Genomic DNA, 72089 nt, shown 5'->3' with positions numbered 1-72089 from the left:
CCAACTTTGCAGATGATGTGACCATTCCGAATCCGTCACAACTCCAAGCCTACTATGGTTGGGGATTTCCTGCAGAGATGAAAATAAAGGGTGAGTTCGGTAAACTCAGTGTGTAACATAACCCAACCATAGCCCAAAACAGATCAAGCCTCGAGTCGACTTATCGGGCCTTGGCCCAAGTCTGTAAATCGAATGAAACCCATAGGCCCATAGCGGATCTGAACAAATATATCATGAATGCGAAATCCCAACCCGAGCCATCCATAACACCTCGTACCAGCCTTACACCATGTGGGAGACTACTCGACCCACCCAACTGCTACACACCATAGAAATTGCAGTGAAGCTGCCAGATATTGTGACGAAGTCACCAGATACAGATATTGTGACGAAGTCACCAGAACAGATATATGTATATGTGGCGAAGCCACCAGATTGCAATGAGGTCGCGGATATTGTGACGAAGTCACGTATCAGATATATGTGGCGAGGCCACCAGATTGCAGCGAGGCTGCCAGAAGGCTTCCTCCATCAATATAAACCCATGTCCAATGCAACAGAAATAATATGTCATGGCATACATATACAGAAATAGAACATCATGCTTTTTAGAAAAAAAATAACCCTAGGGGTAAAATCATAATTTTTCATGCATAAGGGTATTTCAATAATTATTACCTATTGCTAAGGTTTCATGCTCATTATAACATTTACCAAGTAATCAGAAGTACTTACCTCGTCTTTTTACCAAAGTGGGCCTGTTGGCCCATTGGCCCGTTTTCGACCCATTAAGCCCAAAAATACCGTTGTGCACTAAAATGTACACTCTGCACTCTAATCATCCAAATGCACCATATTCATTAACAACTGTCTCATGAGCGCTCGCACGCTCTCGAGTTCATAAAATACCAACGTTTCGATATTTCGGCTTTTACCGATTCAGTCTAAGGGAGGGTGTCGTTTACACACCTGGTTGATGACGATTGATGACGATATCTCCCACGCGATAATCCTACAATCGATCACTAACACATTAGACTTACGAATTAACGATAACTAACATAAATCCACGTCAACTAACCCAATCATCACACAAGTTAGTCATTTACGCACGAGGGGCAAAATAGTCATTTTACCCTCTAGGGGTAAATCGGTAGTCCTACCCTACAGGGGTATTTTAGTAATTCTACAACTTATCCACTTGGGCCTACGGACCTATTGGGACCACATGGCCCATTTCAGCCCATCGCGGCCCGAAATAGTCGTCCTACTGCTAGAGTAATGAGAAATACACACCTGTTAGGAGACTGCAGTTAATCCACGCTCCAAACACTCTTAGCTGACGCCCAACCAAACGAGCATGTCACAAAGCGAAAGGGATCAGCCAAGAAGGGTATGCCTACTCTCCTCATGGTTTGCTCTATTTAAAGCCAGCTCTCCATCTTCTCTTATGTTAGCTTCCCGATGTGGGATCCCTCCACCACCAGAGTTTAAAACCAACACGAACTCTTGCCGTCCCAACATAGCAAAATAATCAACCTTTGCATACCAAGGGATTCGAACCAAAGTCCTCTCACATGCCAACTCACGCCACCACCACTAGGCCATCAACTCATTTGTGTCATAAATCCAACACATTAAACTTTAAAGCGCACCTACTTGCTTCCAGATTTATTGAAAAGAAAAACCAAAATATATTGCAAGAGCCAAGACTTGAACCTTGGACCCCTTGCTTCCTCTATGGCGTCACTTCGTTGTCCCGTAAGTGGCACCACCTTGCCACTACACTACACTCCTTTTTGTGTCATCTTTTACCCCTTTACTCTTAAAAGCCCAAACGCCAATTGCATCACCTGTTCATAAAATTAAAATTTCGAAGACTACCACGGATTTAACTTAAGTTTGGGCCTTCTAAAGGCCCACTAACCTACTAAAATATATATTTTAACTAACCAGAACACACACAAATTTTAAAAATCACAGAAACACAGAAAACCCGAAAATTGGGGCGTTACAGCAAATTAGGGGCTAATTTGTGAAATATGTAAATTTAGTGGTTGAAATGTAAAATAAATGAAAATGTTGGATTCTATAAGCATGAAAAAGGTCTGACTAGGCATGAGCAGCAAAGAAATTGAATGAATTTCATTTTACGAGCCTAGGGGCAAAAGTATAAATATGATAAAGTTTAGGGGTAAAAATGCAATTTTACAAAAAAATGTGAATTTGGGCTAATTTGAGTAGCATGATGAGTAAATAAATTAAATGTGCTGTTATAGATCAAGGAAGACGAGATTCAAGCTTAGAATGGGGAAAAAACAAATAGCATAAGGAATAAGTCCTTTTCATCGATTGTGTTGACGAGGTAAGTCCGTGTGATTAAATAAGCATGATATCTATGCTATTGTTAATATACTTGAAATCTATCTTGCTATCATTGTATTGAATTATATGTTGATGATATTGTACATGAGAAAGCGATGCCAAATGTTAATAACATTTGGGTTATGATTGAATACATTGGAAATTTGATGGAATATGATATTTCATTGAAACGAGTAAGTTGTATGTAAATAATACAACTACATTATTATTATTATATGTGTTTGAATTGATATAGCATAAATTACTTGTTTATGGAAATGGTTATTTATGATGAATATTAAGATAGTAGAACTCCCATTTGAACCTTAAGAAATAAATCGAATATTCATGCCATGACATTCGGGTTATTTGTGTACTAGTGTACGACATGTCTGGGACAAGCATCGGCCACATTATGAGAGCCAGTGTAAGACCATGTCTAGAACATGGCATTGGTGTTGAGATGAGAGCTAGTGTAATACATGTCTAGGACATGCATCGGCCTCGAGATGTAAGCCAGTGTAAGACATTTCTAGGACTTGCATCAGCTACGAGATGTGTCAGTGTAAGACCATGTCTGGGACATGGCATCGGCACAGATATGTGAAAGCTAGCGTAAGACCATGTCTGGGACATGACGTTGGCCTCGATTTCAATAGTCAGTGTAAGACCATGTCTGGGACATGCCATCGACTTGATGGATGAGCTAGTGTAAGACCATGTCTAGGACATGGCATCGACATTATACCCTATATTTGAGGCTTAGTGAATATTCGATAGCATTCCAAATGGTTCAACGATGAGAGTTACAATTTAAGTTAAACAAGAAAAGTATAACCATGTTGTGAGTGGTACTAGTACTTACATGAAATTGATGAAATCTAAATTCAATTCATGTTGTATGATTAGTAAGGAATGAATATGAGCATTTTGAGTAACACAGGTATATATGCCAAGCTCATGAGAAATGATTTTGGTTCATGATGCACATTTGGTGAAGATGTAAGTAGGTAATTCATGCCTATGAGAATGATTTTGTAATGATCTTGTGATTATAGGTCCATACTTATGATGTATAAATACGTATTTTTACCAATGTGGTGTAAATAAATTAATAAGGTATGATAAGCTTAGTATCATTAATTTACACTAAAGCAATTTTTGACAGCAACCGTAGTTTGAGTTTGAAAATCCACTAAATATTGTTGAAATTGAGTTAGAGGCTGAATAAAATATTATATTAAAGCTTAATGAGTCTAGTTTTACATAGAAGAAATAGTGTAAGCAAAAGAGTTTCATATTATGAAATATTTAAATTGTTGTGAGACAGAGTCAGAATGATTTTGAAATCCCCCATTCTAATTTGACAAAATCATTGAAAATTGTAGAAAACATAGTTATAGGTTAAAATTTAAATGATTAGAATCCTTAATTAGTCTGTTTTCAAAAGAAACAAACAAGAACATCATTCAAATAACATGTGAGGAGATAATTAATTTTTAGTAAAGAAAGATTTAAGCTGTCAAATTGCAGAACATGGGTGATTTTGAAGAATAAACTATACTAATTGACTAAACAAAAAAATTATAAAAATTTTATGGTAAGAAGATATGTAAGTACAGTTTCAGGGAAAACTAGCAGATCTTAATTTGGAGTTTCGTAGCTCAAGATATAAATAATTTAGTAACTATGACTCGAGAAAACAGCTCGACCTGAACATAAGTAAAAGTGCAAATATGGTTGTATTACCTTGAGAAGCAAGTTATTTTCATACGGTTTAACTAAGCTATAAAGCTTACTCCCTTTCTTTTCTTTTCTTTAGTGTTGACAGGTTAGTTCGGGGTTGGAGATCGTCGGAGGCAACATCACACTATCAAGTTACTTCCTTTGGAAGAATGAAGCATATATTAGAAATTTCAAGTGAGTGGCATGTTTAGGGATCTAGTTTATTGACATGTATTATTTTTCTTTGGCTAAATGTATTGGCTTAAATTGAGTTATATGTATATGGCCATGAGATGTGGCTCATATTCATTATGGCTTGTAAACCTAGCTATTCATGTCATGTGTAAGGCTTATGATGTGATTATGTTTGTTTGCCATGCATGGTTGCTAATATGACATGTGTGTTGGATATATGATCTATGACCAATTGGGGTGGTCAAGCCATGTAGGAATTGCACGTTACAAAAACAACGTGATAATAGTTGAACATGAGTACTTGATGGATAAGTTGGTAACCCTAGTATAATGGTAAAAGTGATCATCAAAATGACAAGTCTTATGAATGTGAATTAAGGAATCTAGACTTGGTATTACATGAGGAGATGCATTGCTTGCTTATAAGAGGACATGTTAATTTTATGAATATGTCTTAATAAAGAGTGTTTAATCACTAAAATGATGCCATAAATTGTGGTTTAAATATGTATAAGGTTGTAAGGTTTTATGGGTAACATGAAGGCCTGGAAAATATGCCAAGCTCATAAGAAATGATTTCGGTTCATGATGCACATTTGGTGAAGATGTAAGTAGGTAATTCATGCCTATGAGAATGATTTTGTAATGATCTTGTGATTATAGGTCTATACTTATGATGTATAAATACATATTTTTACCAATGTGGTGCAAATAAAATAATAAGGTGCGATAAACTTAGTATCATTAATTTACACTAAAGCAGTTTTTGACAGTAATCGTAGTCCGAGTTTGAAAATCCACTAAATATTGTGGAAATTGAGTTAGAGGCTGAATAAAATATTATATTAAAGCTTAATGAGTCTCGTTTCACATAGAAGAAACAGTGTAAGCAAAAGAGTTTCATATTATGAAATATTTAAATTGTTGTGAGACAGAGTTAGAATGATTTTGAAATCCCCCATTCTAATTTGAGAAAATCATTGAAAATTGTAAAAAACATAGTTATAGGTTAAAATTTAAATGATTAGAATCCTTAATTAGTCTGTTTTCAAAAGTACCAAACAAGAACATCATTCGAATAACGTGTAAGGAGATAATTAATTTTTAGTAAAGAAAGGTTTAAGTTGTTAAACAACAGAACAAGGATGATTTTGAAGAATAAACTATACTAATTGACTAAACAAAAAAATTATAAAAATTTTATGGTAAGAAGATATGTGAGTATAGTTTCAGGGAAATTTAGCAGATCTTAATTTGGAGTTCTGTAGCTCAAGATATAAATAATTTAGTAACTATGACTCGAGAAAATAGCTCGACCTGAACATAAGTAAAAGTGCAAATATGGTTGTATTACCTTGAGAAGCAAGTTGATAAATTGCTTATTATTTTCATACGGTTCAACTAAGCTATAAAGCTTACTCCCTTCCTTTTCTTTTCTTTAGTGTTGACAGGTTAGTTCGGGGTTGGAGATCGTCAGAGGCAACATCACACTATCAAGTCACTTCCTTTGGAAGAATGAAGCATATATTAGAAATTTCAAGTGGGTGGCATGTTTAGGGATCTAGTTTATTGACATGTGTTATTTTGCTTTGGCCAAATGTATTGGCTTATACTGAGTTATATGTATATGGCCATGAGATGTGGCTCATATTCATTATGGCTTGTAAACCTAGCTATTCATGTCATGTGTAAGGCTTATGATGTGATTATGTTTGTTTGTCATGCATGGTTGCTAATATGACATGTGTGTTGGATATATGATCTATGACCAATTGAGGTGGTCATAGCCATGTAGTAATTGCACGTTATAAAAACAACGTGATAATGGTTGAACATGAGTACTTGATGGATAAGTTGGTAACCCTAGTATAATGGTAAAAGTGATCATCAAAATGACAAGTCTTATGAATGTGAATTAAGGAATCTAGACTTGGTATTGCATGAGGAGATGCATTGCTTGCTTATAAGAGGACATGTTAATTTTATGAAGATGTCTTAATAAAGACTGTTTAAGCACTAAAATGATGCCATGAATTGTGGTTTAAATGTGTATAAGGTTGTAAGTGTAACACCCCAAACCCGGCCTGGACGTTATGACCGGATCTGATGCGCCACATTGATGCGTTCAAAACATTCTGTATTACTTAGTTTGGAAAAGCTGAGTTGGTGTTGTAAAAGACACTTTTAAAGGTAGGTTAAAGTGAATAGAAGCTGTGCACCAGGTAAGAAACCAGGAAAAAGAGGAGGTGAGTCCGTCGGACTGCTTAAGTACCAAGCTCTTCCGGATCCAATCCTAGACATGCACACCACCATTGCCACACTCTAACATCTCGTATAATTTTGAGAAAATCGTTTGATTATGTCCGTCTTAAGAAAATGTTTAAGTTGAAAAGCGTTTGTTTAAAATATTTATTTCCTTGGAAAAACATTTACTTTATGGAAACTTTGCGCGTCATCGTGATCTTTTAAAAATCAAGTAGTTTTTATAAAAGCGAACCCTAGTGCTAACCGGTTTAATAATCCCCAAAATAAAAATAATTAAAAAGAGCGGCCTTATTACAACTTTAAACATAATAAAAATAAAATAATCCAAATTAAATGCTAAACTTATTTAAAATTGGCAATCCATCTTCATGGCCACTCTGAATCCCTTGACTCCAAGTCCACCAACTAGGGCTCACCGCAAGGAGGGAAGAGGAAGGGGTGAGTTTGGAAAACTCGGTGTATCTGAAACCCATCCAAAGCCCAATTCAGCTCGAGCCCATTGGGCCTAAGCCCTATTCAGAGATAACGAGACACATGAGGTCAAGCCCTTTTCGAATCTGATAGTAAGGCCTTAGCCCTTTTACATAACAGTGTGGCCCATAGGCCCGATTCGATAACATGAGTATCAATGAAATAATGAATGCAAGCCCATCCGGGAGACTACTCAACCCACCAACCGCTACACCGCCTGTACCAGCCCTACACACCTTGTGGGGAATATCTCAACCCACCCAAATTACACACCACAGTTGCAAAAGAACTGCTCAAATTCATCGATTGAGGCAAAGCCTCAAGATCGTGGATGAACCACTTTCAATACTTCCTCCATTAATACCCCAACCCCATGCAGCAGATATTAATAAAAGCATATCATGTAAAATACAACATTGATCAATCATGCAGTTCACCAATTTAAAACCCTAGGGTATATCGGTAATTTTGCTCTTTAGGGGTAATTTGGTAATTTTGCTCTTTAGGGTAATTTAAGTGATCTCACGCTCTTGCACAAGCTATTTCATAATTTTTATCGGTTTTATGCAATTTGATTCCACCATCTACCTAATGAGCTAATTTGCCCATCTCTTACCCATATTGGTCCGTAAGCCCATTGGGCCCAGTTTTGGCCTATCAAGCCCTTTTTCCGAAATACGCTAAAGCATCACGACGTGCTTACCACCTTGCGGTGCCAGATCTAACAATTCCTCTATGACTTGAGAGCATTCACATACTTACATGACCATGAAATGCCGGAATTTGGCATTTAAACTTTTGCGAATTGAACTAAGAAAGGGTGTTCGGTACACACGATTCATGACGGCGCTTCGAGATCCCTTCGATGTCCTACAATTTATTAGCACAGTTCTTATTTACAAACCATAATCACTAAACCCCAAAACTTACTTATCCATGATCGAACCATATCCCTAAAAACCTTTGAAACCTTACCTTTTTGCCAAAATCGATAGTTAGCTCCGAATCCGATTGCTCCAATGAACCACGCCTTAGATTCAACGCTTAAGAAGACTCTAGTCACCGAAAGAAAACATCAGTTAAAGACTCTTAGAGCCATATGCCCAAATCGACAGCCTCCCTAATTTTAGGGACTTGACTTTTCTTAACTTTGCAAAATAAGAACAGATCCGAGATGATACGTACTTACCCTTACTCCCACTTGATTTCCACGCAATCTAGTGTAGATTTATCTATCAAACGACGGTAGAACTCGATTCCCCAAAGTCTTGAAGTTTCGGCTATAAGCCCCCAAATCTATGGTTTTTCGGCTTTTGTGTGATGAAGAAGATGATAATGTGGGGCTACAACCTTGAAGTAGAATTGCGGTCAGAGATCTAGGATTAAGAAAAGATAATTGCAAATTAATAAAAACAAAAGAACATAGGAGAACACGGCTTTGAAGAAATCGGCACAAGCAATGATCACGGATTTCACTTTTATGGATTCGGCAAAAGTATTGATGAATAGCGGTATGATGAATAGTTTTGAAGAAGAAGAAAGAAAAAATAGAAGAAGAGGATTAGGGAGGTGGTAGTTTGGCTAGAGAGGAAAAAGAGAGGAAAAACAACCCTAAGGTGTTACAATGAGAAGAAAACGGCACCACTCAATACCCTAAGTGCCGAAATACTAACAACATAGCCCCTGCCGATTTTTCCCTCTTCAATTCCCATAATTGACCAACTCCTAGCCTCATCCAAATCCTTAAATCTCTCCCTTATCCCTCCTTAATCCAAGCATTTAAACCGATCCAACTCTCCTTTAGCGTAATCCACCGAACTCCAACACTTACCCTCCCGCACTAAAAAATAAATACATCTATTTGCCAACACAGGAATCGATCCCTTGCCTTCCCAAAGCTCCACACGCCACTTTTCTAGGAGCCTAGTGGCGTCACCCTTGCCACTTAACCAAGGCTCTTTTTGTGATGCAATTTACCCATCACTCCACTTAAGACCACTTAGCCAGAACCCCTAACTCCTAAGTCTAAAATTCCAAAAATTCAACTGGGTTTTGGCCAACTCATGGGCCTTCTATAAGCCCATTTACCTACTCAAAATACTAATTCCACATCCAAATACAAAATTTTAAAAATCTTTACAAAATATTGAAAATCGCGAATAAACCCGAAAATCAGGATGTTACAACTCTACCCTCCTTAAAGAAATTTCGACCTCGAAATTTTACCTTATCAGAACAGTTGAGGGTATTGTTGCTGCATAGCCTCCTCAGTCTCCCACGTAGCTTCCTCCTTGCAATGGTTTCTCCAAAGAACTTTCACTAGTGGAATTGATTTCCTTCTCAACATCTTGACGTCACGATCAAGTATTTGCACAGGTTCCTCTTCGAAGGTTAAATCTAGCTGTACTTCAATTTCAGCAACTGGTATGATATGAGTTGGGTCAGATCGATACCGCCTCAACATGGATACATGAAAAGCGTCGTGGATACGATGCGATTACGGTGGCAACTCTAGTGATAAGCCTTTGGTCCAACCCGCTTAACAACTCGGTAAGGCCCAATAAACCGTGGGCTCGACACCCTTCTTACCAAATCTCAAAATTTTCTTCCAAGGGATACCTTCAAGAAAACCATATCCCCACAATGAACTCAATCTCTTTGCGCTTCAAATTCACATCGACTTACGTCTATCGGACGCCTCCTTTAACCGACCCTTATCGCCTTAACCTTGCTTTGATTATGCGCCACCAATTCCGGTCCAAGCACTCGTCGTTCACCCAACTCGTCCAACACGTCGATTGTACGACATCTTCGCCCATAAAGCGCTTCATATGGTGCCATCTGAATGCTTGCTTGATAGTCTGTTATTGTACGCAAACTCCGCCAATGGTAAGTAGTCCTCCCAACTTCCACGAAAATCGATGATACAACCTCTCAACATATCCTCCGAACACGAATAACCCTTTTCATTGTCCATCATGCGTGAGTGAAAAGCGATGCTAAAATCCAATCGTGTTCCCAACGCTTCTTGCAACTTCCGCCAAAACCGAGACGTAAACCTAGGGTCTCGATCGAGATTATTGACACGGCACCCCATGCAATCGCACTACCTCCGCCACATATAGCTTAGCCAACTTTTGTAGTGAGTAGTCGATGCGACAGTATGAAATGAGCGATTTTGTTAACCTATCCACAACTACCCACACCGAATCTTTCTTGGTGGGTGTCAAAGGTAACCCACTCACAAAGTCCATTGTTACTCTTTCCCACTTCCATAGTGGAATTTCACTAGTTGTAGTAATCCCGACGGCAGTTGGTGCTCAGCCTTAACCTGCTGGCACGTCAGACATTTCCCAACAAATTCAGTCACCTCTCGTTTTAATCCGGGCCACTAGTACACCTCTCGCAAGTCTCGGTATAACTTATTCCCTCCAGGATGCATGGCACAGAGTCCACCATGAGCCTCTTTTTGAATTAACTGCCTCAATTCAGGATCCTTTGGAATACAAACCCTTCCACGAAAACACAGAACTCCTTCACTGTTCAACCCAAAATCCTCGTTCTCACCACTCTTAACTTGCTGGAACCGAAGAGCTAATGAATCGTCCTTCAACTGTTTTTCCTTAATCTGTTTAGTCCAAGTAGGCCTTACTTGCAGTTTTGCCAACAAGCTTCCATCATCGAATAGACTTAATCGTGCGAACAAGGCTCTCAAATCCGTAACAACCCTTCGACTCAATGCATCCGCCACCACATTAGCCTTTCCTGGGTGGTACTCTATCGAACATCGTAGTCTTTAAGCAACTCCACCCACCTTCGTTGCCTAAGGTTCAACTCCTTACGAGTCAACAAATACTTTAAGCTCTTATGATCGTGTATATGATGCACTTCTCCCCAAATAAGTAATGTCTCCAAATTTTTAACACAAAAATCACATTGCTAGCTCCAAATCATGCATAGGGTAATTCACCTCATGAGCCTTAAGTCGTCGTGATGCATAGCGACCACCTTGCCCTCTTGCATCGATCGCAACCTAACCCCACATGCGACGCATCGCTATATATCTGGTGAAGTCCTTCCCGGACACGGTTGAATCAACACCGGCGCTTCGGTCAATACCTTTTTCAAGCGATCAAAAGCTTTTCTTTGTTTCTCGGTCGAGACAAATGGTACTCCTTTCCTTATGAGTTTTGTCAAGGCGCCGCCATCACCGAGAAACCCTCCAAAACCTTCAGTAGTAACCGCCAACCCTAGGAAACTCGAATTTCGATCTTGACCTAGGTGGCTTCCATTCCGAATAGCTTCAATTTTACGAGGATCCACCTTAATCCCTCGGCAGAGACCACATGCCCTAGGAAGGTTACCTCTTTCAACCGAATTCACACTTGCTAAATTTCGCATAGAGCTCCTTCTCCTTAACACTTGCAGACTGTCACGGAGATGCTCATCATGCTTCGCCTCCGTTTGAGTATACCAAGATATCGTCGATAAAGACGACTACAAACCGATCCAAGTAAGGTTGGAATACTCGATTCATCGAGATCCATAAAAAGCTGCAGTGCGTTCGTTAGCCCAAAGCGGCATGACCACAAACTCATAATGTCCATATCGAGTTCAAATCTTTGTCTTATGAATATCCCTTCTTTTACCCTTAGTGATGGTATCCGAGCGAAGATCGATTTTGGAGAATCTGAAGCTCCCTAAATTGATCGAACAGGTCATCAATCCTTGGTAGTGGATACTTATTCTTAATCGTCGGTTTGTTCAATGGCGATAATCGATCACATGCGCATCGTTCCGTCCTTCTTCTTTACAAGCAGACCGGTGCTCCCCAAGGAGACACACTAGGCCTAATGAAGCCTCTATCTAATAGCTCTTGAATTTGAGCCTTCGCCCACCAACTCCTTGGTGCCATCCTATAGGGTGCAATAGAGACCGGAGCGTCCACAGTAACAAATCGATTCCAAACTCAACTTTCCGATTGGGAGGTAATCCAGAAGCTCTTCCGGAAAACATCCCGAATTCCCTAACGATTCGATGGTCTCCACATCGGATCCTCGCCAACTTGACTTACCAAAGCGGATATGCCTCGCATCCCTTGCGCATCGGTTTCTCGACCCTCAACGCCGATACTACATTGGATAAGTAATCCTTCGTTCTCCAATGATCATAACCTCTTCATCATTGGCAGTTCTTAACACCATCCTCTTAGTTGCACAATCCAAAGTTGCCTTATGCTTGGTCAACCAATCCATCCCTAGGATCGGATCAATTCTTCAAACGGTAACTCCATCAAATCCCCACGAAAACCTTGCCTTGAATCTCCGAGGCACCTCCTTGAAGAGTTTCTCTACCTTAACCGAATGACCTAAAGGACTTATCACAGACACCCCACATACAGATCTCCTCGAATCGCATGCCCAGTGCCCCGTAAATGTTATATGCCACATACGAATGGGTTGATCCCACATCAATCGAGAAGAAATATAAGGTACACCATAGATAAAAAGGTACGATTATGACATCGGTCGTCACCTCCTCATGGCGACAGTAGCATACACCAAAGTGGCCGACGAGCATCCGCGTTACCAATACCCTACCGGGTGCCCCACGTCCATGGCCATTACCTCCATGACGTTGTCCACGACCTCTTAGCAGCGGTGGTCCATCCCTCACAGGTTGAGCCGGTCGCTCAGCCCCTTGTTCGGCCACTTGAGCTGGAGTGGCCCTCCTAGGACAATCCTTAATCCTATGCTCCTTAGACCCACAACGAAAACAAGCCCCAGAACGCTTCCAGCACTCTCCTTGATGCATTCTGCCGCAATCTCCACAAGCTTGCAGTCTACCTGTGTTCACCGGAACTGCTCGAACCGGTTCCCCCATCCTAGCTCTCTTAACATTTCGATTCTGACACCATTGGTCCAGCATCCCTCCTGAACCGATTCCGGTCCTTATCACGATTCCTCCGTTCGGTTTGCTTCACTTTCTCGGCTATCTTAGCCTTCTCTACCAGTGCAGCGAAATCTCGCTCCCTCTGCGGAGCTATGAGCACCCTTAACTCATCTCTAAGGCCATCCTCAAAACGTACGCTGCGCTCATATTCAATGGAAACGATGCCATTAGCATACCGACTCAATCGTAGAAACTCCGCCTCATATTCAGCAATGGTCTTATTTCCCTGAGTCAGATTCAGGAACTCCTTTCTGCGTGCATCTACATAGCTAGCTCCAACATATTTCGCCTTAAAGGTCTATTTGAACAGCTCCCATGTTACCCTCTCAGCTGGGGTACCTTCTCTCACAGTAATCCACCACTAATACGCTTCATCCCGCAAAGAACGACATCGCCCCTTTCAACTTCGCTCTCTGGCGGTCCAGTCGTCCATGATCCGCTCTGTGGCTTCCAACCAAGATTACCACATTTGGGGCCACTCTAGATACGCCCTAAAATCTCACTCCGTTGGCCCAAAGTCGTTCGAAACGGACCCCTATTCATGGGCCCGACGTTAGCTCGGCCACCCTTTCCAAAACCCTCAACATGGCACGAGACAAAGCGTCATCCCTGCGGCCGGTCAAGCGGCCCATTTTCATTAGTCGGTGGTGGGCGTACCCGCCCGGCACGTGTTCGATGACGCCGATCCGGCTTGAGTGCTACCTCGGCCTCGACCACGGCCTCTTCCTCGAGTAGCCCTTGTACTCATAACGATTTATCGATTACGAATTTTATGACATTAGTTTCTTGGTTTCCTGCTTAATACCGAATGTCTTATGAGCAGATAAAGTTTTAAAGTTATTTCAAGCAATCATAATTTAGCTATGGTTCCGATCTTGTAGTCCTAATACTACATCATCAATAGCTCTATCTCTAAGGCTCAAGATACTATCTACGATATTATTTACATGCAAGACAAGTATATATATAGAGTAGAAAGATACTTACAGACTTGGTGTAGGGATTCGATGTGCCACTCATTTATCGGTCTATTTAAAATTTCAAATACCATGTTTTTGTTTAGAAAATAAAAGATTTTATTTGAAAACACTTTTATTTTAAAACTATTGATTTAACCCGTTTAACAAATAGAAAAAAACTTGAACATCTTGAAAAACTTACCATTTCTAAAAATACCCTTCTTAGGCCCAAGTTTTTGAAAAGATTTTGGACCGATCCACACCGAGTTGTTGCAACCAGAGCTCGATACCACTAAATGTAACACCCCAAACCCGGCTGGACGTTATGACCAGATCGATCGCCACATTGATGCGTTCAAAACATTTCAGTATTACTTAGTTTGGAAAAGTTGAGTTGGTGTTGTAAAGACACTTTTAAAGGTAGGTTAAAGTGAATAGAAGGCATGCACCGGTAGGAAACCGGGAAAAGAGGAGGTGAGTCCGTCGGATTGCTTAAGTACCAAGCTCTTCCGGATCCAATCCTAGACATGCACACCACCATTGCCACACTCTAACATCTCGTATAATTTTGAGAAAATCGTTTGATTATGTCCGTCTTAAGAAAATGTTTAAGTTGAAAACGTTTGTTTAAAATATTTATTTCCTTGGAAAAACATTTACTTTGCGGAAACTTTGCGCGTCATCGTGATCTTTTAAAAATCAAGTAGTTTTTATAAAACGAACCCTAGTGCTAACCAGTTTAATAATCTTGGAGATTTAATTTGTAGATATCCTTTAATCTTGACCATTGATGTAATTGATCTGTACCGTTGGATTTGGGGAGGCTCAACTATAAATAGAGGCCTCTCCCTTCATTGTAAAACACTTGAGTTTTGGGAAGCAATAAGAATTCTTGAGAGCATTCACTCAAATTTCTCTCCCTCTTGCGTTCTTACTCTCTGTGGTTTGTTCTTATTTTATTCTTCGTCTATCTTAGTTTTTCAACCTTTTTTTATTTTAATTTCTTCATTTTTCAAATATGTATATTTATTCCTATCTTTTATACATTTGATTATGTATTTTATATATTATAATATTTAACCTTTTTATATAGTTTATTTTCAAATATATATTTTCTATGCGTGTATATATATTATATTATCATTTCATGTATTTTGAACTATTGCAATATATTTTTATAATTTGTAAATGTTCTATTTATTCATTTTTTAGTGTATGTCATTTATCTTATTTGTGCATAGTTTCATTTTTTATATGCCATGTTTAATTATTTCTTTTATGTGCTATTTTATGATATATATTGTTGTATAATTTTTGCATGTATTATGTTTTTCTTTTAGTTTACTCATGTTTTTATTTGTTTATTATCTTATATTTACCTAGTATGATTTTTTTCATTAAACGTATGTTCATGTTATTTAGTTTTGTCTTAATGATATTATTTATGTTTGTATGGAAATGTTAGAATATTTTGTACATCTATGCTTCATGATGCATTAATATGTCATCCTAAAACGTCATTTAAAATAATATTCCAAGGTTTTTTTTTCTAAAAAAAAATAAAAGGCAATGCTTGATGTTTGGAAACTTCGAGAAAGGTAGTGCCCTAACTTACTGGGTTGCGACTTTTCTCGTTGAATTCGAATAGTCAAGCACCCTTCTAAGTTATTTTGAGTTTTCAAAACTTAAACAATTATTTCGAGATTTCAAAACTTAGTGTCCTAACTTACTGGATATGGCGTTTTGTTGTTTCGAGATAGAAATTTTAGAAAGACGAGCTTAGTTTCGAAGGTTTTAAAATGTTGCGTCCTAACTTACTAGATGTGATGTTTTGACTCGTTTAAAATGAGCCTTAATTTTCAAAATTGAGACATTCTAATTAAAAGAGGTTTGCATATTAAAACTTTCAAATTTCCGACAGTAAAGACACTTGATAACCAATTAGGTACCAATTTTTGGGCGTTACGAGGGTACTAACCCTTCCTCGCAAATGAATCGACTCTAAATCCATTTTCTCGACTTTCGTAGACCAAAATTAATGTTTTAAATCAAAACATTTTATAAGGTGATCAATCACACCTAAAAGATTAGTGGCGACTCCGTTTCGTTTTTCTTAAAGTCGATTCCCATTTTCTAAAACTCGATTTAAAAATGGTCTCGGCGACAAGCGACTCATCGGGGACTAATAAGAGAGTCAAGCCGTGTAATTGATTATCTCTTGTCTTAATGTCGAAAATTAAAAATTTTAAAATTTAATCCTCTTTGCATCACATGTGTTTGTATTATTACATGTGTTGCTATATTATGATACGCGTTGCATTTGCATGACCTTTGTGGTCACACCCTTAATTGGGATTGAGAAGCTACGCCTTCGTGAGGTTTTCGCCTCCGTGCAGGATAGTGGATCACTTTCGGGATACATCCGTACTTATGGTTTTGTGAGATTTTCATCTCTGTGTAGCCATAGGGAAATGTATTCCCCTGAACTGAACTTGATTCAAATGAGCCTATAATGGGTGAGGATCGAGGAATCTGCTGGTTCGGGTACCTCAAACTTTAGAAACAAACCACATATAGAAAAACCGTAAGAGCTCAATATAGATAGAATTATACTTAGGTTATCTTTGTGTTTATTAATATCATATGATCTTGTTGTTTTCTTTCTTTTGTGCATGTCATTTTTCATTTAAAAGGTATCGATTCACGGTCAGTTTCTAAGTTAGAAAGTTTTATTATGGAGAACGGACTTCTTGATAGAATGGAGGGCAACGCTAACGTCCATAAATGGTCAAAGGAAACGCTGAAGGGTACACATTAGAATTATGGGGTTACACTCGCATCAGCGTGGCGCAAAATAATCTCCAGGAGTTAAAGGAAATATGGGATCAATGGAGTAATGAAGCCAAGCAGTTGTTCTACAATAACTAAGGGGACTTGCAGTATTTGCTTGACAGGAGGATAAATGAGCAATTCAAAGTGAGTGTGGGAGTATTGATGGACACTTCTACCATTATAGCATTTCTCTTTCATATGAAGACGGTTACCATGTGGATGGTAAGGGTATTGGAAGGAAAGTGATTGATAGAGTGCATGAGACCTACAAAAATGAGTTGGATGGAAATAATTTTGCCTATGATGGTAAAAAGCTCGTTTACTATAGGACTGCTACCAAACAACAAGCTTGAGTTTACTATTGTACTTATCAGAAACAATGGAAATACAAGCCCCAATGGTCTGGATAGCTTAAGTAAGTGTGAAAGAAAGCAATTAAAGAAGACTGTATCATACAAAGACCTTTAGAGATTAGCTATGCTACGAAGGTACCGAGGCAGGATGCTCTGCGTGGGTAGAAATCTGAAAGCTCTCAAGAAACATTGAGGATATAGGATATTATTTTAAGGTAGGACACTACAGAACGGGATACCTACATTCGCTAATCTATCTCAAAATAATCGAACAACTTCACAGTCTTGGAGGAGGTGCCCTTAGTGCTGCAATTACCCCAGGTGAGGTCGTAGCTCAAACTCGGGAGGCGGTGATTATTCTAGACATTGGCGGCATAGGTGACATATTGAGCACCAATATGAGCTACAATCGATCGTGGCCAAGAGTTTTTTTTGTTGTTAAAACTTTAGGCATTAGGGCGAAAGCATATTTGTAATCCATTTATATGTAAAGATATTCTTTTTCTAAATAAAGTTTTTTAAATGAGATTGAATCGAGATCGATACCTTTTGCATTCATTTGCATTTTATAGCATTTCATTGCATCATTTGCATTCAAAATTATAAAAAGACCCTAATTAGTTAAAGTTATTAAAAAGAGAAAGAAAAAAAGAGAGAGAGAAGAGGGTCACGGCTGAGTGAAAAAGAAGTTGAATGGTAATTAATGAAGTTCCCTTACATATCCCCGACTTTTGTGTCAGGAGGGATAACTTACCCGAAGAAGGGGGTTTGGAAATGAAAATCATCCCATCAATGTCATACATAAGGAAAGGACAGAAAAAAGAAACCTTGAGGGCATTCGCCCTTACGAACCGGGAAGTTATTTAAACAATTGGACTGTAGAAGAACTTCCTGTAATCTTGAGTAATTTTACGGAGTAATATTCAGAACACTCTTGTTGTTCTAAAGCCTAGGAGTAATGAGATTTCTTTTGAGAAGTGGGCTCATGTTCAGACATTTTTATTTTCAATAATACATACTTTTATTATTTATCCGAGTAAATATTCTTTCATTCTGATTCTTTTGACCTTTGACATTCTTTATAAATTTTCATTTCATGTAAATAGTCATTCTTGAATTCATTTATTCCTTGTATATTCTTTTGTGTGCCTATCATAGATCCCTAGATATCAATGACACGGGCAACGATACTACAGATTTAGAGTTCCTTTTGAGTGTGATATGTGTTTAGAGGAATCTCAGTACTTTGAAGGTGACAGAAATTGTGACTTGTTTCTGAATTTGTTGAAAATGGTTTTTACCCCATGAAGTGGTGGTAGGAAATATAGCCTTAGAGAAAGGAAAGATTGTGAAATTGGAATTAGCTGAGGGGACAAAACAAGACCTTGTTGAGAATATTATAGGAATTCAAAAATGTGGTCCAAAGATGCATGCAGGAGGATTTGCAATTGCTAGGATAAACATGAGGTTTTGGGACACTGTTGGTCCACAATGGAAAGGGATCGCATCAGTTGTACAATGAATGCCAAATTTAAAGGAGTCAAGACTTATGGGGCATGTATGTTATGGGCCCGAGCTCATCAAAAGTTTCAAGCTGACAATGACTCATCTTTGTAGACGTCAACTACTCCATTAAGAGGGGGAGATAGCTTCATATGCCAATATTACAAAGTCAAAAGTCATCCATTTCAAAAAAAAAAGATTATATATAACTGCACAATGCCAAAAGTTTGCAGTTTTTTCAAAGATAATGTGCCATACCACAGTACAACAAAGGTTGCCAAAAGAAAAGAAAAAGAAGGAAAAAAAACAAATTACAGAAGATGACCGAGACTGGTAAAAATTGGCATAAGAAACTACATGCGCTCTCTATGCTTCTGTTGGGGCAAACACCTTCAATTCTAGTTGTTTCAAAGGTTCCAACCATCATCCTTGGAATGGGTGCATTGTTTGGCTTTCTGAAGCGATCGATGTCTTTGTCAATAGCTGCGATGGTTAGCTCCAAAGGTGGCCATTGATTTCCACTATGGGGCATCGGCCGTACGATCTCTGAAGCTTAAAATGATAGATTCTTTCTTCAAAACCAGTTTCTAACAAAGTGGATGGCGGTATCATGAAGGAAGCTCTCTTAGACTTCCATACAAGTTCAGGGAAGAGGAAACCTGATCAAATCATTATTTTCAGGGATGGGGTTAGCGATTCTTAATTCAATCAAGTTATTGAGGCTTGCAAGTTCCTTGACGAGAAGTGGAACCCTAAAGATTGTGGTTATTGTTGTACGAAAAACCATCATACCAAGTTTTTTCAGTAGGGATCTCCTGACAATGTGCTACATGGTACTGCCATTGACAACAAAGTATGCCATCCAAAGAACAATGATTTTTACCTTGGTACCCATGCTGGAATGATCGGAATCACGAGGCAGACCCACTATCATGTTCTCTTAGACCAGGCTGGGTTTTCGGCTGATGATCTGCAAGAGTTTGTTCATTCTCTATCCTATATGTATCAAAGGAGCACCACAGCCATATTTGTTGTGGCTCCTATTTGCTACGCTCATTTGGCAGCTTCACAGTTGGGGGCAATTTATGAAGATTAGGGATGCTTTAGAAACATCGTCGAGTTATGGTGGAATGTATGCTCCGGGAGTAATCTCTGTACCTCTGCTTTCCAGGGAAGGATAAAGTCAGCAACTTCATTCTTGTGCGCTGAAAATCATTGAACCCTCTTTTTGTAGGGTTTGACAAACAATAGCCATGACTGCTGCTGGGGCAATCCATTTCTCATGGGTTTATGAATCAAGATTTTTCCTCCAAGCTTTGATGGAGTCAAGAATTGAATACCTCTAGTAAACTTAACTTGAAAGTATTCATCCTAAGCAAATGTACCAAGAATGGATGACACAGACTTATGACAAAGAAGGTTCGTCCAAAAGAATTTCATAAAGGAAACCTTGTGCTGAAAGAGATCCTTCCCATGCAAAAGGATGTTGAATTGGGAAGGGCCATATGTTGCGAAGAGGGCTTTCTCTAGAGGGGCACTGATTTTGACAAGAAATGGATAGGAAGAATTTATCTGAGCTAGTAAATTCCGACTCGGTCAAGGAGTACTTTGTCTGAAGGAGAAGGGAAGCCAAGGTGAAAACCCGCAAAGGGCATTTTGGGACTTCTATTTCAAAAAAAAAAAGAAAAGAAAAAGAGAAAAAAAATAAAAAGAAAAAAATAAAAAAATAAAAAATAAAAAATGGAGAGGCCAAGGTGAAAACCCACAAAGGGCGCCTTGAGACCAAAAGGGTTTTGAGTTGAAAACCCAAAAGGGCAGCTCAAATTTGGAAAGTCATGCAGTGAACTTGCTATACCGGATTCGACGAGAAGTGAAGTATGTTACATATTGAGGCATCAACGAATTACTTCGGATCTTTTAAACACATGTTGAACTCAAGAAAGTCTTCATGGAGCTGGTGTATAGACGCTCAAGCGGCAATATCTGGGGCATCTGATTTCTGTCCTATTTACTATCTTTGGATCATTTTTCTTCGCAAAGATATGTTCTCAAGTTAATCTTTTTGCATTCCTTCCAATAATTTGTCCAAAGCTAATTATCCTCAGGATCAATTTATTTGTCTCCCATTATTCATAAAGCATGTAGCATTGAAATAATGATAGATGAACTAAAATATCTTCACAAACAAAATTTTGCATATTACTCTGGAAATTTCTAGATAATACAAGAAACTGAAACAAGACAATTGTTTAAGGAATTCTCATATGTATGGGTTGGAGATACTCGAGAGATTTTCTTCTTTAGTCTAAAAGGTGGTTGGACGTTTTAAGCAATATTGATCTTAAGAAAGGATCATTTCATAAACATCTTCAGTGGGTCATAACATTCAGGGAATGGTACAGTAGACCAAATTGATGGAGAAGATTCGAGGCATACGAGCAGAGTATGATTGATATGTCGAGAAGAACAAGGTGGAAAGCTCGATAGATGAATGAGTGATGACGTCCGAAATAGGAGTTATTTTCATAAAATTTTGCATCATAATATGTCTAATTAGGAGCATTTGACTCATTTCGATCATGGCATCTTAATTATTTGGCATAAGCATAAATTCCAGCAAATCAATTCTACAGGTGGATTCCCTAGTGGACAATGTAGCAAGATTGATTGAAAATTACAAAATTCAGCGCCTTAATCCCCTAAGCAGTAGGGTAACAGGTTAAATTTGCAGATCTTATCTCCCCTAAGCAGCAGGGTAACAGGTCAAAATTGCAGATTTTATCTCCCTAAGCAGTAGTGGAGCAGATCGAAGATGCGCCTTAACCCCCTAAGTAGTAGGGTAATAGGTTAAAGTATAGCAGATCTGGCCTTCAGGTGTTCACGCTGAAGCAGATCCAAGATGATTTGGCATCTCTGTATTGTTAGAGAACAAATCGAAGAAACAGCTTTAGCATCTCCATATTCGACGGAGAGTAGATCGAAGACATAGCAGATCTGACCTTTGGATGTTTTCACATCGAAGCAGATCCAAGATGATTTGGAATTCTTGTGTTTACAAGGAGCAAATCGAAGACATAGCAGATCCAAGATGATTTGGCATCTCTGTATTGTCAGAGAACAAATTGAAGAAACAGATTTGGCATCTCCATATTCGACGGAGAGCAGATCGAAGACATAGAAGATTTGACCTTTAGATGTTTTCACATCGAAGTAGATCCAAGATGATTTGGCATTCTTGTGTTTACAAGGAGCAAATCGAAGACATAGCAGATCTGACCTTCAGGTGTTTACACTAAAGCAGATCTAAGATGATTTGGCATCTCTATATTGTCAGAGAAAAAATCGAAGAAACAGATTTGGCATCTCTATATTCGACGGAGAGCAGATCGAAGACATAGCAGATCTGACCTTCGGATGTTTTCACATCGAAGCAGATCCAAGATGATTTGGCATTCTTGTGTTTACAAGGAGCAAATCGAAGACATAGCAGATCTGACCTTCAGGTGTTTACACTGAAGCAGATCCAAGATGATTTGTCATCTCTGTATTGTCAGAGAACAAATTGAATAAACAAATTTGGCATCTCCATATTCGACGGAGAGCAGATCGAAGACATAGCAGATCTAACCTTTGGATATTTTCACATTGAAGCAGATCCAAGATGATTTAGCATCCTTATGTTTACAAGGAGCAAATCGAAGACATGGCAGATCTGATGTTCAGGTGTTTACGCTAAAGCAGATCCAAGATGATTTGACATCTCTGTATTGTCAAGGAATGAATCGAAGGTAGCAAATTTGACATCTCTGTATTCGACGGAGAGAAGATCGAAAACATCAACATGACAATCCTGAGTTTGCAAGGAGCAGATTGAGGACCATGAAGTCTGAAGCTGATGAGACCGGGCAAAATGGATCCTTTTATAGTCTTTGCTCTATTCTCGTTACACGACAATAAGAAAAGAGGGGCAGCTGTAATAGCCCATTTTTGCCCGGTCCATTCCAGTATTTAAAATAAAAAACCCCCCAAAAATAAAAATAAAACAAAGTCCAAGTCCAGTACAAAATTACAAACATATAATTTGGCCCAATCGAAATGGCCCATTACTTGAAAAGATTTAAGGTCCATTTATAAGCTTGACTCATATGGAAATATAATCTTTAAGGATATGCAATCATAGATATGATATGCAATCTTAGATATGATACAATCTTAGATATGATATGCAATCTTAGATATGATATGCAATCTTGAAGATATGATCTTGTAATCTTGGAGATTTAATTTGTAGATATCCTTTAATCTTGACCATTGATGTAATTGATCTGTACCGTTGGATTTGGGGAGGCTCAACTATAAATAGAGGCCTCTCCCTTCATTGTAAAACACTTGAGTTTTGGGTAGCAATAAGAATTCTTGAGAGCATTCACTCAAATTTCTCTCCCTCTTGCGTTCTTACTCTCTGTGGTTTGTTCTTATTTTATTCTTCGTCTATCTTAGTTTTTCAACCCTTTTTTTATTTTAATTTTTCATTTTCAAATATGTATATTTATTCCTATCTTTTATACATTTGATTATGTATTTTATATATTATAATATTTAACCTTTTATATAGTTTATTTTCAAATATATATTTTCTATGAATGTATATATATTATATTATCATCTCATGTATTTTGAACTATTGCATTATATTTTTATAATTTGTAAATGTTCTATTTATTCAATTTTTAATGTATGTCATTTATCTTATTTGTGCATAGTTTCATTTTTTATATGCTATGTTTAATTATTTCTTTTATGTGCTATTTTATGATATATATTGTTGTATAATTTTTGCATGTATTATGTTTTTCTTTTAGTTTACTCATGTTTTTATTTGTTTATTATCTTATATTTACCCTAGTATGATTTTTTTCATTAAACGTATGTTCATGTTATTTAGTTTTGTCTTAATGATATTATTTATGTTTGTATGGAAATGTTAGAATATTTTGTACATCTATGCTTCATGATGCATTAATATGTCATCCTAAAACGTCATTTAAAATAATATTCCAAGGTTTCTTTTTTTTAAAATAAAAGGCAATGCTTGATGATTGGAAACTTTGAGAAAGGTAGTGCCCTAACTTACTGGGTTGTGATTTTTCTCGTTGAATTCGAATAGTCAAGCACCCTTCTAAGTGATTTTGAGTTTTCTAAACTTAAACAATTATTTCGAGATTTCAAAACATAGTGTCCTAACTTACTTGATATGGCATTTTGTTGTTTCGAGATAGAAATTTTCGAAAGACGAGCTTAGTTTCGAAGGTTTTAAAATGTTGCGTCCTAACTTACTGGATGTGATGTTTTGACTCGTTTAAAATAAGTGAGCCTTAATTTTCAAAATTGAGACATTCTAATTAAAAGAGGTTTGCATCTTAAAACTTTCAAATTTCCGACATTAAAGACACTTGATAATCAATTAGGTACCAATTTTTGGGCGTTACGAGGGTGCTAACCCTTTATCGTATGTAACCGACTCCTGAATCCGTTTTCTCGACTTTCGTAGACCAAAAATAATGTTTTAAAACAAAACATTTTATAAGGTGATCCAATCACACCTAAAAAGATTGGTGGCGACTCCCGTTTTCGTTCTTCTTAAAGTCGATTCCCATTTTCCAAAACTCGATTTAAAAATGGTCTCGACAATAGTTATAGGTTAAAATTTAAATGATTAGAATCCTTAATTAGTCTGTTTTCAAAAGAAGAAAACAAGAACATCATTCGAATAATGTGTGAGGAGATAATTAATTTTTAGTAACGAAAGGTTTAAGCTGTCAAACAACAGAACATGGGTGATTTTGAAGAATAAACTATACTAATTGACTAAGCAAAAAAATTATAAAAATTTTATGGTAAGAAGATATGTGAGTATAGCTTCAGGGAAATTTAGCAGATCTTAATATGGAGTTCCGTAGCTCAAGATATAAATAATTTAGTAACTATGACTCGAGAAAATAGCTCGACCTGAACATAAGTAAAAGTGCAAATATGGTTGTATTACCTTGAGAAGCAAGTCGATAAATTGCTTATTATTTTCATACGGTTCAACTAAGCTATAAAGCGTACTCCCTTCCTTTTCTTTTCTTAAGTGTTGACAGGTTAGCTCAGGGTTGGAGATCGTCGGAGGCAACATCACACTATCAAGTCACTTCCTTTGGAATAATGAAGCATATATTAGAAATTTCAAGTGAGTGGCATGTTTAGGGATCTAGTTTATTGACATGTGTTATTTTGCTTTGGCCAAATGTATTGGCTTATATTAAGTTATATGTATATGGCCATGAGATGTGGCTCATATTCATTATGGCTTGTAAACCTAGCTATTCATGTCATGTGTAAGGCTTATGATGTGATTATGTTTGTTTGCCATGCATGGTTGGTAATATGACATATGTGTTGGATATATGATCTATGACCAATTGAGGTGGTCATAGCCATGTAGTAATTGCACGTTATAAAAACAACGTGATAATGGTTGAACATGAGTACTTGATGGATAAGTTGGTAACCCTAGTATAATGGTAAAAGTGATCATCAAAATGACAAGTCTTATGAATGTGAATTAAGGAATCTAGACTTGGTATTGCATGAGGAGATGCATTGCTTGCTTATAAGAGGACATGTTAATTTTATGAATATGTTTTAATAAAGAGTGTTTAATTACTAAAATGATGCCATGAATTGTGGTTTAAATATGTATAAGGTTGTAACGGTTTATGGGTAACATGAAGGCTTGGAAAATATGCCAAGCTCATGAGAAATAATTTTGGTTCATGATGCACATTTGGTGAAGATGTAAGTAGGTAATTCATGCCTATGAGAATGATTTTCTGATGATCTTATGATTATTGGTCTATACTTATGATGTATAAATACATATTTTTACCAATGTGGTGCAAATAAATTAATAAGGTGCGATAAACTTAGTATCATTAATTTACACTAAAGCAGTTTTTGACAACAATCATAGTCCGAGTTTGAAAATCCACCAAATATTGTGGAAATTGAGTTAGAGGCTGAATAAAATATTATATTAAAGCTTAATGAGTCTAGTTTCACATAGAAGAAATAGTGTAAGCAAAAGAGTTTCATACTATGAAATATTTAAATTGTTGTGAGACAGAGTCAGAATAATTTCGAAATCCCCCATTCTAATTTGAAAAAATCATTGAAAATTGTAAAAAACATAGTTATAGGTTAAAATTTAAATGATTAGAATCCTTAATTAGTCTGTTTTCAAAAGAAACAAACAAGAACATCATTCGAATAACGTGTGAGGAGATAATTAATTTTTAGTAAAGAAAGGTTTAAGCTGTCAAACAACAGAACAGGGGTGATTTTGAAGAATAAACTATACTAATTGAATAAACAAGAAAATTATAAAAATTTTATGGTAAGAAGATATTTGAGTATATTTTCATGGAAATTTAGCAGATCTTAATTTGGAGTTCCGTAACTGAAGATATAAATAATTTAGTAACTATGACTCGAGAAAACAGCTCGACCTGAACATAAGTAAAAGTGCAAATATGGTTGTATTACCTTGAGAAGCAAGTTGATAAATTGCTTATTATTTTCATACGGTTTAACTAAGCTATAAAGCTTGCTCCCTTCCTTTCCTTTTATTTAGTGTTGACAGGTTAGTTCGGGGTTGGAGATCGTAGGAGGCAACAACACACTATCAAGTCACTTCCTTTGGAATAATGAAGCATATATTAGAAATTTCAAGTGAGTGGCATGTTTAGGGATCTAGTTTATTGACATGTGTTATTTTTCTTTGGCCCAATGTATTGGCTTATATTAAGTTATATGTATATGGCCATGAGATGTGGTTCATATTCATTATGGCTTGTAAACCTTGCTATTCATGTCATGTGTAAGGCTTATGATGTGATTATGTTTGTTTGCCATGCATGGTTGGTAATATGACATGTGTGTTCGATATATGATCTATGACCAATTGAGGTGGTCATAGCCATGTAGTAATTGCACGTTATAAAAACAACGTGATAATGGTTGAACATGAGTACTTGATGGATAAGTTGGTAACCCTAGTATAATGGTAAAAGTGATCATCAAAATGACAAGTCTTATGAATGTGAATTAAGGAATCTAGACTTGGTATTGCATGAGGAGATGCATTGCTTGCTTATAAGAGGACATGTTAATTTTATGAATATGTCTTAATAAAGAGTGTTTAATCACTAAAATGATGTCATGAATTGTGGTTTAAATATGTATAAGGTGTGACAGCCCAAAATTGACCCTAGTCGGAAGGTGGTCTCGGGACCACAAAACCGAGGCATAAAAATAATTAAAAATTTATTTTGATGCCTATAATATGTGTGTGCTCATGTATGACATTTTATGATGATTGATTTAGTGTTATAAGGGTGAATTCCACAAGAAAGGACTTAGTAATGAACTTTGAAAGTATGATAGGGAAATGTGTGATGACTAATTAAAGCATGCATGCAAAATAATGGACTTGCATGTCAAATTCCCCTTTATAGGTGGTGGCCGGCCATGACAAGGAGGATGGGCTAAACATGTCATGAAACATGTTTTGTTGGTGCATTAGGGTGAAATAATAAACAAAGGTGTATGGGTGATAAAAAATGAAAAAAATGTGTGTGAGTGTGGTAATCCCCCATTGCCGTGAGTTGTAGAGAAGGAAAGAAAAAATTTTGTTCATCCTTTCTTTGAGCCAAAACTAAGGAAGAAGGAGGATTTTTGCTTCATGCTTGGTTTGGAAGAGATCTAGAAGGAGATTTGGCTAAGTTTGCATCAAGATTAAGGTATGTATGAGGTTGTGTTAGGAGTTTCATGCATGTTTTGGTTGCTAACTTGATGTGCATGTTAGCCATGGCTCAAATCTTTGTTAAGCCATGGAAATGGTATTTGGCCAAAGTTGTTATGGTGATAAAGCCATTGCATGCTAAGTGTGAAGCTTGATGATGATGCATGCAATGATGGATTGTCTACTCTTGAGTAAGATTTTGAGCTTTCTTTTGTTTTATCATGATTGAAGTTGAAAAGGAGCATGATTGTCATATTCGCCATGATGCATTCATGAGCATGGTTCATGCTTCTTGCATGTTAGTTAAAATTTGTGTTTTGGATGGCTATGGACACCTTGAAATTGGCCATGCTCATATATGTATATATATGTTTGCACATGATGTTTTGGTTATGAAGGAAGTGATGAATAAGTTTGTTTAAAGAAGAAGATGTTGAAGAATAATTGTGAAATTGTAAGCACATTGGCCTAGCACACATATGAGTGCTTGATGCTATATTGTAAGTTTTGAGCTACAATATGCAAAGCATTAACTAGTAAAATGCATGCTGTTTTTGTGTGGTATTAAGTGCATAATTGGCCTCAACATGGACAAGTATATTCGGCCTTGGGTAGCCTATTGAAGGCCTTAGCTTTTCCTTGATGCTCGAATAAATTGTATTGAATTGCTTGATGTAGTATAAAATGTGCATGACCATTGTGTATTCAAGCTAAAGGGTGGCCATATGACCATTTAAATTCCTTGTCATATTCGCCATAAGCTAGCACAATGAGGTTTTGATAAATTGAATTTGTTTGAATTAGCTCAAGAGCTAAGAGGGCCACAATTGACGAGGGAAGGAAAAGTAATCGAATAGCCGTAAAAGCCGTTCGACAACATCCGAGGTAAGTCCTCAAGAAGTGACCTTACTTGAATTATGTGGAATGAAATATGGATGTATTGATTATTGATTTATGTGTGTATGAGTATTGAATGATACCCGGGCTAAGTCCGAAGGCGATTATGTTAGTGATTATAATTGTGTTTGAGCCTTAGTAACGAAAATAAATATGTATGTCCAATGATTATTGATGTATGTGTGCATGAGAAATTGAATGATATCCGGGCTAAGCCCCAAGACAATTATGCTGGAAATTATAACCGGGTTAAGACCAAGGCAATTGTGCTAGTGGCTACATCCGGGCTAAGACCGAAGGCATTCGTGCGAGTCATTCTATCCGGCTAAGACCGAAGGCATTTGTGCAAATCGTGATATCCGGGTTAAGTCCCGTGAGGCCTTGGTGCGGGTTACCATAATCGGGCTATGTCCCAAGGCGATTGATCGAGTAGCGACATCCGGTTAAACTCGAAGGTATGTGATTTGAAAATTATAAGCTTGCTGGAAAATTTCAGCTAATGCACTTGTGAAATTTCCCAATGACAAGGTAAGTGCGGTGTGTGCTTTATGCGCTAGGAGTAAGAGCGTGTGAATATCCGCTCCTATGATGGAACGAGTTATCGGCCTTAATGAAGCCGTTATTTGTGTATGAACATAAGAGTTGGGATGGTGAAGTAAGTATGATTATGTGAATGTGCATTAATGAAATGATGCATTTAACTATGTGAATGTATTGCTGTAATTAGAGTTGATTATATTCCTTGAGACTTACTAAGCATAAAAATGCTTACTCCGCTACTTTGGCTCTCGTTTTCTAGATTTCGCTCGATAGCAATCGGATTCGGGATCGTTGAAGTCGAAGTCATCCACACTATCAAGCCCCCATTTTGGTATAAATTCTTGGTTGAACTTGAAATGGCATGTATAGGACTACCCTTGTTGGTTTAAATATGTTATGATGTATATGTGTACGGCCATGCGAAAATGGCTCGTAATAGTGAAGTATCAACTTAAACTATTTGCGGTTTGTATATATATATATATGGTGTCATGATGTGACTATGAATTGGAAATGGGAATGTTGGTCACATGATCAGCCATTGGCATGGTTAAAATGATCATATGTGGACCTATGTAAGGCAAGACTAGTTGGTTCATGGAGACTACAAAATAGGTAAGACCTACCTTAAAACAGATGCTGCCAGCTGCAGTAACGTGAATGTGAAAAATCACCAAAATTTGTAGGAATGGTATTAAATAGTGAATCAGCTATGTAAATGAACATTGATGAGTCTATTTTCATATGGAAGAAACGAAATGGTCATAGGAGTTACATGTTAAGAGATATTAAAGCTATTGTAAGACAGGGCCAGAACGGTTTCTGGGTTCCCTGTCGCAACTTTAAAATTTACTATAAATTATCCAGAAATAATTAGGAGACATACCTTATATGTGCAGATTCCATTTTGAGTCTAGTTTCATTAGAAACAAACGGCACCAGCATTAAAGCCCTGTACAGAGAGATATTCAAGTTATACCGCGCGAAGGTCAGAGCAGTCGATCCCTGTAACATGGGTGACTTTAACTAATAAACTGTACCAATTGGCCCGACCAAAATTCTAGAAATAAATCCATGGATGGATATATGAGTCTAAATTCAGGAAAATTTACGAAACCAGTTTCCGAGTTTTGAAACTCGAGATATGATTTTTAAGGCGACAGTGACGCAGTTTTTCCAGCCTGACTGGAAATGTCCAATGGATGGGCAAAACAAGTGAACTTGGCTTGCTAACCCCTCGTGTCCGATACGGCGATGGTCTCGGGTTCGGGTGTTACAATTTATTGGTATCGAGCCACGGTTTAGTCGATTCTAGGACTACCGTGAGGTGTTTGGGGTCTAGCTATACATGCCATTAAATGATGAATCGATAGTGTGGTGATTTCGACAATTTGACTTTGAGTTTGTTTATAGCAATGGATCCCGATCCCAACCGAGCAATAGCTGATGATGTGGAGAGTGTGGCGCTGCTCCGCACAAGGGACAGCCGCGGACTCTCAAACCTATGGCCAACAATCCGAATGATGAGGCTAGGCAAGCCTTTTATAGTGTGATGAACGAATGATGATATAAGGATGTTCGTTGGCATTCTCGAAATACGAGAGATCGTAGTACTTGTTGAGCGAGCTTGTAAAGTCGAAGAGCTTAGAAAGGAGAAACAAAAAGCTGATGTGGGAATTGGAGAATTCGAAGAGGTCCTCGGAAAGTCTCTTCAACAGCAATCAAGAGATTTCGAGATGATGTGAACCGGTTTAGAGGCGCTTTGGGCTTTTCTAGACGAGGACGCGATCGACCCCTGTGACCACACGAGTCACTTGATCGCCGATGGTGGAAATGATCGCCGAGAGAGGCGGAGTGTCAACATTGTGGCAAATGGCATTCGGGAGCTGTTGGTTTCGTGATCGCTCCGCTATAAGTGTGGATCGGCCGACCACTTTAGGAAGGATTGCCCGAGGATGCTTGAGCAGAATGTGAGTCGAGTGGAAACTCGGTGCTACCACTTTGCCGAGGTAGGCCACCTAGAAATATGGGCAATGTCGTTGGCGGTCGAGAGGATCTAGAGATGCTACCATCGATCCGAGGCTCGTGCTCTCGCAAGGACTTATGCCATACTGGCACGCCGAGGATCTTGCCTCTCCGGATGTCATTACGGTGCTTTCACTCTTTTCAATACTAATGTGATTGCTTTGATTGACCCCGGTTCTACTCAATCTTATATATGTGAAACCTTAGCATCCAAGAAGACTTTGCCTATTGAGTCTACTGAGTTTGTAATTCGGGTGTCAAACCCCTTGGGTCATTACGTGCTTGTCAACAAAGTGTGCAAGAAAAGTCCCTTAGTGTTCCGAGGTTCTTGTTTCCCGGCGGACTTGATGCTTTTGCCGTTCGATGAATTCGACGTTATTCTTGGTTTGAATGGGTTGACCATGCACGATGCGGTCGTAAATTGTAAAAGCAAGACTATCGATTTGAGGTGCGCGAATAACGAGATAATTCGGGTTAAGTCTACGGACTTAAAGGGGTTGCCACCGTAATATCGCAATGTTGGCCCGAAAATATGTAAGAAAAGAGTGCGAAGCGTACCTTGCGTACGTGCTCGATGACAAGGAATCAGAAAAGAAACCCGAATCTGTGCCCGTGGTTTGTGAATACCCGGATGTTTTCCCTGAAGAATTGCCGGGTTTACCACCTGTTCGGGAAATAGAATTTGGCATCAAATTGGTACTGGTACCACTCAATTTCGATAGCTCCGTATCGTATGGCACCAACGGAATTAAAGGAGTTGGAAGCTCGGTTGCAAGAATTGGTGGATAGAGGTTTTGCTCGCCTTGAGTTTTTCGCCTTGGGGTGCACCGGTGTTGTTCGTGAAAAGAAGGATGGAACCATGCGGTACGTGCATCGATTATCGTCGACTTAATAAAGCGATAATAAAGAACAAATATCCGTTGCCACGTATCGATGACTTGTTCGATCAACTAAAGGGAGCCTTAGTGTTCTCGAAAATAGATTTGAGATCGGGCTATTATCAATTGCGAATCCGAGATTGGACGTACCCAAGACCGCCTTGAGCGAGATATGGTCACTATGAGTTCCTAGTGATGCCGTTTGGGCTCACTAATGCCCTGCGGTATTTATGGATTTAATGAATCGGATCTTTAGACCATATTTGGATCGATTCGTAGTCGTGTTCATTGATGACATCTTGGTCTATTCAAGAAATGAGACCGAACATCTTTGAACACTGCGGTTAGTCTTTGCAAATTTTACGGGATAAGCAATTATATGCTAAGTTCACAAGTGTGAGTTACGGTTAAGAGAGGTTAGCTTCTTGGGTCATGTGGTATCTGCGCGAGTATTCGAGTCAACCCGAATAAAATTTCAGCCATACTTAATTGGAAGCCTCAGAAATATTCTTGAGGTTGAAGCTTTTGGGGCTTGCTTGGTTATTACCGACAATTTGTAAAAGGCTTCTCAACGATAGCCACGCCGATGACGGCTTACTCCAAAAGGATGTTAAGTTGAATGGACGGAGAAATGCCAAAAAGTTTCGATCAATGAAAACTTATTTGGTGAAGCCCCAATTCTAGTGCAACCCGAGTCCGCAAAAGCTTGTCATCTATAGCGACGCCTCTCTACTTGGGTTAGGTTGCGATTAATGCAAGAAGGTCGAGTTGTGGCCTATGCGTCGAGGCAATTAAAGCCACATGAGAAAAATTATCCGACTCATGATCTCGAATTGGCCGCCATCGTATTCGCCTTAAAGATTTGGTGACATTACTTATTTGGTGAAAGGTGCCATGTATACTCGGATCACAAAAGTCTCAAATATTTGATGATCCAAAGAGACTTAAATCTGCGACAAAGACGTTGGCTCGAGCTGTTAAAAGATTACGAGCTGGTCATTGACTATCACCGGAAAGGCGAATGTGGTTGCGGATGCCTTGAGTCGTAAATCATTATTCGCTTCTGAGCGATGAACGTGCACTTGTGCATTCAATCCGATAGTGTGTTAGTAGCTGAATTGAAAGCCAAACCACTATTGATACATCAAATTCGAGAAGCTCGAGAAAGTCGACGACGAGTTGGTCGCAAAACGGTGAGTGTGTTCCAAACAAGGATTCAGAGTTTCAAATCGATGATAACGATTGTTTGAGGTTCAAAGTCGTCTGTGTGTTCCAAAGAATTGAACTCATTTCGATAATTCAATGAAGCCCATTGTAGCCGAATGGCAATCCACCCGGAGTACGAAGATGTACAATGATTTGAAACGCGTCGGTTTTGGTGGCATGGTATGAAGCGAGACATCTCCGACTTTGTTTCGAGATGTTTAATATGTCAACAAGTGAAAGCGGAACATCAGGTGCCTTCAGGATTACTTCAGCCAATCACGATACCCGAGTGGAAATGGGATCGAGTCACAATGGACTTTGTATCCGGACCGCCATTGTCGACAAGTAAGAAGGATGCGGTTTGGGTCGTGGTAGATCGATTGACTAAGTCGGCCCACTTTGTCCCCGTACGTACGGATTTTTCAATTGACAAATTAGCTGAATTGTACGTTTCTCAGATTGTGAGATTACACGGGGTGCCTATTTCCATCGTGTCGGATAGAGATCCAAGATTTACCTCGCGATTTTGGAAAAAGTTGCAAGAAGCTTTGGGTACCAAGTTGCATTTCAGCACCGCCTTTCACCCGCAAACCGATGGTCAATCCGAGCGGATAATTCAGATACTTGAGGATATGTTAAGATGTTGCGTCCTCGAGTTTAGTGGTTTATGGGAACGGTATTTGCCGTTGATTGAATTCGCTTACAACAACAGCTTTCAATCAAGTATTAAGATGGCACCCTACGAGGCCTTGTACGGTCGTAAATGCCGTACACCATCGTTTTGGACTGATCTCGGTGAAAGCAAGATTTTCGGGGTGGATTTGATTAGGGATGCTGAACAGAAAGTGAAAGTAATCCGTGAAAGTCTGAAGATAGCCTCCGATCGTTAGAAGTCGTACGTGGACCTGAAGCGTAAGGATATCGAGTATCGGTGGGTGATAAAGTGTTTCTCAAGGTATCGCTTGGAAAAAGATACTCGATTCTACCGTAAGGGCAAGTTGAGCCCGAGGTTCGTTGGGCCATATGAGATATCCGGCGAGTCGATCCATGGCATATCGTTTGATTTTGCCCCCGAACTCGAAAAGGTTCACGATGTCTTTCACGTTTTGATGCTTTGACGCTATAGATCCGATCCATCGCACGTGATTAGTCCATCAGAAATTGAAATTCAAGCTAATATGAGTTATGAGGAAGAACCGATTCGTATCCTATCACGAGAAGTGAAAGAGTTGTGAAACAAGCGGGTTCCGCTAGTAAAAGTGTTATGGCTCAAGCACGGGATAGAAGAAGCTACTTGGGAGACCGAGAACTCTATGAAAGAGCGATATCCAAACCTATTTACGGTAAGATTTTCGGGGACGAAAATTTCTTAAGTGGGGAGAGTTGTGACACCCAAAATTGACCCTAGTCGGAAGGTGGTCTCGGGACCACAAAACCGAGGCATAAAAATAATTAAAATTTATTTTGATGCCTATAATATGTGTGTGCTCATGTATGACATTTTATGATGATTGATTTAGTGTTATAAGGGTGAATTCCACAAGAAAGGACTTAGTAATGAACTTTGAAAGTATGATAGGAAATGTGTGATGACTAATTAAAGCATGCATGCAAAATAATGGACTTGCATGTCAAATTCCCCTTTATAGGTGGTGGCCGGCCATGACAAGGAGGATGGGCTAAACATGTCATGAAACATGTTTTGTTGGTGCATTAGGGTGAAATAATAAACAAAGGTGTATGGGTGATAAAAAATGAAAAAAAATGTGTGTGAGTGTGGTAATCCCCCATTGCCGTGAGTTGTAGAGAAGGAAAGAAAAAATTTTGTTCATCCTTTCTTTGAGCCAAAACTAAGGAAGAAGGAGGATTTTTGCTTCATGCTTGGTTTGGAAGAGATCTAGAAGGAGATTTGGCTAAGTTTGCATCAAGATTAAGGTATGTATGAGGTTGTGTTAGGAGTTTCATGCATGTTTTGGTTGCTAACTTGATGTGCATGTTAGCCATGGCTCAAATCTTTGTTAAGCCATGGAAATGGTATTTGGCCAAAGTTGTTATGGTGATAAAGCCATTGCATGCTAAGTGTGAAGCTTGATGATGATGCATGCAATGATGGATTGTCTACTCTTGAGTAAGATTTTGAGCTTTCTTTTGTTTTATCATGATTGAAGTTGAAAAGGAGCATGATTGTCATATTCGCCATGATGCATTCATGAGCATGGTTCATGCTTCTTGCATGTTAGTTAAAATTTGTGTTTTGGATGGCTATGGACACCTTGAAATTCGCCATGCTCATATATGTATATATATGTTTGCACATGATGTTTTGGTTATGAAGGAAGTGATGAATAAGTTTGTTTAAAGAAGAAGATGTTGAAGAATAATTGTGAAATTGTAAGCACATTCGCCTAGCACACATATGAGTGCTTGATGCTATATTGTAAGTTTTGAGCTACAATATGCAAAGCATTAACTAGTAAAATGCATGCTGTTTTGTGTGGTATTAAGTGCATAATTGGCCTCAACATGGACAAGTATATTCGGCCTTGGGTAGCCTATTGAAGGCCTTAGCTTTTCCTTGATGCTCGAATAAATTGTATTGAATTGCTTGATGTAGTATAAAATGTGCATGACCATTGTGTATTCAAGCTAAAGGGTGGCCATATGACCATTTAAATTCCTTGTCATATTCGCCATAAGCTAGCACAATGAGGTTTTGATAAATTGAATTTGTTTGAATTAGCTCAAGAGCTAAGAGGGCCACAATTGACGAGGGAAGGAAAAAGTAATCGAATAGCCGTAAAAGCCGTTCGACAACATCCGAGGTAAGTCCTCAAGAAGTGACCTTACTTGAATTATGTGGAATGAAATATGGATGTATTGATTATTGATTTATGTGTGTATGAGTATTGAATGATACCCGGGCTAAGTCCCAAGGCGATTATGTTAGTGATTATAATTGTGTTTGAGCCTTAGTAACGAAAATAAATATGTATGTCCAATGATTATTGATGTATGTGTGCATGAGAAATTGAATGATATCCGGGCTAAGCCCCAAGACAATTATGCTGGAAATTATAACCGGTTAAGACCGAAGGCAATTGTGCTAGTGGCTACATCCGGGCTAAGACCAAGGCATTCGTGCGAGTCATTCTATCCGGCTAAGACCAAGGCATTTGTGCAAATCGTGATATCCGGGTTAAGTCCGTGAGGCCTTGGTGCGGGTTACCATAACCGGCTATGTCCCAAGGCGATTGATCGAGTAGCGACATCCGGTTAAACTCCGAAGGTATGTGATTTGAAAATTATAAGCTTGCTGGAAAATTTCAGCTAATGCACTTGTGAAATTTCCCAATGACAAGGTAAGTGCGTGTGTGCTTATGCGCTAGGAGTAAGAGCGTGTGAATATCCGCTCCTATGATGGAACGAGTTATCGGCCTTAATGAAGCCGTTATTTGTGTATGAACATAAGAGTTGGGATGGTGAAGTAAGTATGATTATGTGAATGTGCATTAATGAAATGATGCATTTAACTATGTGAATGTATTGCTGTAATTAGAGTTGATTATATTCCTTGAGACTTACTAAGCATAAAAATGCTTACTCCGCTACTTTGGCTCTCAGTTTTCTAGATTTCGCCGATAGCAATCGGATTCGGGATCGTTGAAGTCAAGTCATCCACACTATCAAGCCCCCATTTTGGTATAAATTCTTGGTTGAACTTGAAATGGCATGTATAGGACTACCCCTTGTTGGTTTAAATATGTTATGATGTATATGTGTACGGCCATGCGAAAATGGCTCGTAATAGTGAAGTATCAACTTAAACTATTTGCGGTTTGTATATATATATATATGGTGTCATGATGTGACTATGAATTGAAATGGGAATGTTGGTCACATGATCAGCCATTGGCATGGTTAAAATGATCATATGTGGACCTATGTAAGGCAAGACTAGTTGGTTCATGGAGACTACAAAATAGGTAAGACCTACCTTAAAACAGATGCTGCCAGCTGCAGTAACGTGAATGTGAAAAATCACCAAAATTTGTAGGAATGGTATTAAATAGTGAATCAGCTATGTAAATGAACATTGATGAGTCTATTTTCATATGGAAGAAACGAAATGGTCATAGGAGTTACATGTTAAGAGATATTAAAGCTATTGTAAGACAGGGCCAGAACGGTTTCTGGGTTCCCTGTCGCAACTTTAAAATTTACTATAAATTATCCAGAAATAATTAGGAGACATACCTTATATGTGCAGATTCCATTTTGAGTCTAGTTTCATTAGAAACAAACGGCACCAGCATTAAAGCCCTGTACAGAGAGATATTCAAGTTATACCGCGCGAAGGTCAGAGCAGTCGATCCCTGTAACATGGGTGACTTTAACTAATAAACTGTACCAATTGGCCCGACCAAAAATTCTAGAAATAAATCCATGGATGGATATATGAGTCTAAATTCAGGGAAAATTTACGAAACCAGTTTCCGAGTTTTGAAACTCGAGATATGATTTTTAAGGCGACAGTGACGCAGTTTTTCCAGCCTGACTGGAAATGTCCAATGGATGGGCAAAACAAGTGAACTTGGCTTGCTAACCCCTCGTGTCCGACACCGGCGATGGTCTCGGGTTCGGGGTGTTACATAAGGTTGTAACGGTTTATAGGTAACATGAAGGCTTGGAAAATAGCCTAAGTGTTGACTACACGGGCCGAGACACCGTCGTGTATCTCAACCGTGTGAGGGACACGGCCTTAGCACACAGGCGTGTGGCTTGGCCGTGTGGTTGAAATTATTCCTGACGTTATAGACATGGAGTTGAATGGCCTGAGGACGCTGGCGTGTCCCTATGTCCACACGGGCGTGTGACCTTGTCTCAGGGAAAGAAATTTTCTATGTTTTCCCAAAATTTTTTAAGGTTCTCGATTTAGTCCCTAACTACTTTCAATGCATTTTTAGGGCTTCTAGGCCCATGTATGGGACATTATGCATGTGTATGAAAAGTTTTGAATTAAAAGAAATTTTGTAGCCTAGTTTTTACATGTTTGTGAATGATTAAGTCCAGTAATGCCTCGTACCTTGTTCCGACATCGGACATGGGTAAGGGGTGTTATATTTGGTGGTATCAGAGCTATGATTTAGTCAGCTTTCAGACTAACCTAGCACATGTAAGAGTCTAGCTATACATGCCGCTAATCTATGATAGTGTGATGTCTCCCAAAGTGAATGAGAACTGCCTTGTTTAGATAAAGGTACTCTCCAACTGAGCTACACCCGATCATGTAGATAGTGATACTAAAGTATTTGAATGAAGTGTCGCGGTGATGAGTTGAAACTCGGAAAGGTACAAACAAGGTTCATAATATCATGCTATGAATAAAATGACATTGTTCCGATTGGACATTAAAATTTTGATAGATTGTAATGGTTCCTTGAAATAAGGTGAAGGACTATATTGTACTGAGTTTATTTATGTAAAATTGATGATTTTATGATGTATATGGCCGATTTATTTGGACGAAATCATGTGTTTAGATAACTTATCAAAAATATCGATGGAATGAATGTTCGTGTATACTTATTTGAATGAATATGGTTGGAAAATTCATGTAGTCTAAGTATAAGTATTAAATTGCTTGGATTGATTTACATATTTGTAATGATATGCATACGATGATGTGCGAGATGAAAGTATAGATTGGAATATACTTCTCCATGTTTGTTGGCTTTTGTATGATGTTATGTACATGACTTGTTTGATTAAATGGATGGGATAAGTAAAGTTACTCAGAATTCATAGAGTGCATGCATAAGTATTCTTGTCTAAATGAGATAATTGGAAAGTTGGCGTAAAATGAATATAAATGTCAGTTTATCTGAAATAAATGATATGATTTTGACGATTTTCTATGATGATAAAAGTTGTGTCACATATGTATGTATATGAGAGTCAAGTCAGTGGCCCTACAACCTTACCCCCATACCAGAATAGTGTATTATAATGGAATTTCATGAGATATGCACTACCACAGTTAGAGAAGAAATTTACTTTGGTAAATCGAATTACTCAGGTACGAGGTCGAGAAAATGTAATGATTGTGACCTTCTCAGAATTGATCTTCTTTAGTGAAAAGAATAATATGGGATTCATGATGACAGAATTAGTTAGAGAAATGATAATTGAGTAGTAAAGATGTCTGAGTGTCACAGTTACAGTTGAAATGAATATGATGATCTCTTCTAGGTATTCTATATAATCTTTTATCCTCAGAGATATATGTGATTGTTCATTTTCTGGTGAAATTATTACCGTGTGAGAATGTTAGCTGACTATAATGTTAGACGAAAGTTCTATTGGTCTGTTGGGTCGTGATTGGCATTTGTTTTTAATCTCTTCGGAATTCTATTCTAATATGTTGGAACGAAAACAATGGTAAAATTTATGTAAGACTAACCTTATGCTTCTACTGATTAATGTTTTGTTTTATATATGCGGGAAATATATTATCTCTGTTACAATGGAATTTCAGAGCCGGTAAGCAGTGTTTTTCTTCTGGTTTTCTCTGAGAGATCATCAAGGTCTTTATTATTTTCTTATAAGTTAAAGCTTTTTTGAATGATATGGTTATCACATTTATGAAAATTTGGATAGTCTATGCATGTTAGCGAAGTTGAAAACAGTTGAAGATATGATTAACCGAAGCTCTGGTTCTGAGTTCAATTTGAATTGAGTAATGAATTTATGATTTTTCAATAATGAACTATTGAACGGATTGGAATGTGTTTTATTACTAGAATTTAACGTGACGGTTCATATTTTCATAGAGTTGGTGTCCCATTAAAAAGAACTGTTTGACTAGTGATTTAGAGATGGTCACTTTTATGTCTGTATTAAGAATTTGGTGATATAGTTTACTCGACGAAAGGTGTCACATGTTCCCTGATTTTAAGAATTAAAGTATCGAATGTCATAGAAAGATCTGAAATTAAGATAGTGTTAAAGACTTGAGCTATTGAAAGATTGCGAGTAGTTATTAATTAATCACTGTGAAAGCAGATATAGTTACAGATGTTGAATGGGAAAAAAAATCTTTGTTTATTTTGTGAGTGGGTTACACGATTGATCTTAAATAATGATGATATGATTTTAGCTAGATTAAAAGCTAAAGCGTTGTTTTCATTGCAATATTGAGAATTTCAGAAATGTGCGAATGAATGGTAAGTTAAACGAGTTCAGCATGAGTCCATTTTTATTCTGAATTTCAGGTCTGACCTGATGACTGAAGTTATTGTTCTGAGATAGAAATTGCGTGCAAATGAATCTAGGGCTTATGTAGAAGTTTTTGTACGAGGCTCAATAGTAGCACGTCTGTTCATCCAAGAGTAATAAAATGTGCAGTTATATAAAGTAGACGTTCTTGTGATTTTGTATGTTACATGATATTTTTGAATTCATGTTCAGATGTTGGTTGGTCAACAGGTAAAAGCCGAATATCAAGAGTATTCAGGACTATCATAGTCAGTGATGATACTAGATTGAAAATGAGATAGAAATATTATAGAGTTCATATCGAGATATCCTTTATTTTCGAAAAGGAAGATGTTATCTGAATTGTGAGAAAAAGATTAACGGGATTAATTTCATTAGAGAAAGTGGAAGTAATTTGTAATAGCTAGAAAGCCGTTTCAGATTGACAGAAAACTTATGCAAATTTTATATGTTAAAGTATTGAATTTCAGTTAATGGACTGAGTGTTTGTGAAAGTATTACTGTGGGAATAGAACTTCTCGACTTAACTATAAAGAGAAGAAGGTTTTGTGATTATTTGGGCTGTACGAATTTTTTCAAAAAAAAAGGTAAGACCAGTGACTTCTTTCACTAACTTGGGGAGGATCGTATTGTGCTATATGTATCAATGCTACGACGGTAAATATCAGACTTTTCGCATAAAATTTCTCCGACCGAGATTGAGAAATAATCTGTTATGTCATAGAGTAAAGTGTAGATCAGAATCTTAGTTCGAAAATTAAGGAATTATGAGATCCGAAGCTATGTGAGAATTTGAAAGTATTATGTGACAGCAAATCTTTAATCTATTTGCTAATAAGATTTTCGAGGACGAAAATCCCTAAGGGGGAGAGTTGTAATAGCCCGATTTTGGGTCTAGTCGGAATAGTAGTTTCAGGACCACAAACCCAAAGTCAAAAAATTTATTTTATAAATTTATTAAGGTTTTCAACATGATGGAATTATTATGTGAAAATTTTGTAAAGTAATTTTACTGTTTGAGTGCTTAATTTGATAAAAAGACTTAATCGCGTAAAATACAAAAGTTGCATTCTATTTTTAAAAGTGTTCAATGGCTATTAAAAGGAAGTGTGGAGTACTTGCATGGCAATTAGCCCATTGATATTGTGAGTGGACGGTTAGGCAGAACATGAAATAGTGAATTTTGTTTTTTATGTTTTAATCAAAGGGTATTTTGGTAATTAAGTTAATAAGTATAATAAGACAAAAATAGTAAAAAGGCATCCTCTTTTTCTCTTTTCTTCTTGAACCCAATGTGAAAAGAAAATGGGTAGCCATGGAGAAAGCTACATTCGGCCAAGCTTTGTGCTTTAATTGGTGAGTCGTTTTTGCTCAGTTTTTAATAATTGCTAGGTTTTTGAAACTGTTGCAACTTAATCTAGTTAGCACGTATCTTCAATTTCTGAACTGTTAAAGATTTTAAAACTGCCATTGATGAATAAACATGTATTGTGAATTTTCTTGATAGATTATGAATTCTTGTTTTGATAGATATACAAGTTTTGTTAAATGATTTTTAATGAAAATGCAAATTAGGGGCTAATTTGTGAAATGTGTAAATTTAGTGGTTGAAATGTGAAATAAATGAAAATGTGGGCTGCTATAAGCATGAAAAAGGTTCAACTAGGCATGGGTAGAAAGGAAATTGAATGAATTTCATTTTACGAGCATAGGGGCAAAAACATAAATATGAAAAAGTTTAGGGGTAAAAATGTAATTTTACCAAAGTGTGAAATTGGGCTAATTTGAGTAGCGTGATGAGTAAATAAACTAAATGTGTTGTTATAGATCAAGGAAGACGAGATTCAGACTTAAAATGGGGGAAAAACAAAGAGCATGACGAATAAGTCCTTTTCACCGATTGTGCTAACGAGGTAAGTACGTGTGATTAAATAAGCATGATATCCATGTTATTGTTAATATACTTGAAATCTATCTTGCTATCATTGTATTGAATTATATGTTGGTGATATTGTACATGAGAAAGTGTGTAACGCCCCCACGCCCGAGACTGTCACTGGAGTCGAGCTTGAGGTGTTACCGAACATAATTTATCAAATTAAGAACTTCGAATCATTTGTTTCTACATTCACAGCTTTCTAGTTACTTGCATCATAGTTACAAGAAAAATCATATCTCGAGTTACGAAACTCGAAATCAAGATCCGTAAATTTTCCATAAATCTAGACTCATATATTTATTTACTAAATTCTTTCTAGAATTTTTGGTTGGCCAATTAGTACAGATTATTAGTTAAAGTTACCCCTGTTTCAGGACTTGGCTGGACTGACCTCTATTTACTACGAACCATATATCTCTGTAACACCCCATACCCGGGACCGTTACTGGAGTCGGACACGAGGGGTTCACAGACTAAATTCACTTATTTTCACAGTCCATTTTAAAAATTTCCAGACAGCTGACTAACTGCGTTACTGTCACCTTAAAAATCATATCTTGAGTTCCAAAACTCGAAAATAAGTTTTGTAATTTTTCCCTCAAACTAGACTCCTATATCCATCCAAAAAAATTTTTCTAGAATTTTTGGTTGAGCCAATTAGTACAGTTTATTAGTTAAAGTCTCCCATGTCACAGGGTTCGACTACCCTGATCTTCCTGTATTACGACTTAGATATCTCCTTGTACAGGGCTTCAATACTTATGCCGTTTGTTTCTATAGAAACTAGACTCGAAAAGGAATCTATAAATATATGGAATGACTTCTAAATATCTCTGGTTAATTTATAATGAATTTCCAAATTCGGAACAGGAAATCCAGAAACCGTTCTGGCCCTTTTTCACGAAAACTTAAATTTCTCTTAACATACGACTCATATGATCATTTCGTTTCTTCCATATGAAAGTAGATTCATCAAGTTTCGATTAAAATTTTTATTCACTATTTAATTCAATTCCTACTATTTTTAGTGATTTTTCAAATTTACATCACTGCTGCTGTCAGTATCTGCCTTCAAGGTAAACTTTACCTATTTCATAGTTTCCATGATTCAACTAGCCCTTTTAGCATATATAGCACAAAATAAGATCATGATTAACCATTCCAATGGCTAATCGTTTCCAAACATTACCATACCTCTTAATGAATAACATACAAAACGATTATAATACTACGCTCAAAGTGTATATAAGCCATTTTTGCATGGCTATCCAAATTTATACAAAACCAAGGGGTACATGACCAACAACAAAAAGGGGTAGTCCTATACATGCCATTTTCAGAGTTCAACCAAAAGTGTACCAAAAGGGCTTTGATAGTGTGGACGACTTCGACTTCGACAATCCCGAGTCCGATAGCCAATTTAACCAAAATCTATAAAAAGAGATTCAAAGAAACGGAGTAAGCATTTAATGCTTAGTAAGTTTTGAGCCATGAAATTAGACACAACTAAAGTGTAGCATTCATATGGCTAAACGGATAATTTCATATGCACAAATTCTCAATATCATACTTACTTCACATTACCAACCCTTATATTCATACACAAAAGATCAACTTAGCCAAAGGCGGTAGCTCATTTATCGATCGGCGAATACTAATTGTAAGGGATCAACTAAATCAATGCATATCGAGACATACCTCATTGCTGGGATTTTACGAGCATATTAATTGAAACTATTACAGCAAGGTCGCTCATTCCCAAGCCAAGTACCTTGGATTTAACCGGATATAGCTACTCGCTCAATGCCTTCGGGACATAGCCTGGATATAGTAACTCGCACTAATGCCTTCGGGACTTAGCCCGGATATAGCAACTCGCACAAATGCCTTTGGGACTTAGCCCGGATAAAGCAACTCAGACAAATGCCTTCGGGACTTAGCCCGGATATAGTAACTCGCACAAATGCCTTCGGGACTTAGCCCGGAACTAGTCACTAGCATAAATGCCTTGGGACTTAGCCCGGTTATCATCCAAATATTCATGCACATATCAATAAGTCATGACACATCTATATTTCATTTTCATAATTAGAGTTCAAACACAAGTCACGTATTAAGCAATCCCATTTTCGGCTCACTAGCCGCATACAAACAACATGGTTTAGTTTGCTTTATGACACGATCTCTATGCACATACGGCTACCCGTCATACGTATAGACTAATTAACTCAACATATAATTCAAGTAGAATCATCATATCACCTTATAATGGTTATGCTCATACGTCATGACTTAATCAAATCGTAAACTATGTCTCGTTACTCGAAAACTTACCTCGGATGTTGTCGAACAATTTCGGCGGCTATTCGATCACTTTTTTCCTTTCCCCTATCCAACTTTGGTCCTCTAAGCTCTTGAGCTAATTCAAACAAATTTAACTTATTAAAGTCTCATTATGCTAGCTTATGGCCGAATATGACAAGGAGTTTGATAGGCCATATGGCCACTTTTAGCTCAAATACAAAATGGTCATACGCATTTTTAATCACATTGATTAATTTAATACAATTAATCTAACATTTCCTCATGTGCACCTTTATGACCGAAACACACATCATTAACCTAATATCAATTACTAAGCACTTTAGCAATTTCTCCTTGAGCCGATTATCCAAGTCAAGATAGATTCATCATCATGCTTACCTATAACCGAACACATGCAACACCAATCCATCTATTCATTCATGCGTGCATCTTATTCAAGCATGTATATATACAACCGAATTCATCATATAAATGACTATGAATTTACTCAAACAATCTCAATACCACACATGGTGCTCAAGCCCTTTTTTTCAATTTCAAAACTCGGCTAGCACAACTATATACACTAGTAAATCAAACACTAACATTTTGCACTTCACCTTACTACCATTTCACATCTATTTTCTACCATGGCCGAATGCATCAAGACACCATACCATTCAATTTTGCTCATGGGTTACACAAAGAACTTAATGTCTAACTCAAAAATGCCAAAAAGAAAATCCAAGAGTCATCAATCACCATCACATGTATCATTACAAAGCTTCACACTTAGCATGCAAATGACATCAACACAAATCCACCTTAGCCGAAACTTAACTCATCTTCATGCCTCATCACCACAACATCAAACATCAACCAAGAAGACAACACCCATGGCGAATATCATCTCCATCTCATAGCAAAGATTTAAACCATGGGCTAGGTAGAACTCAAACTAACAACTAAAACATGCATGAATCTCAAGGATAACATCAAACATACCTTAGTCTAGCAAACCACCATAACCGATTTTCTCAAGCTCTTCCCCTTCCTTTCTTTCCTCTATTCGGCCAAAGATGTTCAAGAATGAACACACTTTTTTTTTTGTTTTCTTTCTTCAATTCACGACAATGGGGGAACATGGATGAGACAATTTTTTTCATCATCATTTACCTTTCCATTATTATTTTATTACCCATACTCCTTATTTTATTTTTCCTAACATAAATCACTAACATAACATGTTTATGACATGTTTTGCCCACAACATTTTGTCCTCCTTCCTTGTCATGGCCGGCCACTACTAAATTAAGGGGGAAATTGACATACAAGTCCACCCTTTTATTACATGCACTAATAGATCCTTATAGATTAACCTATCACATTTCAAAAGTGTCACACATAAGTCCTATTAGCTGAATTCACATGCAATCGACTAAATCGAAGCTTAAAACTTTCACACATTCATATTCACATATTTTAGACAATAAATATCATATTCAAATAATTTGGTGACTCGGTTTTGCGGTCCCAAAACTGCTTTCCGACAAGGGTCACTTTAGGGTTGTCACAACTCTCCCCCACTTAAGAAATTTTTGTCCCCGAAAATCTTACCGGTAAATAGGTTTGGGTATCGCTCTTTCATAGAGTTCTCGGGTTCCCAAGTAGCTTCTTCTATCCCGTGTTTGAGCCATAACACTTTTACTAAAGGAACCTTTCTGTTTCATAACTCTTTCACTTCACGAGCTAGGATACAAATCGGCTCTTCTTCATAACTCATGTCGGATTGAATTTCAACCTCTGATGGATTAATTACATGTGACGGATCAGATCTATAACGTTGAAGCATCAAAACATGAAAGACGTCGTGAATCTTTTCAAGTTCAGGGGGCAAAATCAATCTATACGCAACTGGACCAACTCGTTCAGAGATTTCGTACGGCCCAATGAATCTCGGACTCAACTTGCCCTTACGGCCAAATCTGAGTATCCTTTTCTAAGGCGAAACTTTAAGAAACACTTTATCTCCCACCTGATATTCAATATCTCTTCGTTTTAAATCCGCATACGACTTCTGATGATCTGATGCTGCCTTTAGACTTTCACGAATTATTTTTACTTTACATTCAGATCCTTAATCAAATCCACTCAAAATTTTACTTTCACCGAGCTCGGTCCAAAACAATGGCGCACGGCATTTACTGCATAAAGCCTCGTAAGGTGCCATCTTAATACTTGATTGAAAACTATTGTTGTAAGCGAATTCAATTAAAGGTAAATACCGCTCCCATGAACCACTAAACTCGAGGATGCAACATCTCAACATATCCTCAAGTATCTGAATTATCCGCTCGGATTGACCATCGGTTTGCGGATGAAAAGTGGTGCTAAAATGCAGCTTGGTACCCAAAGCTTCTTGTAATTTCTTCCAAAATCGCGAGGTGAACCTCGGATCTCTATCCGACACAATAGAAATTGGTACCCCATGTAATCTCACAATCTGAGAAACATACAATTCAGCTAGTTTATCCAATGAAAAATCCATACGTACGTGGATAAAATGAGCCGACTTAGTCAGTCTATCAACAACAACCCAAATCGCATCTTTCTTACTTGTTGACAATGGCAACCCAGACACAAAATCCATCGTGACTCGATCCCATTTCCATTTAGGTACCATGATCGGCTGGAGTAAACCCGTAGGCACTTGATGTTTCGCCTTCACTTGCTGACATATTAAACACTTTGAAACAAAATCGGAATTGTCTCGTTTCATACCATGCCACCAAAACTGACGTCTCAGATCGTTGTACATTTTTGTACTCCAAGGGTGAATTGACATTCGGCTACAATGAGCTTCGTTCAAAATCATCGAAATGAGTTCTGAATTTCTTGGAACACACAACTGACTTCTGAACCTCAAACAATCGTCATCATCAATTTGAAACTCTGATTCCATATTCGGAACACATTCAGCCCGTTTTGCAACCAATTCATCATCGACTTTTTGAGCTTCACGAATTTGATGAATCAACAATGGTTTGGCCTTTAATTCCGCCACTAACACATTGTCGGATAGAATGCACAAGTGTACATTCATCGTCGAAGGCAAACGGTGATTTACGACTTAAGGCATCCGCAACCACATTAGCCTTTCCCGGGTGATAGTCAATGACAAGCTCATAATCTTTTAACAACTCGAACCAACGTCTTTGTCGTAGATTTAAGTCTCTTTGAGTCATCAAATATTTGAGACTTTTGTGATCCGAATATACATGGCACTTCTCACCAAATAAATAATGTCACCATATTTTCAAGGCGAACACGATGGCAGCTAATTCGAGATCATGGGTCGGATAATTTTTCTCATGTGGCTTTAATTGTCTCGACGCATAGGCCACAACTCGACCTTCTTGCATCAATACGCAACCCAACCCAAGTAGGGAGGCATCACTATAAATGACAAACTCTTTGCCTGATTCGGGTTGCACTAGAATTGGAGCTTCAGTCAAATAAGTTTTCAGTTGGTCAAAACTTTTCTTTGACATTTTTCCGTCCATTCGAACTTAACATCTTTTTGAAGTAGCTTCGTCATTGGTGTGGCTATCATCGAGAAACCTTTTACAAACCGTCGGTAGTAACCGGTAAGTCCCAAAAAGCTCCGAACCTCAGTAATATTTCTCGGAGGCTCCCAGTTGAGTATGGCTGAAATTTTGCTTGGGTCAACTCGAATACCCATTGCGGATACCACATGACCCAAGAAGCTAACCTCTCTTAACCAGAACTCACACTTACTAAACTTAGCATATAATTGCTTATCTCGTAAAATCTGCAACACTAATCTCAGGTGCTCAGCATGCTCGGTTTCATCTCTTGAGTAAACCAAGATGTCATCAATAAACCCAACTAAAAACCGATCCAAATACGGTCTAAAGATCCGATTCATCAAATCCATAAATATCGCAGGGGCATTAGTGAGCCCAAACGGCATTACTAAGAACTCTTAGTGATCGTATCTCGTTCTAAAAGCAGTCTTGGGTGTATCCGAATCTCGAATTCACAACTGATAATAACCCGATCTCAAATCTATCTTTGAAAACACTGAGGCTCCCTTTAGTTGATCAAACAAATCGTTAATACGTGGAATCGGATATTTATTCTTTATTGTCACCTTATTCAGCTGACGATAGTCGATGCACAACCTCATGGTTCCGTCCTTCTTTTTCACAAACAATACTGGTGCACCCCAAGGTGAGAAACTTGGTCGAGCGAAACCTCTATCCATCAATTCTTGCAACTGAGCTTTCAACTCTTTTAACTCGGTTGGTACCATACGATACGGAGCTATCGAAATCGGCGTAGTCCCAGGTACAAGCTCAATACCAAACTCTACCTCCCGAACAGGTGGTAAACCCGGTAATTCCTCGGGAAAAACATCCGGTCTTCACAAACCACCGCAGCAGATTCGGTTTCTTTTCTAACTCTTTGTCATCAAGTACATACGCAAGGTATGCTTCGCACCCCTTTCTTACATATTTCTGGGCCAACATTGATGATATTATAGCTGGCAACCCCTTTAAGTCCGTAGACTCAACTCGGATTATCTCGTTATTTGCGCACCTCAAATAAATAGTCTTGCTTTTGTAATTCACAACCGCATCATGCACTATCAACCAATCTAAACCGAGGATAACATCAAATTCATCAAACGGCAAAAGCATCAAGTCCGCAAAAAGCAGAATTTCAATTATTAGGGACATTTCTTACACACTTTGTCGACAAGCACGAACGACCCAAGGGATTTGACACCGAATTACGAACTCGAGAGACTCAACAGTAAAGTCTTCTTGGATGCTAAGGTTTCACATATATAAGAATGAGTAGAACCAGGTCAATCAAAGCAATCACATTAGTATCAAAGAGAGTAAAAGTACCAGTAACAACATCCGGCGAGGAAGCATCCTCGCATGGCGTATAGCATAAGCCCTAGCAGAGCATGAGCCTCGGATCTGGTTATAGCATCTCTAGATCCTCTCGACCACCACTAGCATTGCCCATATTTCTAGATGGTCTACCTCGGCAATGGTAGCACCCGCTTCCCACTCGATTTACATTCTGCTCGACAACCCGGGCAATCTTTAATGAAGTGGTCAACTGATCCGCACTTGTAACAGAGCGGTCATGAAATCTACAACTCCCCGAATGCCATTTACCACAATACTAGCACTCCGTTCTGTCTCGACGATCATTTCCAACACTGGAGATCGAAGTGACGCGTGTGCTCGCAGGGGGTCGATCGCGATCTCATCTAGAAAAACCCGAAGTGTCCCTAGACCGGCCTAAGTCATCTCTAAATTTCTTCGATGATGTTGAAAGGGCTTTCTGAAGATCTCTTACGAAACTCCTTTGCTCCACATCGGCTTTCCTTTTCTCCTCATCGAGCTCCTCGGCTTTGCAAGCTCGCCGACAAGTACAACAAATTCTCGGATTTCTAAAATGCCAACATACTGACTTTATATCATCATTCATCCATCTTGAAATGTTTACACATCATAGCTTCAAGAAATGCATTCTCGCATGCGTCTGGCTAAGCCTCACAAATTTTCGCTCATAGTCAGAACCGACATGGAACCTTGTTTAAGTTCAAGAAATTCCTTCCGCTTTTGATCCATGAATCTTTGATCGATATACTTTTTCCAAACTCGGTTTGGAAAACTCCCAAGTTACTTGCTCTCGGGCACAACAGAAGTCAACGATTCCACCAATAGTAGGCGTAATCATGTAGCAAGGAGATAGTACACTTTAGGCACTCATTGGGTGTGCAAGATAGCTCATCGAAAGTACCGAATAGTGTTGTCCAACCAAAATTCAGCTTGCTCGGCATCATCATTGTCGGTAGCTTTAAATTCAAGCCCTCTGTTTTCGGATTCATCAATCTGGGGCTTATTTGACCTTATTTGGTCGGTTATCGGAGGTATTGTAGGTGCAGGGTGGTATTATTCGGGAATGGAGGTTGTGGAACAGCCGTATTAGTTCGAATGTATTGGTTGAACCAATCATTCATCACGCTATAAAAAGCTTGTCTAGCTTCATCATTCGGATTACTAGCAATAGGTTGAGAGTCCGGCGCTGTCCCTTGTAAAGGAGCAAAGCGCTACACTCTCAAGATCATCAGCCACCGCTTCGGTCGGGATCGGGATCCATTACTATAAATAAACACATTTGCAAATGTCAGAAATCACCACACTATCAAATAATCACAAAATGGCATGTATAGCTAGACCTAAACGTATTACGGTAGTCCTAGAATCGACTAAACCGTAGCTCTGATACCAATTTAATTGTAACACACCATACCCGAGACCGTTACCGGAGTCGGACACGAGGGGTTCATAGACTAAATTCACTTATTTTCACAGTCCATTTTAAAAATTTCCAGACAGCTGACTAACTGCGTCACTGTCACCTTAAAAATCATATCTTAAGTTCCAAAACTCGAAAATCAGTTTCATAATTTTTCCCTGAAACTAGACTCATATATCCATCCACAAATGTTTTTCTAGAATTTTTGATCGAGCCAATTAGTACAGTTTATTAGTTAAAGTCTCCCCTGTTACAGGGTTCGACTACCCTGACCTTCCTGTATTTCGACTTCGATATCTCCTTGTACAGGGCTTCAATACTTATGCCGTTTGTTTTTATAGAAACTAGACTCGAAAAGGAATTTATACATATATGGCATGACTTCTAAATATCTCTGGTTAATTTATAATGAATTTCCAAATTCGGAACAGGAGATCTAGAAACCGTTCTGACCCTTTTTCACGAAAACATAAATTTCTCTTAACATACGACTCATATGATTGTTTCGTTTCTTCCATATGAAAGTAGATTCATCAAGGTTCGATTCAAATTTTTATTCACTATTTAATTCCATTCCTACTATTTTTAGTGATTTTTCAAATATACATCACTGCTGCTGTCAGCATCTGCCTTCAAGGTAAACTTTACCTATTTCATAGTTTCCATGATTCAACTAGCCCTTTTAGCAAATATAGCACAAAATATGATCATGATTAACCATTCCAATGGCTAATCGTTTCCAAACATTACCATACCTCTTAATGAATAACATACAAAATGATTATAATACTACGCTCAAAGTGTATATAAGCCATTTTCGCATGGCTATCCAAATTTATACAAAACCAAGGGGTACATGACCAACAACAAAAAGGGGTAGTCCTATACATGCCATTTTCAGAGTTCAACCAAAAGTGTACCAAAAGGGCTTTGATAGTGTGGACGACTTCGACTTCGACAATCCCGAGTCTGATAGCCGACGAACCAAAATCTATAAAACAGAGATTCAAAGAAACGGAGTAAGCATTTAAGGCTTAGTAAGTTTTGAGCCATGAAATTAGACACAACTAAAGTGTAGCATTCATATGGCTAAACGGATAATTTCATATGCACAAATTCTCAATATCATACTTACTTCACATTACCAACCCTTATATTCATACACAAAGATCAACTTAGCCAAAGGCGGTAGCTCATTTATCGATCGAGCGAATACTAATTGTAAGGGATCAACTAAATCAATGCATATATGAGACATACCTCATTGCTGGGATTTTACGAGCATATTAATTGAAACTATTACAGCAAGGTCGCTCATTTCCAAGCCAAGTACCTTCGGGATTTAACCGGATATAGCTACTCGCTCAATGCCTTTGGGACATAGCCCGGATATAGTAACTCACACAAATGCCTTTGGGACTTAGCCCGGATACAGCAACTCGCACAAATGCCTTCGGGACTTAGCCCGGATATAGTAACTTGCACAAATGCCTTCGGGACTTAGCCCGGATATAGTAACTCGCACAAATGCCTTGGGACTTAGCCGGAACTAGTCACTAGCGCAAATGCCTTGGGACTTAGCCCGGTTATCATCCAAATATTCATGCACATATCAATAAGTCATGACACATCTATATTTCATTTTCATAATTAGAGTTCAAACACAAGTCACGATAATAATCCCATTTTGGCTCACTAGCCGCATACAAACAACATGGTTTAGTTTGCTTTATGGCCCGATCTCTATGCACATACGGCTACCGTCATACGTGATAGACTAATTAACTCAACATATAATTCAAGTAGAATCATCATATCACCTTATAATGGTTATGCTCATACGTCATGACTTAATCAAATCAGAACTAAGTCTCGTTATCAAAACTTACCTCGGATGTTGTCGAACAATTTCGGCTATTCGATCACTTTTTTCCTTTCCTTATCCAACTTTGGTCCTCTAAGCTCTTGAGCTAATTCAAACAAATTTAACTTATTAAAGTCTCATTATGCTAGCTTATGGCCGAATATGACAATGAGTTTGATAGGCCATATGGCCACTTTTAGCTCAAATACAAAATGGTCATACGCATTTTAATCACATTGATTAATTTAATACAATTAATCTAACATTTCCTCATGTGCACCTTTATGACCGAAACACACATCATTAACCTAATATCAATTACTAAGCACTTTAGCAATTTCTCCTTGAGCCGATTATCCAAGTCAAGATAGATTCATCATCATGCTTACCTATAACCGAACACATGCAACACCAATCCATCTATTCATTCATGCGTGCATCTTATTCAAGCATGTATATATACAACCAATTCATCATATAAATGACTATGAATTTACTCAAACAATCTCAATACCACACATGGTGCTCAAGCCCTTTTTTCAATTTCAAAACTAAAGCTAGCACAACTATATACACTAGTAAATCAAACACTAACATTTTGCACTTCACCTTACTACCATTTCACATCTATTTTCTACCATGGCGAATGCATCAAGACACCATACCATTCAATTTTGCTCATGGGTTACACAAAGAACTTAATGTCTAACTCAAAAATGCCAAAAAGAAAATCCAAGAGTCATCAATCACCATCACATGTATCATTACAAAGCTTCACACTTAGCATGCAAATGACATCAACACAAATCCACCTTAGTCAAACTTAACTCATCTTCATGCCTCATCACCACAACATCAAACATCAACCAAGAAGACAACACCCATGGCCGAATATCATCTCCATCTCATAGCAAAGATTTAAACCATGGGCTAGGTAGAACTCAAACTAACAACTAAAAACATGCATGAATCTCAAGGACAACATCAAACATACCTTAGTCTAGTAAACCACCATAGCCGATTTTCTCAAGCTCGTCCCCTTCCTTTCTTTCCTCTATTCGGCCAAAGATGTTCAAGAATGAACACACTTTTTTTTTTTGTTTTCTTTCTTCAATTCACGGCAATGGGGGGGGGGAAACATGGATGAGACAATTTTTTTCATTATCATTTACCTTTCCATTATTATTTTATTACCCATACTCCTTATTTTAATTTTCCTAACATAAATCACTAACATAACATGTTTATGACATGTTTTGCCCACAACATTTTGTCCTCCTTCCTTGTCATGGCCGGCCACTACTAAATTAAGGGGGAAATTGACATGCAAGTCCACCCTTTTATTACATGCACTAATAGATCCTTATAGATTAACCTATCACATTTCAAAAGTGTCACACATAAGTCCTATTAGCTGAATTCACATGCAATCGACTAAATCGAAGCTTAAAACTTTCACACATTCATATTCACATATTTTAGACAATAAATATCATATTCAAATAATTTGGTGACTCGGTTTAGCGGTCCCGAAACCACTTTTCGACTAGGGTCACTTTAGGGCTGTCACAATCTCTCTGTGAACAATTTATATGACTGTGCCATTAATTTATCCTAAAACTAGACTCAATAAGGATTCCAAGAATATAAAATACAACACCTAATTATTTTTGTACAATATATGGTGAATTCCTAAAGTTGGAATAGGGGGTCTAGAAATCACTCTGGCCCTGTTTCACAAAAATTCAAATATCTTCTAACATATAATTCCTTTACCTGTTTCGTTTGTTTTATGTGAAAATAGACATATTGGGCTTCAATTTCATATTTAATCCATCACCAAATTCGATTTCTATGAGTTTTCGTAAATTTTCAAACTCACGCCGTTGTTCTTTGCAATGTTCATTTATGGCAAATTTCATCTTTTCATGAGTTTTTATGGACTAGATAACCTATTAACTTTCCATGGCATCAAACATGGTCTAAATTAGTCATTTCCATGACCTATCATTATCAAGCATTTTCTCAACCAAATCACCGCCATATCACAAAATTATTTACACGAAATAGGTATATTGCTATATATGCCATACTTAAGTTTTACAAGCCATTTTCCAAAAAAATGTCCTTCGGATAGTGTGATCGAACCTTCGACCTATCCCGATTCCCGAGCCAGCTTGTTCAAAACTACAGTGAATAAAAAAGAGGGAGTAAGCATAAATGCTTAGTAAGTTCATATGCAAATAACAAGTAACATAACAATACAATTATACCAAACAACCTTAGCATAGTATCACCAAAACATATATCACATTTCTAAACATCATTCATCATCTTACCACCTTATCGTTGTTGTATCTATTTTCAACCCGAGGGTTAAGTACATACATGTCCAAAGTGTCCATTTCACAACACTTACCAAAACATCACTTGCATCTTAAGTGTTCTTCCATTTCACTAGAAATTTTACCCGTTGAACACATCGGAATATAACTCGGATACATGGATAATTTGCACATAAGTGCCACATATGTAATCAAGAAATCATGTAACCCGCCCCTAAGTGAACTCGGACTCAACTCAATGAGCTCAGGCATTCGCATCCATAAGTGAACTCGGACTCAACTCAACGAGTTCGGATGCCTAGTTACATCTCACGAACTTGGACTCAACTCAACGAGTTCGAACATTCGCATCCGTAAGTGAACTCGGACTCAACTCAACGAGTTCGAATGCTCAACCATCCTAGTGACATGTCACTTGTATCCTAATCTATTCCTAAGGTTCAAACGGGATTTTCATCGAACACATATCCTTGCCATCTTCCGTAAAATACCGAAACCAATACTCGGTAGCACTTTATATTTAACAAATAATACACATAATTTGCATTTTATTCGAAAATAACCACAAAGCATATATTTCATGGTAAAAATCGGCATATCATATAATTAACATCAATAACTTATAAATAACAATTATGCTACATTATTCACACATGAACTTACCTTGGTACCAAAATATAATGATTTTGCAATTTAGTCCACAATCTTTTCTTTTCCTCGATTGGGGTCAATTCCACGTCTTTCTTGATCTAAAATAACACATTTAGCTTATTTAATACTCACATTATCAAATTAGTCTTTAATTCAAATTTTAGCAAAATTACAATTTTACCCCTAAACTTTTGCATATTTACATTTTTGCCCCAAATCTCGGGAATTAAACTTAATTCCTTATTCTTATGTTTTATAACATGCTGATCACTTTTCCCTTCTATGGCAACATCAAATTCTCACTCTAACATGTACTTATGACTATTAGGTATTTTTGCCGATTAAGCTCTTTTACTCGTTTTCACTCAAAACCGAGTAGCACAAGTTGTCTAACATAATTTAAAACCTCATATTCTAGCATAAAACATCAAAATTCACAAATTTCACCTATGGGTATTTTTCCAAATATGAACTCTAACTCAAAATATTACTATCATAAGCTATACCGAAGTTACCGGATTTCAAAACGTAAAATCATTAAAAACCGGGCTTGGAATCACTTACTATGAAGCTTGAAAATTGAAGAAACCCTAGATATGGAGAGAGGGAGCATTCGGAAGCAACTAAGGAAGATGATAACCAATTTTGTGTTATTTTTCCCTTTTTATTTCATTTAATATCCAAATGACCAAAATGCCCCTCCTTAAATTTCAAAAAAATTCCTCCCATGTCCTAATTTTGTCCATGAACTTAAAATTGGTAAAAGTACCATTTAAGACCTCCTAATTAATATTTCAAAGCAATTTCATACTAAAAACTTCTAGAATGCAAGTTTTGCAACTTATTCGATTTAGTCCCTAACTTTAAATTAAACTCGTTATGCCAAAAATTTCTTCACAAAATTTTCACACAATTATGCAATCATATCATAAACCTCAAAATAATTATAAAATAATTATTTCTATCTCAGATTTGTGGTCACGAAGCCACTATTCTGATTAGGCCTTAATTTGGGATATTACAAAGTGATGCCAAATGTCAATAACATTTGGGTGATGATTGATTACATTGGAAATTTGATGGAATATGATATTTCATTGAAACGAGTAAGTTGTATGTAAATAATACAACTACATTATTATTATATGTGTTTGAATTGATATAGCATAAATTGCTTGTTTGTGGAAATGATTATGTGTGATGAATATTGAGATAGTAGAACTCCCGTTTGAACCTTAAGAAATAAATCGGATATTCATGCCATGACATTCGGGTTATTTGTGTGCTAGTGTAAGACATGTCTAGGACATGCATCGGCCACATTATGAGAGCCAGTGTAAAACCATGTCTGGGACATGGCATCAACATTAAGATGAGAGCTAGTGTAAGAAATGTCTGGGACAAGCATCGGCCTCGAGATGTAAGCCAGTGTAAGATATGTCTGGGACATGCATCGGCTAAGAGATGTGTCAATTTAAGACCATGTCTGAGACATGGCATCGACACGGATATGTGAGAGCTAGTGTAAGACCATGTCTAGGATATGTCGTCGGCCTCGATTTTGATAGTCAGTGTAAGACCATGTCTAGGACATGGCATCGACTTAATGGTTGAGCCAGTGTAAGACCATATTTGGGACATGGCATCAGCATTATACCCTATGTTTGAGGCTTAGTGAATATACATGTTGTGAGTGGTACAGTAACTTACATGAAATTGATGAAATGTAAATTCAATTCATGTTGTATGATTAGTAAGGAATGAATATGAACATGTTGAGTGACATAGGTATGTATGCCAAGCTCATAAGGAATGATTTCGGTTCATGATGCACATTTGGTGAAGATGTAAGTAGGTAATTCATGCCTATGAGGATGATTTTGTGATGTTCTTGTGATTATATATCTATACTTATGATGTATAAATATGTATCTTTACCAATGTGGTGGAAATAAATTAATAAGGTGTGATAAACTTAGTACCATTAATTTACACTAAAGCAGTTTTGGACAGCAACCGTAGTTCGAGTTTGAAAATCCACCAAATATTTTGGAAATTGAGTTAGAGGCTGAATAAAATATTAAAGTAAAGCTTAATGAGTCTAGTTTCACATAGAAAAAACGATGTAAGCAAAAGAGTTTCATATTATGAAATATTTAAATTGTTGTGAGAGAGAGTCAGAATGATTTCGAAATCCCTCGTTCTAATTTGAGAAAATCATTGAAAATTGTAAAAAAAAATAGTTATAGGTTAAAATTTATATGATTAGAATCCTTAATTAGTCTTCTTTCAAAAAAAAAAAAACAAACAAGAACATCATTCGAATCACGTATGGGGAGATAATTAATATTTAGTAAAAAAAGGTTGAAGCTGTCAAACAGCAGAACAAGGGTGACTTTGAAGAATAAAATGTGTTAATTGGATAAACAAAAAAATTCTAAAAATTTTATGGTAAGAATATATGTGAGTATAGTTTTAGAGAAAATTAGCGGATCTTAATTTGGAGTTCCATAGCTCAAGATATAAATAATTTAGTAACTGTGACTTGAGAAAATAGCTCGACTTGAACATAAGTAAAAGTGCAAATATGGTTGTATTACCTTGAGAAGCAAGTTAATAAATTGCTTATTATTTTCATACGGTCTAACTAAGCTATAAAGCTTACTCCCTTCCTTTTCTTTTCTTTAGTGTTGACAGGTTAGCTCGGGGTTAGAGATCGTCGGAGGCAACATCACTCTATCAAGTCACTTCCTTTGGAATAATGAAGCATATATTAGAAATTTCAGGTGAGTGGCATGTTTAGGGATCTAGTTTATTGACATGTGTTATTTTTCTTTGGCTAAATGTATTGGCTTTTATTGAGTTATATGTATATGGCCATGAGATGTGGCTCATATTCATTATGGCTTGTAAACCTAGCTATTCATGTCATGTGTAATGTAACACCCCAAACCTGGCCTAGACGTTATGACCGGATCTGATGCGTCACATCAAAGCGTTCAAAACATTCCATATTACTTAGTTTGGAAAAACTTATTTGGTGTTGCAAAAGACACTTTTAAAAGTAGGTTAAAGTGAACGGAAGCTGTGCACCAGGTAGCAAACCAGGAAGAAGAGGAGGTGAGTCCGTCGGACTGCTTAAGTACCAAGCTCCCTTCTGATCCAATCCTAGACATGCACACCACCGTTACCACACTTTAAGTAGGTTATGTGTCTACGAACATTAAAACAAGTTTAAGTCTGCTTATTATAATTATTTCTTTGGAAAAACATTTACTTTGCGAAAACCTTGTGCGTCATCGTGATCTTTAAAAACAAGTAGTTTTTAAAAAACGAACCCTAGTGCTAATCAGTTTAATAATCCCCAAAATAAAATTAATTAAAAAAGCGGCCTTATTACAACTTTAAGCATAATAAAAATAATCTAAAATAAATGCTAAACTTATTTAAAACCGGCAATCAATCCTTATGGCCACTCTGAATCCCCTTGACTCCAAGTCCACCAACTAGGGCTCACCGCAAGGATGGAAGAGGAAGGGTGAGTTTGGGAAACTCAGTGTATACAGAAACCCATCCAAAGCCCAAATTAGCTTGAGCCCATTGGGCCTAAGCCCTATCCAGATAACAATACACAGTGGACCGAAGCCCTTTTCAGAATACAGTAGCAAGGCCTTAGCCCCATTTCAGTGTGGCCCATTGGCCCAGTTCAGTAACATAGGTGACAATAGTAGTAATGCATGCAAACCCATCTGGGAGACTACTCAACCCACCAACCGCTACATCGCCTGCACCAGCCCTACACTCCATGTGGGGAATATCTCAACCCACCCACCTACACTCCACAGCTAAAAGAACGCCGCTCAAATATCGATGAGTTGAGGCAAAGCCTCCAGTACGTGGATAAACCACTTTCAATACTTCCTCCATCAATACCCCAATCCCATACAACAGATATTAATAAAAGCATATCATGCAAAATACAGTATCAATCAATCATGCAGTTTAGCCAATTTAAACCCTAGAGGTATATCGGTAATTTTGCTCTTTTAGGGGTAATTTTCGTAACTTAGCAACTACACAAGCTACGCCAGTAATTTTCAACAGTTTTATGCAATTTGGTTCCACCATCTAACTAACAGACTAATTTGCCCATCTCTTACCCATTTTGGTCCGTAAGCCCATTGGGCCCAGTTTTGGCCCATCGAGGCCCTCTTTTTCTGAAGTACGTTAAGATGTCACACAACTTTACTTACCACCTTGCGGTGCTAGATCTAACAATTACTCTACGTCTTGAGAGCATTCGCATACTCACAAGCCCATGAAATGCCGAAATTTCGGCATTTCGGCTTTTGCCGAATTGAACTAAGAAAGGGTGTTCGGTACACACCTGATTTGCGACGACTGCTACCGAGATCCCTTTCGATGTCCTACAATTGATTAGTATAGTTCTTATTTACAAACCGTAATCACTAAACCCAAAACTTGCCCAACCAAAGTCGAACCATGTTCCTAAAAAGCCTTTGAACCCTTACCTTTTTGCCAAAATCGATAGCTAGCTCCGAATCCGATTGTTCCAATGATCCAACGCTTTTGATCCAACGCTTAAGAAGACTCTAATCACCGAAAGAAAACATCGCCATACAAACCCTTAAAGCCTTATGCTCAAATCGATGACCTCCCTAATTTTAGGGATTTCGACTTTTCCTAACATCGTAAAATAAGAACAGATCTGAGATGATAAGTACTTACCCCTTACTCCTACTTGATTTCCATGCAATCCAGTGCAGATTTGTCCTTAGAAAAATGGTAAAACCTGAATCCAAGGGTTGAAGAAGTTTCGGCTATAAGCCCCTAAACCAATGGTACTTTCGGCTTTTGGGTGGTGAAAGAGATGACGATATGAGGCTATGACCTTGAAGTAGAATTGTCGTCAGGTATCTAGAATTAAGAAAAGATAATCATAGATTTAATAAAAACAAAAGAACATAGAAGGACCTGGCTTTGAAGAAATTGGCACAAGCAGTGATCACATGATTTCGGCTTTTGCGACTTCGGCAAAGGTGCTGATGAATAGCCGGTTTGATGGATGGCTTTGGAGAAGGAAGTGGAGAAAGAAGAATAGAATAGGTGGAAGTTTCGGTTAGAGAGGAAAAGAGAGAAAAAGAAAACCCTTGTGGTGCCTGAGCAGAAGAAAACGGCACCTCACAAAGCCCTAGGTGCCAAAATATTAACCTAAACCCTCTGCCAAATTTTCCCTCTTCAATTCCCTAAATTCGGCCAACTCTCAGTCCCTCACCCAATCCCTTAAATCTCTCCCCTTATCACTTCTTAATTCAAGCGTTTGGACTGATTCAAACTTTCTTTTAGCAGAATCCACCTGGACTCCAACACTTACCCCTCCTGCACTTAAAAATAAATGTATCTATTTGCCAATACAGGGAATCAATCCCATGCCTTCCCCAATCCTCCACACGCCACTTTTCTAGGAACCTAGTGGCGTCACCCTTGCCACTTTACCAGAGGATCATTTGTGATGCAATTTACCCATCACTCCACTTAAGGGCGACTTAGCCAGAACCTCTAACCTTTTAAGTCCAAAATTCAAAAATTCAACCGGGTTTTGGCCAACACATGGGCCTTCTATAAGCCCATTTACCTACCCAAAATATTAATTTCACATCCAAAGACAAAATTTTAAAAACTTTACAAAATATTGAAAACCGCGAATAAATCTGAAAATCAGGATGTTACATGTAAGGTTTATGATGTGATTATGTTTGTTTGCCATGCATAGTTGGTAATATGACATGTGTGTTGGATATATGATCTATGACCAATTGAGGTGGTCATAGCCATGTAGTAATTGCATGTTATAAAAACAACGTGATAATGGTTGAACATGAGTGCTTGATGGATAAATTGGTAACTCTAGTATAATGGTAAAAGTGATCATCAAAATGACAAGTCTTATGAATGTGAATTAAGGAATCTAGACTTGGTATTGCATGAGTAGATGCATTGCTTATAAGAGGACTTGTTAATGTTATGAATATGTCTTAATAAAGAGTGTTTAATCACTAAAATGATGTTATGAATATGTCCTAATAAAGAGTGTTTAATCACTAAAATGATGCCATGAATTGTGGTTTAAATATGTATAAGGTTGTAAGGGTTTATGGGTAACATGAAGGCTTGGAAAATAGCCTAAGTATTGACTACACGGGCCAAGACACGGTCATGTGTCTCAACCATGTGGAGGACACGGCCTTAGCACACAGGCATTTGGCTTGGCCATGTGGTTCAAATTATTCACTGACGTCATAGACAGAGAGTTACATGGCCCAAGGACACGAGTGTGTCCTTATGTCCACACGGGCCTGTGACCCTATCTCATGGAAAGAAATTTGCTAAGTTTTCCCAAAATTTGCTATGGTTCTCAATCTAGTCCCTAACTACTTCCAATGCATGTTTAGGGCTTCGTAGGCCCGTGTATGGGACATTATGCATGTGTATGAAAAGTTTTGAATTAAAAGAAATTTTGTAGCCTAATTTTTGCATGTTTATGAACGATTAAGTCCGGTAATGCCTCGTACCCTGTTCCGGCATCGGACATGGGTAAGGATTGCTACAAAAACAGACGACTTGATCCAATACCACCAATGGGAGAAGTTATGCACAACCCCAAACAAGGCAATGTACCTTCCAATCGTGCATGAATTTTATGTTGCTTTGAAGGAAACAAATACGAATAGACCAATAAAGGTAACATGTATGCTATTTTTAGTCCAAGGGAAGGAGATTACTATTTTGCCTCCCAAGATAGTGAGGTATCATGATGTTCTGCTATATCGATGTGGTTTCATACAACAAACTAGCCTTAAGCATTTCTTGAGAGAATATATTAACAACATAATCAAACTTGTAACAAATGGGAAGGGTGAATGGACATGCCCCTTAGGAATGGACTATTCCATATCATTCTCTCAGGTGAATTTAATCCTGATGGCATGGATGTGGTTGAAATTTATTAGTACTCAAATATGCCCAGCAACAGACATGTCCAGTATAAATACGTTTCAGGCGACTTTGTTGTACACAATTTGAACAAAGGAACAAACTTGTGTAGGAACATGGATATATCAAAGAATGCTCTAATGTGCACAAAAAACAAGGTGGAATTATTGTTCCCACACTTAATAACATCTATATGCCGACAAGCAAAGGTGCCGATGGGACGATCGAGACATGCCTTACAACCAAGCAAGTTTTCGATCTTGGAATCTAATGTGGATATCTTATAGGGAATCAAAAATGAAAGAGAGCGATAAAAACCAAACCATATCAAGGCAAGAACATGTTACCTGATTCAGAATGGATCGTTCGATGAATACAATAAGTCGGACCAATCTTTGAACACCATGCAAGGAAAAGCAAGTTAAAGCTATCACAATTTCCAGCAGCTAAGAATTAGGTAACGGTCGAATCAAGCAAGGTAAACAAAGAGAATGAATTGGAGGAAAAGGAAGACCCCGAAGAAGATCCAGAGGTAGATCCGAAGGAGGAGTCAGAAGGTAAACAAAGTAAAGCAAATGAAGCGTCGAATCCTACTTCCTACGAATATTAAACAATTTTGTTTAAATTTAAGTTTAAGTATTTCTTTTAAACTGGACTTAGTATTTTTATTTTATTTGGTTTAATTATTTGAGACTTTAATATTATATATATGTAGTGTATTTAGTTTTCCTAGTAGGAATTCCAAAATTTTGAAGGCACAACAATATAAAGCCAAAATCAAGAGAGGAGTTAGTCCCAACAATTAAGTTGCATGTACCATGCCCATTGGATAACCTCTTTCCTTTACATTTTGAATTGCACATTAGGGAAAATGTGCCAAATAAAGTGTGAAGGGTGACTTAGGGAAATTTTAAATTTTTTTCTTTTTAGTTATTTTCTTTTCTTTGTTTTTTAGTAGTTTTAATTTTTTTATTTTTCTTTGCATGCTTTCTATGTGCTTGAGTTTATAGAAATACAAGTGCTTCGTTAGGAGCATATACCTAGGTCGTTTGTTTAAATTGTAAATTTAGCCTGAAATTGAATAATTTAGGTTGTTTATATTTAGACTAATTAGTTCAGTTTATTAAACTTTAAATAAGATAAAGAGATTAAATATACCAAGTGATAAAGATAGATACAAATAGGTAATTATATTTTTAGAACTATAGGATGTTCGAATTAAAAAGAAAATACTCAGTAAAATCCATGGCTATTGAAACGGTGCAGTGTGACTAGTATAACCCTTACAAAAAGTGTCAGAGAAAAATCTCGATCGTATTGGCACAAGTAAAAAAAAAAATCATAAGGGATTATGCGAGGAAAGATTATTGCATTAGAGTTCAAAGCATGAACAAAAACAAACTGGGTAGGAAAAAAATATTCGACCTAACTATACCTCGAAAAAATAAATACTGTATTTATATATACATTCTGATGGAGAGCTATATTTAATTCTCTTTAACTTATTTACTTTATAATTTATTGAACTGATCTGTTTAGGTGTAAATGACTGTGAATTGTTTAAATTTCTAGCTAAAGTTATCTATTTAGGAAAATTTTCCTAGTGTCAATGCTCTGACCTAATCTCGTGTATCAAGCTAGCTCAAGTAAATTTTATTTTCTTTGCATGTATATTTTTCTATTTTCAGCTTCAGTTTATTTTCAGTTTTTATTTTGTTTTGTTTAGTTTGCTTGATGCTAATCAAAGACTTAAGTGTAGGGGTATTTGACACCTGCTGTCAAGTATAGTAGTTAATTTGGGTCAATTCAGTACTTAAGGAGCTTGTTTTGTAGGTAATTTTAGGATTTTATATTTCATTTTTGGTATTTAGTACTTAGAATTAAATATTAAGAAAATAAGATAACACATTTTATAAGTGTGATGACCCAATAGGTTGACATGGGCGTTAGGTTGAGTGTCTAGGATGGAGATATAAAGGCCTAATTGATGTGAAAGAAAGGAACAAGTGATGCACAAGCTTCTTAGGACATCAAAGCACAAAACGAATGACACAAGGCATATTTTGCATGTTGCGTCGCACTATTGACATTGTGTGGCGCAACACATGTCGATGTGTTGCCCAAGGATGTCGAGGTTACTTTTGTCTGCACAATCAACTTTATATGAAGGCCAATAATGTGTCGAAGACCTAATTTGGGCTGTCAACACTTCTATAAATAAGAAATTATGGTTTTTGATGTAATGAAGTCATCCTAGACACCTTCACTGTGACAGCCGAAAATTGACCCTAGTCGGGATGTGGTTTCGGGACCACAAAACCGAGGCATAAAAATAATTTAAAATTTATTTTGATGCCTATGATATGTGTTAATTTGTGTGTGACATTTTTGATGTTTCGATTTAGTGTTATAAATGCGAATTTCACTAGAAAGGACCTAGTAGTGAACTTTGAAAGTATGATGGGGAAATGTGTGATGACTAGTTGCTCATGCATGCAAAAATAAGGGATTTGCATGTCAAATTTCCCCCCCCCAACATGAAGTGGCCGGCCATGGCAAGAGAGGATGGGCAAAACATGTCATGAAACATGTTTTGTTGGTGCATTAGGGAGAAATAATAAACAAAGGTGTATGGGTAAGAAAAGAATGAAAAAAATGTGTGTGAGTGAGGTATTCCCCCCATTGCCGTGAGTTGTAGAGAAGGAAAGAAAAAATTTTGTTCATCCTTTCTTTGAGCCAAAACTAAGGAAGAAGGAGGATTTTTGCTTCATGCTTGGTTTGGAAGAGATCTAGAAGGAGATTTGGCTAAGTTTGCATCAAGATTAAGGTATGTATGAGGTTGTGTTAGGAGTTTCATGCATGTTTTGGTTGCTAACTTGATGTGCATGTTAGCCATGGCTCAAATCTTTGTTAAGCCATGGAAATGGTATTTGGCCAAAGTTGTTATGGTGATAAAGCCATTGCATGCTAAGTGTGAAGCTTGATGATGATGCATGCAATGATGGATTGTCTACTCTTGAGTAAGATTTTGAGCTTTCTTTTGTTTTATCATGATTGAAGTTGAAAAGGAGCATGATTGTCATATTCGCCATGATGCATTCATGAGCATGGTTCATGCTTCTTGCATGTTAGTTAAAATTTGTGTTTTGGATGGCTATGGACACCTTGAAATTCGCCATGCTCATATATGTATATATATGTTTGCACATGATGTTTTGGTTATGAAGGAAGTGATGAATAAGTTTGTTTAAAGAAGAAGATGTTGAAGAATAATTGTGAAATTTGCAAGCACAATTCGGCCTAGCACACATATAAGTGCTTGATGCTATATTATAAGTTTTGAGCCACAATATGGAAAGCATTAACTAGTAAAATGCATGCTGTTTTTGTGAGGTATTAAGTGCATAATTGGCCTCAACAAGTACATGAATATTCGGCCTTGGGTAGCCTATTGAAGGCCTTAGCATTTCCTTGATGCTCGAATAAATTGTATTGAATTGCTTGATGTAGTAAAATGTGCATGACCATTGTGTATTCAAGCTAAAGGGTGGCCATATGACCATTTAAACTCCTTGTCATATTCGCCATAAGCTAGCACAATGAGGTTTTAATAAATTGAATTTGTTTGAATTAGCTCAAGAGCTTAGAGGGCCACAATTGGACAAGGGAAGGAGAAAGTGATCGAATAGCCGAAAAAGCCGTTCGACAACATCCGAGGTAAGTCCTCAAGAAGTGACCCTACTTGAATTATGTGAAATAAAGTATGGATGTGTATTGATTATTGATTATGTGTGCATGAGTATTTGAATTCTACCCGGCTAAGTCCCAAGGCGAATATGCTTGTGACTATAATTGCGTTTGAGCCTTAGTAACGAAAATGAAATATGTATGTCCAATGATAATTGATGTATGTGTTCACGGAAATTGAATGATATCCGGGCTAAATCTCAAGACAATTATGCTGAAATTATATCCGGTTAAGACCAAGGCGGTTGTGCTAGTGGCTACATCCGGCTAAGACCAAGGCATTCGTGCGAGACATTCTATCCGGCTAAGACCAAGGCATTTGTGCACATGGTTATATCCGGTTATATTCAAGAATCTTGGGCTGGAGGTGAGTGTTGGTTGCTGTAATAAATTCAATGAGTACACTCAAAAGCCCAAAGAATGAGGTACGTTTATATGTGCATTGGAAAGTCGACATGTTTGAGCAACATTCGCTCAATCGACTAATGAATTTCAGTTATTGAATTGATTGATACTTTGTGAAATTATATAATGATGAAGTGTGAAGTAAGAATGTGTATTAATGAAATGATGCATTTGGCTATGTGAATGTATTGCTGTAATTAGAGTTGATTATATTCCTTGAGACTTACTAAGCATAAAATGCTTACCCGCTGCTTTGGCTCACGCTTTCTAGATTTCGCTCAAGCAATCGGATTTGGGATCGTTGAAGTCGAAGTCATCCACACTATCAAGCCTCCATTTTGGTATAAATTTTGGTTGAACTTGAGATGGCATGTATAGGACTACCCTTGTTGGTTAAATATGTTGTGATGTATATATGTACGGCCATGCGAAAATGGCTCAAAAAGGAAGCATGAACTTAGACTATTTGTGGTTTGTATGTATATATTTGGTGTCATGATGTGGCTATGGATTGGAAATGGGAATGTTGGTCACATGATCAGCCATTGGCATGGTTAAAATGATCATATATGAACCTATGTATGGCAAGACTAGTTGGTTCATGGAGACTACCAAATAGGTAAGACCTACCTTAAAAGCAGATCTTTGCCAGTGCAGTGGACGTGAATGTGAAAAATCACCAAAATTTGTAGGAATGGTATTAAATAGTGAATAAGCTATGTAAATGAACCTTGATGAGTCTATTTTCATATGGAAGAAACGAAATGGTCATAGGAGTTACATGTTAAGAGATATTAAGGCTATTGTGAGACAGGGCGGAAACGGTTTCGGGTCCCCGTCATAACTTTAAAATTTACTATAAATTATCCAGAAAGAATTAGAGTCATGCTAGTTTCATTAGGAACAAACGAAACCAAATGTTAAATCCTCATGCAGAGAGATATTCAAGTTATAACGCGAAGGTCGAGCAATGATCCTCGTAACATGGGTGACTTTAACTAATAAACTGTACCAATTGGCCCGACCAAAATTCTAGAAATAAATCCATGGATGGATATATGAGTCTAAATTGGGAAAATTTACGAAACCAGTTTCCGAGTTTTGAAACTCGAGATATGATTTTAAGGCGACAGTGATGCGTTTTCCACTGACCGAAATGTCAAATTGGTGGGCAAAACATGTGAACTTGGCTTGTTAACCCTCGTGTCCGACACCGCGATGGTCTCGGGTTCGGGTGTTACAATTTTATTGGTATCGAGCCACGGTTTAGTCGATTCTAGGACTACCGTGATGTGTTTGGGGTCTAGCTATACATGCCATTAAATGATGAATCGATAGTGTGGTGATTTGACAATTTGACTTTGTGTTTGTTTATAGCAATGGATCCCGATCCCAACCGAAGCGATAGTGATGATGTGGAGAGTGTGGCGCCTACTCCGCGCAGAAGGGACAATGGCGGACTCTCAACCTATGGCCGACAATCCGAATGACGAGGCTAGGCAAGCCTTTTATAGTGTGATGAACGAATGGTTTAATCAATACATTCGAACTAACACGGCTGTTCCACAACCTCCATTCCCGACAAATGCAACCTCAGACCTACAATACCTCCGTGATCGACCAAATAAGGTCAAGTAAGCCCCGGTCGATAGGATTCAAAACATGGGCCATCGAATTTAAGGCTACGGATGATGATGATGCCGAAGCGAGCTGAATTTTGGTTGGATAACACTATCCGGTGCTCGATGAGCTATCCTGCACACCCGATGAGTGCTTAAAGTGTACCATCTCCTTGCTACGTGAGTCCGCCTACTATTGGTGGAGTACTCGACTTGTGGTGCCTAGAGAGCAAGTGACTTGGGAATTCTTTCAAACCGAGTTCAAAAAAGTATATCATCGAGATTCATCGACCAAAAGCGGAGGGAATTTCTTGATCTTAAGCAAGGTTCTATGTCCGTTATCGACTACTTAACGAAAGTTTGTGAGGCTTAGCCAGACGCTGCGAGAATGCATTTCGTCCGAAGCTATTATGTGTAAACGCCGAGGATGGGCTGAATGATGATATAAGGATGTTTGTTGGCATTCTCGAGATACGAGTTCGTAGTACTTGTTGAGCGAGCTTGTAAAGTCAAGAGCTTAGAAAGGAGAAACAAAAAGCTGATGTGGGAACCTGGAGAATTCCAAAAGAGGTCCTCGGAAAGTCTCTTCAACAAGCATCAAGAGATTTCGAGATGATGCGAGCCGGTCTAGAGGCATTTCGGGCTTTTCTAGACGAGGACGCGATCGACCCCTGTGACCACACGAGTCACTTCGATCGCCTGATGGTGGAAGTGATCGCGAGAGAGGCGGAGTGTCCACATTGTGGCAAATGGCATTCGGGAGCTGTTGGTTTCGTGATCGCTCGCTATAAGTGTGGATCGGCCGACCACTTTATGAAGGATTGCCCGAGGATGCTTGAGCAGAATGTGAGTCGAGTGGAAACCCGGTGCTACCATCGCCGAGGTAGGCCACCTAGAAATATGGGCAATGTCATGGCGGTCGAGAGGATCTAGAGATGCTACCATCGATCCGAGGCTCGTGCTCTGCAAGGACTTATGCCATACGCATGCGTGAGGATGCTTGCCTCTCGGATGTCATTACGGTACTTTCACTCTTTTCAATACAAATGTGATTGCTTTGATTGACCCCGGTTCTACTCATTCATATATATGTGAAACCTTAGCATCCAAAGAAGACTTTGCCTATTGAGTCTCGAGTTTGTAATTCGGTGTCAAACCCTTGGGTCATTACGTGCTTGTCAACAAAGTGTGCAAGAAAAGTCCCCTAGTGTTCCGAGGTTCTTGTTTTCCCACGGACTTGATGCTTTTGCCGTTCGATGAGTTCGACGTTATTCTTGGTTTGGATTGGTTGACCATGCACGATGCGGTTGTAAATTGCAAGAGCAAGACTATCGATTTGAGGTGCGCGAATAATGAAATAATTCAGTTGAGTCTACGGATTTAAAGGGTTGCCACCGTAATATCGCCGATGTTGGCCCGTAAATATGTAAGAAAAGGGTGTGAAGCGTACCTTGCGTACGTGCTCGATGACAAGGAATCAGAAAAGAAAACGAATCTGTGCCCGTGGTTTGTGAATACTCGGATGTTTTCCCCGAAAAATTGTCGGGTTTACCACCTGTTCGGGAAATGGAATTTGGCATCGAATTGGTACCGTACCACTCAATTTCGATAGCTCCGTATCGTATGGCACCAACGGAATTAAAGGAGTTGAAAGCTCGGTTGCAAGAATTGGTGGATAGAGGTTTTGCTCGCCCGAGTTTTTCGCCTTGGGTGCGCCGGTGTTGTTCGTGAAGAAGAAGGATGGAACCATGCGGTTGCATCGACTATCGTCGACTTAATAAAGCGACGATAAAGAACAAGTATCCGCTGCCACGTATTGATGACTTGTTCGATCAATCGAAGGAGCCTCGGTGTTCTCGAAAATAGATTTGAGATCGGGCTATTATCAATTGCGAATCCGAGATTGGACGTGCCCAAGACCGCCTTAAGCGAGATATGGTCACTATGAGTTCCTAGTGATGCCGTTTGGGCTCACTAATGCCCTCGGTATTTATGGATTTGATGAATCGGATCTTTAGACCATATTTGGATCGATTCATAGTCGTGTTTATTGATGACATCTTGGTCTATTCAAGAAATGAGACCGAACATCTTGAACACCGCAGTTAGTCTTTGCAAATTTTACTGGGATAAGCAATTATATGCTAAGTTCAGCAAGTGTGAGTTCGGTTAAGAGAGGTTAGCTTCTTGGGTCATGTGGTATCTGCATCGGGTATTCGAGTCGACCGAATAAAATTTCAGCCATACTTAATTGGAAGCCTCAGAAATATTATCGAGGTTCGAGCTTTTTGGGGCTTGCTTAGGTTATTACCGACGATTTGTAAAAGGATTCTCAACGATAGCCATGCCGATGACGGCTTACTCCAAAAGGATGTTAAGTTCGAATGGACGGAGAAATGTCAAAAAGTTTCGATCAATGAAAACTTATCGATTGAAGCCCCAATTCTAGTGCAACCCGAGTCCCAAGCAAAGAGTTTGTCATCTATAGCGACGCCTCCCTACTTGGATTAGGTTGTGTATTGATGCAAGAGGGTCGAGTTGTGGCCTGCGCGTCGAGGCAATTAAAGCCACATGAGAAAAATTATCCGACTCATGATCTCGAATTGGCGCCATCGTGTTCGCCTTAAAGATATGGCGACATTACTTATTTGGTGAAAGGTGCCATGTGTACTCGGATCACAAGAGTCTCAAATATCGATGACCCAAAGAGACTTAAATCTGCGACAAAGACGTTGGCTCGAGCTGTTAAAGGATTATGAGTGATCATTGACTATCACCGGGAAAGGCGAATGTGGTTGCGGATGCCTTGAGTCGTAAATCATTATTCGCTACGAGCGATGAGCGTGCACTTGTCCGTCCAATCCGATAGTGTGTTAGTAGCTGAATTGAAAGCCAAACCACTATTGATACATCAAATTCGAGAAGCTCGAGAAAGTCGACGACGAGTTGGGCGCAAAACGGGCCGAGTGTGTTCGAACAAGGACTCGAATTTTAAATCGACGATGACGATTGTTTGAGGTTCAAAAGTCGTCTGTGTGTTCCAAAGAATTGAACTCATTTCGATAATTTGAATGAAGCCCATTGTAGCCGAATGGCAATCCACCCGGGAGTCGAAGATGTACAATGATTTGAAACGTCGGTTTTGGTGGCATGGTATGAAGCGAGACATCTCCGACTTTGTTTGAGATGTTTAATATGTCAACAAGTGAAAGCGGAACATCAGTGCCTTGAGATTACTTCACCAATCACGATACCCGAGTGGAAATGGGATCGAGTCACAATGGACTTTGTATCCGGACCGCCATTGTCGCAAGTAAGAAGGATGCGGTTTGGGTCGTGGTTGATAGATTGACTAAGTCGGCTCACTTTGTCCCCGTGACGCACGGATTTTCAATGGACAAATTAGCCGAATTGTACGTTCTCGATTGTGAGATTACACGGGTGCCTATTTCTATCGTGTCGGATAGAGATCCGAGATTTACCTCACAATTTTGGAAAAAGTTGCAAGAAGCTTTGGGTACCAAGTTGCATTTCAGACCGCCTTTCACCC

This window comes from Gossypium arboreum, chromosome 9 (genome assembly GCF_025698485.1).
Source record: "Gossypium arboreum isolate Shixiya-1 chromosome 9, ASM2569848v2, whole genome shotgun sequence".
In the NCBI taxonomy this organism is placed as follows: Eukaryota; Viridiplantae; Streptophyta; class Magnoliopsida; order Malvales; family Malvaceae; genus Gossypium; species Gossypium arboreum.
This window is presented reverse-complemented; position numbering follows the sequence as displayed.